The 53,481-nt window shown below is 45.9% G+C and overlaps 14 protein-coding genes across 14 annotated transcripts; 8 read left to right on the plus strand and 6 right to left on the minus strand.

Annotated features, from left to right (window-relative positions):
• Positions 1-5,667: 5,667 nt before the first annotated feature.
• EDB91DRAFT_1275605 (Alpha/Beta hydrolase protein) lies at positions 5,668-7,216 on the plus strand (the record flags this gene model as incomplete). Its single annotated transcript, XM_041324653.1, has 6 exons — positions 5,668-5,940; positions 5,991-6,121; positions 6,182-6,277; positions 6,332-6,541; positions 6,587-6,718; positions 6,774-7,216. Coding segments are annotated over 6 exons (1,128 nt in total), but the record flags the coding sequence as incomplete, so codon positions are not given.
• Positions 7,217-9,514: 2,298 nt separating this feature from the next.
• Positions 9,515-9,853, plus strand: EDB91DRAFT_1004033 (uncharacterized protein; the record flags this gene model as incomplete). Its single annotated transcript, XM_041312279.1, has 1 exon — positions 9,515-9,853. A coding segment is annotated over one exon (339 nt), but the record flags the coding sequence as incomplete, so codon positions are not given.
• A 228-nt stretch (positions 9,854-10,081) lies between these two features.
• Positions 10,082-10,336, plus strand: EDB91DRAFT_1064361 (uncharacterized protein; the record flags this gene model as incomplete). Its single annotated transcript, XM_041314686.1, has 1 exon — positions 10,082-10,336. A coding segment is annotated over one exon (255 nt), but the record flags the coding sequence as incomplete, so codon positions are not given.
• Positions 10,337-18,096: 7,760 nt separating this feature from the next.
• EDB91DRAFT_1256463 (uncharacterized protein) lies at positions 18,097-18,871 on the minus strand (the record flags this gene model as incomplete). The annotated part of the gene is made up of 2 exons (XM_041324160.1): positions 18,097-18,483; positions 18,545-18,871. 2 exons carry the CDS (start codon positions 18,869-18,871, stop codon positions 18,097-18,099), a joined length of 714 nt encoding a protein of 237 aa, XP_041169346.1.
• A 6,995-nt stretch (positions 18,872-25,866) lies between these two features.
• Positions 25,867-27,674, minus strand: EDB91DRAFT_1256467 (uncharacterized protein; the record flags this gene model as incomplete). Its single annotated transcript, XM_041324161.1, has 3 exons — positions 25,867-26,064; positions 26,130-26,959; positions 27,026-27,674. The coding sequence occupies 3 exons, from the start codon at positions 27,672-27,674 to the stop codon at positions 25,867-25,869; spliced, it is 1,677 nt and encodes a 558-aa protein (XP_041169347.1).
• A 133-nt stretch (positions 27,675-27,807) lies between these two features.
• On the minus strand, positions 27,808-29,142 carry EDB91DRAFT_1064357 (uncharacterized protein; the record flags this gene model as incomplete). The annotated part of the gene is made up of 2 exons (XM_041314684.1): positions 27,808-28,233; positions 28,291-29,142. Coding segments are annotated over 2 exons (1,278 nt in total), but the record flags the coding sequence as incomplete, so codon positions are not given.
• Positions 29,143-30,582: 1,440 nt separating this feature from the next.
• On the minus strand, positions 30,583-31,903 carry EDB91DRAFT_1064360 (major facilitator superfamily domain-containing protein; the record flags this gene model as incomplete). The annotated part of the gene is made up of 10 exons (XM_041314685.1): positions 30,583-30,676; positions 30,776-30,919; positions 30,950-31,074; positions 31,129-31,141; positions 31,197-31,238; positions 31,310-31,330; positions 31,380-31,485; positions 31,535-31,612; positions 31,664-31,796; positions 31,844-31,903. Coding segments are annotated over 10 exons (816 nt in total), but the record flags the coding sequence as incomplete, so codon positions are not given.
• Positions 31,904-32,443: 540 nt separating this feature from the next.
• On the minus strand, positions 32,444-33,895 carry EDB91DRAFT_1256470 (uncharacterized protein; the record flags this gene model as incomplete). The annotated part of the gene is made up of 4 exons (XM_041324162.1): positions 32,444-32,830; positions 32,883-33,124; positions 33,181-33,632; positions 33,687-33,895. The coding sequence occupies 4 exons, from the start codon at positions 33,893-33,895 to the stop codon at positions 32,444-32,446; spliced, it is 1,290 nt and encodes a 429-aa protein (XP_041169350.1).
• A 1,167-nt stretch (positions 33,896-35,062) lies between these two features.
• On the minus strand, positions 35,063-35,944 carry EDB91DRAFT_1256471 (uncharacterized protein; the record flags this gene model as incomplete). The annotated part of the gene is made up of 2 exons (XM_041324163.1): positions 35,063-35,611; positions 35,663-35,944. The coding sequence occupies 2 exons, from the start codon at positions 35,942-35,944 to the stop codon at positions 35,063-35,065; spliced, it is 831 nt and encodes a 276-aa protein (XP_041169351.1).
• A 500-nt stretch (positions 35,945-36,444) lies between these two features.
• Positions 36,445-37,398, plus strand: EDB91DRAFT_1256472 (uncharacterized protein; the record flags this gene model as incomplete). The annotated part of the gene is made up of 4 exons (XM_041324164.1): positions 36,445-36,622; positions 36,868-36,887; positions 36,941-37,104; positions 37,155-37,398. The coding sequence occupies 4 exons, from the start codon at positions 36,445-36,447 to the stop codon at positions 37,396-37,398; spliced, it is 606 nt and encodes a 201-aa protein (XP_041169352.1).
• A 1,106-nt stretch (positions 37,399-38,504) lies between these two features.
• EDB91DRAFT_1256473 (uncharacterized protein) lies at positions 38,505-40,090 on the plus strand (the record flags this gene model as incomplete). Its single annotated transcript, XM_041324165.1, has 8 exons — positions 38,505-38,684; positions 38,744-38,868; positions 38,919-39,027; positions 39,081-39,271; positions 39,321-39,459; positions 39,511-39,704; positions 39,757-39,918; positions 39,970-40,090. The coding sequence occupies 8 exons, from the start codon at positions 38,505-38,507 to the stop codon at positions 40,088-40,090; spliced, it is 1,221 nt and encodes a 406-aa protein (XP_041169353.1).
• A 5,310-nt stretch (positions 40,091-45,400) lies between these two features.
• EDB91DRAFT_1240302 (uncharacterized protein) lies at positions 45,401-48,612 on the plus strand (the record flags this gene model as incomplete). The annotated part of the gene is made up of 8 exons (XM_041321998.1): positions 45,401-45,751; positions 45,949-46,233; positions 46,281-46,861; positions 46,913-47,139; positions 47,177-47,507; positions 47,558-47,738; positions 47,769-47,901; positions 47,948-48,612. 8 exons carry the CDS (start codon positions 45,401-45,403, stop codon positions 48,610-48,612), a joined length of 2,754 nt encoding a protein of 917 aa, XP_041169354.1.
• A 438-nt stretch (positions 48,613-49,050) lies between these two features.
• EDB91DRAFT_1256475 (uncharacterized protein) lies at positions 49,051-50,301 on the plus strand (the record flags this gene model as incomplete). Its single annotated transcript, XM_041324166.1, has 4 exons — positions 49,051-49,127; positions 49,175-49,441; positions 49,499-49,647; positions 49,832-50,301. The coding sequence occupies 4 exons, from the start codon at positions 49,051-49,053 to the stop codon at positions 50,299-50,301; spliced, it is 963 nt and encodes a 320-aa protein (XP_041169355.1).
• Positions 50,302-50,482: 181 nt separating this feature from the next.
• On the plus strand, positions 50,483-51,649 carry EDB91DRAFT_1024695 (uncharacterized protein; the record flags this gene model as incomplete). Its single annotated transcript, XM_041312617.1, has 4 exons — positions 50,483-50,819; positions 50,873-51,057; positions 51,140-51,329; positions 51,516-51,649. Coding segments are annotated over 4 exons (846 nt in total), but the record flags the coding sequence as incomplete, so codon positions are not given.
• Between the last annotated feature and the right edge of the window lie 1,832 nt (positions 51,650-53,481).

Raw genomic sequence — 53,481 nt, forward strand, 5'->3', positions numbered from 1 at the left:
GACTTATGATTTGATGCCTACCGTTCATCATCAGTGTCATGGCCCTCTGACCCGTCAGTACTTTCTTCGTCTTCCTTATCTGAGCCCTCTGAGATCTTGATATATTCCTTTCGCTGGGTGTCAGGCCTTGCAGGTGATGGTGTGCCAGTGGTATGAGATGGATTTGTGTGCAGGTGCAGTGGCTCTGACTGGTTTCCGTGTGGCAGGTGATTGGGGAGCCTTTTGACTGCGATTGCCCAGTGAGTGATGACCCCTCACCAGAGCTGAACAAAATAACTCACCAGAGCTCGAGTGCTGTATGCATTTGAGGAACCATTGCAGACAGACAGGATCCTTCCCCGACATCTTGCTCAACGTGGGCAAAGGTATTCAGAAAGTCGTGTATAAGGAGAAAGTCTGCCTGACTCGATTTTGAAGATAGTAGACCTCCTTCTTGCCCCCAACCGAAGATTGGCATGAACGGGAGCATGAAGCTCCTCCCCAGTGGTCTGCGGAATGCTGGAGTGTCAGGTGCTTAACTCCGAGGATACTCTCAGATGCTGGTCCTTGATTGCTGACTGTCAGAGCAGCTTTTTTTCAGCTTGTCTAGGATGTTTTGCCAGGTCATAGCACAGACTTCACAAGGGTGGGGGGTTGGATGATACAAAAAATGGTTCGATTCTGGTTCTACTACCACAACTAGTGCTACCAAATGTTCTGCATAAGTATACCATATGTCAGTAAACATAGCTACATGGTGAATCCCTTCATCAGGAGCCCATTCAGTCACATACCCTGTATAAAACAGGCAGCCGAGGGTGAAATTCCCTGTTCCAAACAGGCCAGTGGACCTTGGCTGACCGAAAATATTTCCCATGTCTAACGTTCGGCCGGTGGTCTCAATGGGAGTCGATTTTAACAGGTGGGCCCATATGTAGTGATACTTGATATTATCTTGTCAGCCGATGGCCAGGGAAAAATGGTGGAGTGTGTGATGTTATCAGCTGGGCCAATGTGGAATATAGCAGCTGTGTGTACCAGTCGGCCGATGATGGGTGTGAAGCCATCGTATGGGCCGACCAATGAAAATGAATATCTGATGCCATCATGTGGGCTGATGGAAGTGAATGCCTGATGCAATCAGATGGGCCCCCGGCCAACAGCATGTGTTGGCTGATGCAATCAGGTGGGACGATAGGAGCTGATACTATCAAATGAGCTGATGGCAATGAATTCCCGATACTATCGTGTGGGCCGAGAGAATGTGTTGGCCGATGTAATCAGGTGGGCCGATAGGAGCTGATACCATTAAATGGGCCGATGGCAACAAATTCCTGATGTTATCAGATGGGCCAATAGAATGTGGTGACTGATGCAATCAGGTCGGCCAATAGCAGCTGATAACATCAAATGGGCCGATGGCAATGAATACCTGATGCTATCAGATGGGCCAATAGAATGTGGTGGCTGATGCAATCAGGTCGGCCGATGGGAGCTGATACCATCAAATGGGCCGATGGCAATGGATAATGACAAAAATGAAAAACATCAGTCGGGATATGACTGAAATCCAAAACATCGGCTGGGATATGACTGAAGTCAAAAACATCGGTAAAGATATGGCCAAAATCCAAAACATCGGCCAAGACGTGATTGAAATGGTGAAGTCAAAAACATCAGCCAAGGCATGACTGAAAAGGCCAAGATATGACAAAAATCAAAAACATTGGTTGGGATATGACTGAAATCAAAAACATCGGTCTAGATATGGCCGAGAGTGAAAACATCGGCCGAGGCATGACTGAAATGGCCGAGATATGACAAAAATCAAAAACATCGGTCAGGATATGACTGAAATCAAAAACATCGGTCTAGATATGGCCGGGATTGAAAACATCGCCCGAGGCATGACTGAAATGGCCGAGATATGACAAAAATCAGAAACATCGGTCTAGATATGGCCGGGATTGAAAACATTGCCCGAGGCATGACTGAAATGGCTGAAGTATGACAAAAATCAAAAACATCGGTCTAGATATGGCCGAGATTGAAAACATCGCCCAAGGCATGACTGAAATGGCCGAAGTATGACAAAAATCAAAAACATCGGTCTAGATATGGCTGAGATTGAAAACATCAGCCAAGGCATGACTGAAATGGCCCAAGTATGACAAAAATCCAAAACATCGGCCGAGACATGATTGAAATGGCTGAGATATGACTGAAGTCAAAAACATCGGTCAGGATATGACCAAAATCAAAAACATCGGCCGAGACATGACTGAAGTCAAAAACATTGGTCAAGATCTAAGTAGTATGACCAAGATCCAAAATATTGGCTGGCCGAAAGTTGTTTTTATGCTTCACATTGTTAACAACAGTTGTAGCCCCAGTAAAGGCGATCATATCCATAGTCTTATTATGTCAATCGGTTATCATCTGACCGAGATATAAGCTAAATAAATCCAAGACATCGGCTGGCTGAGATGTGACTGAAATCTGAATTATGGCTCATAACTTTCTCAGATCTGAACCATTGTTGAAGATTAGACCACCAAGGTGTTCGCCTAGATGAGTACTACCCATTTGAAGGCAACTGGGTCCAAAATGATCAGTTGAAATTGATCCCGGAGTGGTCTTTTGGTTTTTGCAACAGGTAGGCAACTGCACAAAGTCACATTTATATATAATTCAAGTTGAAGATTTCATTAAAAATATGTAGGATAGACTGTAAACTACCTAAGGAACCCATACTACCTACTGCCCTGAGGGTAGGGGGTGAGTGGAAGGGATGTAGTGTAAATGTGTGTTGACCTAGCATTAAAGCCCTACTATTGCTCAACTGACCATTTTCGATGTTTTGGGTCCTTGAGCTTTCTCACACTCAATTTCTTATCTATTTCACTTCCTCAGCATTCAATTCTTGTTGGATTGTTCTGTAAATTTATACATATGATACTGAATATATTGTGAATGTACTCCAAGTTTCTGATTATTAAATTTTGATGATTTGAAGGTATTGATCTCTTATCAGTAGAAATAGCAAGCATATGCAGTATCTCAAACCAACAACCTATTTTGAACTGATCTTCATCATGAAAGGAGGTATATATACTATTCTCATGATATATGAACAGGGTTGATCAGATGTGCAAGGGTAAGATACTGAAAAACATCAAAAATGCCAAAAATGCGATTTTCTATCATTTTGTTCCTGTAGAAGGATCCTATGTGTGTCCTGGGCTGGCTATATAATATATACACTCCAAATAAGCTTAGGAATGGATTTCAGTCATATCTTGGCCATATCTTGACCGATCTTTTTGATTTTGGTCATATCTCGGCTGTTTCAATCATGCCTCGGCCGATGTTTTGGATTTCGGCCATGTATTGACCGATGTTTTTGACTTCGGTCATATCTCGGCCGATGTTTTCGATTTCAGTCATATCTTGACTGATGTGTTTGATTTCGGACATATCTCGGCCATTTCAGTCATACCTTGGCCGATGTTTTTGATTTTTGTCATATCTCGGCCATTTCAGTCATGCCTCGGCCGATGTTTTTAATCTCGGCCATATCTAGACCGATGTTTTTGATTTTGGTCATATCCCGACCGATGTTTTTGATTTTGGTCATATCCCAACCGATGTTTTTGACTTCAGTCATATCTCAGCCATTTCAATCATGTCTCGGCCGATGTTTTGGATTTCAGCCATATCTTGACCGATGTTTTTGACTTCAGTCATATCTTGGCCGATGTTTTGGATTTTTGTCATACTTGGGTTGTTTCAGTCATGCCTAAGCCAATGTTTTCAATCTCGGCCATATCTAGACTGATGTTTTTGATTTTTGTCATACTTCAGCCATTTCAGTCATGCCTTGGGCGATGTTTTCAATCCCGGCCATATCTAGACTGATGTTTTTGATTTTTGTCATATCCCGGCCATTTCAGTCATGCATCAGCCGATGTTTCCAATCTCGGCCATATTGTGACCGATGTTTTTGATTTTGGTCATATCTCGGCCCATGTTTTGGATTTCGGTCATATCCCGACTGATGTTTTTGATTTTTGTCATACTTCGGCCATTTCAGTCATGCCTTGGGCGATGTTTTCAATCTTGGCCATATCTAGACTGATGTTTTTGATTTTTGTCATATCTTGGCCATTTCAGTCATGCCTTGGGCGATGTTTCCAATCTTGGCCATATCTAGACTGATGTTTTGGATTTTGCTCAGTCATATCCCGACCGATGTTTTTGACTTCAGTCATATCTTGGCCATTTCAATCATGTCTTGGCCGATGTTTTGGATTTCGGCCATATCTTGACCGATGTTTTTGACTTCAGTCATATCCCAACCAATGTTTTTGATTTTGGTCATACCTCGGCCGTTTTAGTCATGCCTCGGCTGATGTGTTCAATTTCAGCCATATCTCAACCGATGTTTTTGACTTCAGTCATATCTCGGCCATTTCAATCATGTCTTGGCCGATGTTTTCAATTTCAGCCATATCTTGACTGATGTTTTCGATTTCAGTCATACCTCGGCTGTTTCAGTCATACCTCGGTCAATTTTTTCAATTTCGGCCATATCTTGACCAATGTTTTTGACTTCAGTCATATCTCGACTGATGTTTTTGTGACCGACTGACCCATTGACCGACCGACCCATTGATTTACCAACCCATTGACCGGCCGACCCCCATTGACCGACTGACCCAATGACCTACTGACCCCCATTAATCTACCCCCATTGACCAACCCCCATTGACCAACCCCCATTGACCAACCAACCCCCATTGACCAACCAACCCAATGACCTACCGACCCCCATTAACCTACCCCCATTGACCGACCCCCATTGACCTACCAAATTGACCTACTGACCCCCATTGACTGACCAGTATCCTCGGCCCATCTGATATATCAGATCCCTGACCCACTCGGCCCACCTGTTGGTATCACAAACACACCTTGACCGGCCCACCTGTTTGTATCAGGTACATATTTCATACACTACCTACCATACACTATCAACCAAAATCAATAGAAATATCTATGCTTATCTATTACACCCTACACCGCATACCATAGGCCCACCTGTTGCTATCACAAACACACTTTGACCGGCCCACCTGTTTGTATCAGGTACATATTTCATATACTAACAACCACACTATCTACCAAATTCAATAGAAAAGTGTACACTTATTTCCTATACCACATACTATGGGCCCACCTGTATTTAACAGAACAGTACATTGATGGGCCCACATCAGCTGGCCTGTTTGGAACAGGGAATTTTCACCCTCAGCTGGCTGTTAGTATCAAGGGTAAAGTGACTGCAGTATGTGTCGTCAGTTGGTAGTCAACCAGTCCTGTTTAGGGAAACTGGACACCTGTTTGAGCTTTGTCGTCGGATCTACAGCCTCTCGGGGCGCTACCAACGGACATAGGGTATGTGCTACAGGCTTCTGAGGCACAACATTTAGGACCATAGGATGGGTGATTTCAAGGACGTATGAGGCGCTACCAGTGGACATACAGTATAGGGAGCAGCCAGGGTCCTTGGATAGCTCATACGTTCAACTGCAACCCCATGAACAAGGCACGATCATGATGAGATCGATCGGGGCGGTTCACTTTCTTCCTTTTTTTGACCTGCATGACTAATCCTTGAATTCTGGTTCTCTTGGCTTCCTGGCCGCTCCCGAGTTCACCAACCCCGCATACGGCGACTTCAATGCCAGGCTCAGGGACCAGATCCAGGCACTCAAATGGGTGAAGTCATACATCAGTAAATTCGGGGGCGACCCAACCAATGTCACCATCAGCGGGCACAGTGCCAGTGGGGCCTCTGTGGAGCTACACACGGTTGTCGACAAGAGCAAAGGGCTTTTTTCTCATGTTATTGCACAGAGCGTCAGTAGGTCGGCCCTTCCCACCCCTAAGCAACAGCAGGTATGTGAAATACCACTGGCATTAGCTCTCCATCTAACGCCCATTAACAGCCCCTCTTTGAATCCTATACATTGCTTGCAGGATGTGAAAATGGTTCTGTAGCAGATCAAATGAAATGCCTCCACGGTGCAAACATTAGCACACTTGCATTTGCACAGGATAATGCACTCCATAGAGACTTGTGAGTTCTGTCTGCTCTATACGAGGCTTTCCGCAGCTGACGTGGTGGCATGGAATACAGTGGATACATACCCATCGTGGACGGCTTACTGATTACTGGACACCCTACGACAAAGTTCCAGTGTGGTGAGTTCACTCATGTCCCGCTTATAGTTGGGTATGTTGGCGAGTCATTTTGGTACCGCGCTGTCACCGATACAAAAATCGATAGCTCAGCATCCAACGAGACTCTTTCCTTATCGCCGAACCTCGATATCTCTACGGGACTTAAGGCATTTTTCCCGTCATTGACAGACACAGACATTCAGCAGTTCTTGTGGTTATATCCAATAGATGACTTCGATTCTAAGATTCAGCAGTTCCAAGTGGCCACAGGCGAACCTGATGTGATATGCGCTGTAAGTCTAAGCCTCACGCTACTGTGTAGTCCCTTGAGTTATGCTAACAATACCAATATCAGCCCCAGGCCATGGGCAACCCATCCTCACTATTCAAATACTTGGACTTATTGGTACAACATGCCTGACCCAATGTTGAATACCAAATATGTCACACATGCTGCTGAGAACTGGATGATGTTTAATGGCACTACCACTGGGTAAGACAAAGTCCATCCTAAATAGCCACACAGGCTGATAGAGATGTCATTTTAGTCCCAATGGCACCAGCACATTTGACCCACAGACAAATGCCCAAAAAGCATTTGCTTCCGAACTCATTGCTTACTGGCTTTCCTTCGTGCGCACTGGCGATCCGAATACTTATAAGCTGGACAAGTCTCCCATGTGGGAGAAGTACTCAGAGTCCAAACTAGTCCGGATGGTTCTGACACAGCAAATCTCGGCCACTGAGAGTGGTAACGAAATGGAGAACTTGCCTCCTGTGGAGTTTGTCAGATGTGCATTTGCAATTAGCAAGGCAGAGGCTTGTCAACATTAGGTAGGATCGTAGTGACCTGTGCATGGTGCCCGAGCAGCCTGGGGAGAAGGAAGCAGTTGTGGTCATGGATATATGGAGATTTTGAGAGTGAAGCAGATTCAACGCCCAACTTGAAGCTGCAGTAGAATGCAATATCTGGGGTTGGTCGGTGAGCGCCATCAGCGTAGGCCTTCGTTTTTAGTAGATGTAACAACACACAGTGAATGATCATGATCATGACAGTATAGAGTGTTGGATACAATATGAGTGGGCAAGGTCGGTTTTATTCGTCAAAAGGTAAGGGTTGAGCGCTGAGCTACCATGAGCGCAGCAAGTGATGAGAGCGGGTGGCGATGATTATACATCCTGCGCAGGATGCTGATGGTGAAAACCAAGTTGCTACCAACGGATGGTCATGGTGGTGGTCATGGTGGATGATGTGAACCAGTCAACGACAATATTAAAGAGGATCCGAATGCAAGAAACGTTCTGAATATCCCAAGGTTCAAATTTAATATGGGCTTGGATGGTGGTGGTAGTTGCTTCTCATACTGCTGACATTAGTATTAATTTGATCGTGGACAGAAGTCACACCACACATCCTTCAGGGGGTGTCCTGTCTGACCTGGATAAGGCCATCCTTTCGATCATCATCTCTCGACAGCAGCCATCCTCGTACTAAGCTTAATGCTGACCGGTCCAATTATGTAGTGTGCTTCCATCAGTGAACGGATGAGTCCTTGATTTTGTAGCCGTGGGAACTATAGAAGAACATAACTCTGCTGCAGCAAAATATGACCATGTATACTATGAGAAATTCAACATGTTCATACTCAGCATCAGGAAAATGTGGTAAGGCTATATAGCCACCCATAGCGCTATAGACTGCTATACAGACTCCATAGCCCTATAGCTCGTATAGCCAAGTGCCCAATTGTGCAGGCTTACTACACCAGTGTATAGTGCTATATAGCTCTATTAAAGTTGCTATAGCTGGGTGGAACATACCACAACTATTGTAGCTATTATAGCTCAAAACACAAAGCAAAAATTTCTCTTAATAGCTGTTTGTTGCCATGATAGTGTTCTCAAAATTAAAAAAAAGCGAAAATTCCAAATTATATTTCAACTACTACAATACATGTAAACTAATAACTACAAAACAGGCAAAAATGCGAAAATTACAGGAGGAAGAGGCAAGAGAACTAGAAGGAAGAATCAGAGAGGAAAGATGAATACAAAAAAAAGAAAGACTTACCAAATAGTGAAAATTGCGAAAATTCTTGAGGGAAGAGGAGGGAAGGGAGCTAGAAGGAGAGGATCAGACAGGAGGAAGTGAGAGTCAGAGAAAAGACTTGCCAAATGGTCAAAAATGCGAAAATAGTTGGGGGGAGGAGGAGCAGGAGGGAAGAGAGCTAGAAGGAGAGGGTTAGAAAAAAGATTAGTCAAATAGTCAAAAATGCGAAAATTATGGAGGGAGACTTACCAGAGTTCAAAGCACCAGCACCAGTACCAGCACCAACAACATCAACACCAAGAGAAGGATAGAGAAGCAAGAAGAAGAGAAGAGAGGCAAAAACTCGAAAATTGTAAGAAAAATATGGAAGATAATCTAATGAGGGGGCAGTGGGGGGGAAAGGAAAGAATAGGGCCTGACATGGGTAGAGGTTGCCCGGGTACCCGCCCGGGTGGAACCCACGGGTGGGGTGCGGGTTGGGTGCTACAGGTTACGGGTTGGCTTGGGTGCTGCACCCGGGCGGGTACGGTCATCGACATCCAACTTTCGAAGCTACCCACGGGTGCCCGCTGGTCACTAGTAGTATGGCAGTGTTGAGCTTTGTACCTGGTCACCTCGCTGTACATTGACATCAAGTGCTGTTGTAGCCGACATCAAATGACATAGCAACTTTGACAACTTTGACAAGTACTTGCCGAAGCTTGCAGGCTGCATCTTCAGAAGTTCAGCCTCGTACTAACTATGTGGGTCTACCGAAAATTTGCTAACAGTGATAGGCTAGATTTTCGGGCTAATCACCCGAGTTCAATACCTTTCGACCTATGAGAGAGCAAAACCCGAGACTCGAGAGTTCGTGAATTCGTGTGCGGTATGTCTCCCTCCGAACCTCGAACTCCTTCCAAACGGACCAGATCACGAACTCGAAGCAATACAGATTCGCCAGCACCAGTTATACTCTCCCCTACCAAACCTCGTGAATCGGATTCCAAAGAGAAGACAGACATTGATGTTTGGGACCTACCGGATGCTGAAATTATTCGTAAGCTCAGCCTACAGTCTTGCAGTTGTTGATCCAATCATGATCCAGATCACTCGTGCACACGATGGAAGTCAAAAGTTTACAATCATTACGATGTCTCGTTGGAGCGCCACCATCGTGGGGATGGCAATCCCGACTACATTCTCTACATATTTACGTGCCGTGTCGATCCAACTAGCCATCGCCACAAGCGAAAACGCATGCAAAATGGACAGGGGACGAAAAACCTTCAGCGTGGGGTAGACAAGTGCGAGACACGGCGTGGTGTTCAGGCTGGTACCCTGGATTCTGTTGGCGCACAACAAACTCTCGAAAATTCAGTGTCATCTTACACACAAGCTGCACACCGTGCGCTAATTGCTTTGCGCTGTGCAGTTTCAAAGCGCCCATTCAACTTTGTCACTGATCCACACTACATTGCTGAAGTCCAGCTCCTTCGACCAGGAGTTATTATCCCCAACCCCCGTACTGTTGCGCGTGACGTGTCCGCTATCTATCTCGAGGGATCGAAGCAAGTCAAAGTGCATTTTTCCGTACGTCTTTCCTTTTTGAATAAGATCTGTCCTGAATTTCTTCGATGCTGTATAGAAACACGTTGGTTCCATCCACCTTGTGATCGATGGATGGACTTCCCCTTTCGCTGCAGCTTACTTGGGATTGGTTGTAGTTTGGTTGGCGCAGGGAATTATCTACCGTACTATAATCGAGTTCATCCGGTGAGTTTTTCAATCAAATTGGTAGCACCGTGATTCTCATATGTTGTGGTTAGGCTTACACAGAGTCACACTGGATCATACCTCGCACGAGTCACAGCGGATTGTCTGAAACACTTTGGATTAGAGAAAAAGCTACATACTCTTACTATGGACAATGCGAGTAATTGTGATGCGACGGCAGAGCACCTCGTGACCTTGATTGATGGGTTCCGTGGCAAGTTGTCCAGGTCTCGTTGCTTTCCACACACAGTGAACCTCATAGCGAAAGTATGTGTTTCTTCTCCTTTTTGCTCATTGGCGGGCTGAACATCCAATGCAGGCATTTATCTCCTTCTTCTTCCGGCAGCCAAAACGCAAGAAAATAATTGCAATGGGTCAACACACACGTAAGCGTGGACCAGCAGCTGTTGCTGGTGCATCAAGTGTGACGGCAACCACGACTGATACCACTGAAGTCGAAGTCGAGCAGCTAACAGCTGATGAGGAACATCTTGCTGCAGACGTGTTGGAGCCGCAAAGTGGTGATGGTGAGATTGATGCAGACAAGGATGCCCATGACAAGGAAGTTGTCTCAGCCGTTCATCGGGATGCTCTCAACACTGGCAAGGAAATGGGACTGTTGATAACTTCAGCCGAGCAACGTGAAGCACTCGGGCTATTTCCAAAGGCGGGAATACTTTTTTTCATAATAAATTGTTCTAACCTTATGCAACAGGTTGCGGGTCTTGCCAAAAGACTGCATGACAGTGCCAATCTTCAAGCTGCATTCGAACGGATCGTGACAATCGAAGGTGGTGGTCCGTCCCAGAAAAAGACTTTGGATCGACGAGTCCCAACACGTTGGAACTCGGATTTCGCTTGCCTGAAGACTCATATGTCATTCGAGAAGGAAATCAAGCTATTTACTAGCCAGGAAGCCAATGGCTTGCAGATATATGCTCTCACCGTGACGCAGTGGAAGCTTACAAAGCAGCTTATTCCTGTGCTCGAGGTACTACTTTGTCATGTCCAAAGTTTTGCCCGTCACCAATGCACTCGTTGCTTAGATTTTTGATGACTTGACCAATCGTTTCTCGCAGGCTGAGGTGCCTCTTGTGCACGAGGTCATTCCTATGCTCGAACATCTCGAACATATGATGGTAAAAGTTTCACATGATACTGAACTATCTGCTATAGTTTGAGTCGCCGCACTTGCAGCACTGCAAGTCATTGGGAAATACTATGCACTCACAGATGACAACAAGGTCTATCACATTGCAATTAGTACATCATTTAGTTCCTTTCTGGTAAAGGCTTACTACAACTCGGCGTGTACTAGTAATGTGCCCTGATAAAAAAATGGAGTGGTTCACCAAGAACCGAGATTGGCATGAAAAAGATAAAATTGAAGCACGGCGCATCGCAACTCAACGCTGGTTGGAAACTTATGCACCAACTGCTGCCGACCTTTTATCAACTCAGTCGTCGAGTCGTCCACCAGCGGTATGTACAGCAGCAGAGAAAATTTTGCTTGCTCATCGATCTTACTAATTTGCAGAGAAAACGATCAAAATATGACATCAACGACTCCGATGACGAGTCTTTGCACAATGCACCATCATTGGACTCACTCGAATCCTACATCAATTCTCCGCGTGTCTCGAGACCTGAAATTATTGGTATCGGCGGAGTTCTTAAATATTGGGAGAATGCTCGCGCTACGAGACCCCGCCTAGCTCAAATGGCGTTGGACTTCCTGTCTGCTCCAGGTATGTGATGTGGATGACTGTAACAATGCATTTTGACTGTGGCATAAATCAGCGTCTTCTGTGGATGCAGAACGAGCATTTTCCTGCGGTCGTCTGCAGGTCAATCACCTTCAACATGGCATCAGCTCACAGGCCTTTAAGGCCCAGATGGCCATCAGTTCGTGGTACAAGACCCCATTCTTGGACGACAAAATCGCTACTCGAATCCTCAGCGAGAGCATGAAAAGAGGCAAGAAGGGAAAAGGTAAAGCTCGACAGGATGCTGGCAGTGATCATGATCGAGATAATGTCGTAGAACTCGATAGTGACTAACTCCGGCATGTTTTAGTTCACTTGTACTAGCGAATTTCATTGACTCGGATGCTACATGATAATGAGTAGACGTACAATGTACCCGCAGGTGACCCGCACACCCGCAGGTAACACCCACGGGTGACCCGTACCCATTCCACTTGACCCGGGACGGGTACGGGTATGGCCCAAAAACTCAACTGACCCGTGGGTAATACCCGGGCACAACCTGGGTCGACCCATGTCAGGCCCTAGGAAAGAATGGGAAAAGACTTGTTGGTTGACCGCATTTTTGCTTACATAAGCAGTGCCAAACAAAGCCACAACACAAGACTTGGTGAATTTTCGAGTTTTTGGTTAATAGGACTAGGATTATGACAGTAAGAAAAAGACAATGAAATTGACTGTTAGCATTAGGATTTTGAATACACATAAGGTGAATTTTCGCATTTTTGCTTACATAAATAAGGTGTACCTTAACACTTTTGAACCCTTCAATTCCAAGTATTTTCCTTATAACTCACTAAGATCTTGACCTATTGAAGTCATTAGACTATGGATAGACTTCCCTTGACAAGGACTACAACTTTGATTTAATCGAAAAAAGTTCCCATGGTCAAGTTGCTTTCTTGAACCCTTCAATTTCGAGTATTTTCCTTATAACTCACTAGGATCTTAACCTATTGAAGTCATAAGACTATGGATAGACTTCCCTAGACAAGGACTACAACTTTGGTTTTCATCGAAAAAAGTTCCCATGGTCTACTGGGGTCTATAGTTGTTGAAATGTTTTACTTCTAAATACACTTACCAAACTTTATGGTAATATATAGACTTTCATGATGTCTATACTGGTCTATAGTGCTGTGATAGCTTGCCATAGACTGTATAGAGCTGTGGTGTGCTATCGGGGCTATATAGAGGATGGTCCTCTATATAGAGATATAGTTTTTCCTGATGAGCCATGGGGGGTCACCAATATAGACTAGCAGGAGGTGTTCGTGACAAAGTTGTGACCAGCCGCCATCGCGGCCAGCAAGGAACAAAAGCGCAATGGTGTCCGCGCTGTTGAGCTTTCCCACTTACGATTTCCCATATTTCACATTAATAGAACATTCAAGACTTTCTGCAGGACAGTCACTTGAGTACTTGTCAACAAATATAGATTGGCCTGGCAGTTCATGACAAAGTCGTGACGTGTTGCTGCCACATCTAGCAAGGGACAGAAGCGCACTGGCGTTCATGTTGGGGATCATTCTCACTTACTAATGTTGATGCTTGATATTAATAGATTATTTAAGCCTTTCTGCAGGATTGCCGCTTTGGCACTTTTCAACAAATAAGGTTGGCCTGGCAGTTCGTGACAAAGTCGTGACCTGCCCCCATCGCAGTCAGCAAGGGACTGAAGCACACTGGTGTCCGTCTTGTTGATCATTCTCACTTATGTCCGTTTATGTTTCATATTAAGACATCATTCAAGACTTTCCATGGGACAGTCACTTTAACCATGGTCAATAAATATAGATTAGTCTGGCGGTTCATGACAGTCTGCCATTGCGGCTAGCAAGGGTTAGAAGCGCACTTGTGTTAAGTATTCTCACTTATGCCTGTTTATGGTTCATGTTAAGAGATCATTAAAGACTTTCCAGGTTTGAGTGAAACGAAGCAGCGACTGTTGAGTTTAACGATTTGTTTGCGTGTGATTGTGTAGTACGGCAAATAAGGTGAGAGGTTTTGTACAACAAAAGCAAGGGCCCACTGAGACACATCAACTTGGGCAAAAGAATGCACATTCTGGAGGCCTGGCAGGGCTCGGGCTGTTCAGAAAGACAGATGGTCATCATCTTCTTCTTCCTCCTCCTCCTTCTCCTCCTCCTCCTCTGCTTCCTCGCCGTCTTCACAATCCCACTCATCTTCATCTTTGCCTTGGTCTTTATTAACTTCACCCTCCTCCAAGTTGTCACCTTCGTGGCAGTGTTGAATATCACTCTCCCAGTCCACATTTCCATCACCCTCACCATCCTGCGAGTCTGGGCAGTCTGCTAGCTCCGCGTTGGCACAATTTCTTGTCATCTCACACAGGACGGTAGGATGTCCGATTCCACAGGGTGTATAACGCATGAATATGTCTCGATCAGCGAATCTGAGTGGTCCGCAGCTCAGTAAAGAAAAACGAGACAGGAGGATGCACTTACATGCCAATGTAGTACGCTTCCCAATCATCTAATTCACCATTTTGACGTCCAAAAGACTTTCCATGGCGAAGGGAGGTTGTTCCGCGCTCAGAAGCAAAAGCCGGAATCAAATGCACACTTCGGATGACCTGACCGGGATCCAAAAACCCAAATGCATCACGGTCAGACTCTTCAACAAAAGCAACCTTTGGAAGCCGAGCACAGTTCATCCCTGACTGGTAGTCGGTCAAGGGGGCGAGCCATCTAACGTAGAGAGCCTCGATTTAGTGCATTTTCACGGAACCTTCAGTATTAAGCCATACATCCATGTGATAGATGCCCAGAACCCGGGCATACCAGTATGGATGTTGGGGCTTCGTTTCCCCAGATAAGACCATGACGTCGGAATGTGTCCGAGGATTGATGGTGTCATACTCTCGTCGAAGGTCATAAGTGGTGTAATGTACCTGCGAAGTTGAACGGTCATATCCTAGTAAAAGCTTATAACGTGCATAATATACCTGCATTGTTTGGACAGAGTATATCTTGTTGTCTGGGATGATGACGGAACTGCGCTCATCATCAGTGAAGCTATGGTCACAATAGCTGACGTCTAACTTTCGAAGTCGATATAGTATGTGGTCCTTAAGTTTTGGTATGAACCCCTATGAGTTATCATGAGCGAGGTGAGTGATGAGGAAGACTGCGCCTACTGATACAGCCGGATCATTTTCATGTTGTTGAAGAAATCTGAACACATGTAATGGATTGTTGTGGCTAAGATTCGGTATGTAGTGATGATCTTTGAGCCTGACAGGCAAGTCGATTGGCACCTCCTGGCTAGTGTCTGAACTGCGTCCCATTTCTGCTACACGCTGAAGGATGGGTCAACGACGCTCATGCTTAGCAAGTTGAGCAGGGGTGTGATGCCGTGGCCGTAGGATGGAACTTCACGAAATCTAAGTTTACTGCCATCAGTTTCATACCTGAAAAAAAAATTACAATGAACCTGTGATCGAGGCATGCAACCAGGTTATTGCCGCCCGGAAGTGAGTAAAGTAGACGGATGAGATGTGTAAACAGTGCCTTCCACGTGCCCAGCTCGCATTCATGCATGAAAATCAACGACGAGCATGCGGAAAGCATCAAATCCTAGTGGGCCAAGCTTTTCTACAAAAGAAAAAGAAAAAGAAAAAGAAAAAGAAAAAGAAAAAGAAAAAGAAAAAGAAAAAGAAAAAGAAAAGAAAAAGAAAAAGAAAAAGAAAAAGAAAAAGAAAAAGAAAAAGAAAAGAAAAAGAAAAAGAAAAAGAAAAAGAAAAAGAAAAAGAAAAAGAAAAAGAAAAAGAAAAAGAAAAAGAAAAAGAAAAAGAAAAAGAAAAAGAAAAAGAAAAAGAAAAAGAAAAAGAAAAAGAAAAAGAAAAAGAAAAAGAAAAAGAAAAAGAAAAAGAAAAAGAAAAAGAAAAAGAAAAAGAAAAAGAAAAAGAAAAAGAAAAAGAAAAAGAAAAAGAAAAAGAAAAAGAAAAAGAAAAAGAAAAAGAGCACACTTTTCAGAGTAATCAGCTGAATAAGTGAAGATCCACAGAAAGACCCTTCTCAATATTCCATCTGAGCAGCCAGGTTCTTTTGGCTGCCTCTGCAGGTCATCCTGAGCTTCTAGCCAGGAGTCGGAGGTGTAGAGCTCATCAAATGCACGCTCTTCATGGCCGTCCAGGGGATCCTTCCACAAGCGCTTGAAAGGAAAGAGGTGGAATGCATTAGCTTGAATATCAGCAAATGCGGAGCAAATAACTGCTACAAGTGGCCAATAATGAAATCCCGGAACACTAAATGATACAGACTCGTCATTTTTGGACTTTGTAGGAATGTCCAAATTGACATCCGCCTTGACCCAATTGTCAGGAAAAGTGGCGGTTTCCTGGCTTTTGTCATTGTCCAGTGCCCGCAGGTACCTCCTGACCGAAAACCCATCCAGGTCCTTGGGATTAAAATCCTCGGCTTGAATTACATCTTTGATGAGGCACATTACTTCAGTCTGTGATTTCTGGTGGCTGCCGGAGTTCATCCAGGTCATGAGACGATAGATGGTCATGTTAGGAAAGGGAAAGGGTGGTTCAGAGACGCCAGGAAGTGTGTATGGTCCTTGGGTATCGTGCGTGTCACCAGTCTTGGGAGAAGATTTGGCTAATAGCGCAGATGGAACAAATTTATCAGGCTCAAATGACAGACGTCGAGGATAATGTTGAGAGAGTCCAATAATGTCGAACGCTGTTTGGAGAGTGTCGCGTAGTGTCAAGAGGACTCTTTGGATTCTACGCTGCGGTGGATTCTGAGTTTCGGTCGCAAGCGACTGGTCATTCCCAGGAAAACTTGAGGGATTGATGTCTTCATTGGTAGGCAGGAGATCATCGAAATTCCTTGGTACGAATATGCGTCGCGAAGGATGTTGACGTGGGTCTACGGGTGATCCATGAGGGCTACTGCAGTAAACAAAATTCAAGAACGTGCACACCTGGAAGATCACGGTCGCCATTGGTGGTATCCGCCATCACAACATCTTCGGAGTCCTGACAGTGCAATGTGAAAGCTTCGGAGGCACCAACCGGAGTAGTAGTACTAGCCGGATCGACTTGGACGCGCTTAGTAGGTACCTTGAACACCTTGGGTTCACAATGGGCTATAGGTTTCGAACGACGATTTGTTACGAATTGGACTGGTTCAAGTGGCTGCGTTTAATACACTGTAAGTCTACTATGCCGGAATTCTCGGATGACCTTAGATGTAGATGACTTACCATCGTACTAGTTGTTGTCCGTGCCAGTGGGGTCGATTTTTGTAATGTTTGAGTGGACTCTTTTGCTCGTTCCCGCCTGGTCTTCATAGCTAATGTGCTTGCCCTCTGGTAGTGCCTGCACGTAGCGCGATGCCGGCTGAGTCCACGAGAATCTGTATCCTTTTCCCAGGTGCAACTCATTGCATTGCAGCGAAAGGACACAGTGACCATTAACAGGATAAAGACAAGACATAGACCGACCCAAGGTGAACGAGAGAGATGCATTCACCGGTACAGCTGAAATAGAGACTTCAGATCTTTCTGAAAGTTGAGGCTCACTCACTGCGGAAACCAGATTTAGAACCAACCGGAATAGTAGTACATGTTTAGAGGCTATAAACAGAATGTAAACTGATAAGGCAAAACAAGGATATTTCTACCCGTCTAGATCGAAAAAGGTGCTCGTTTGAGAAGCAAAACCGCCTCTGAATTTGGAATTTCAGGGCTCCAGCCTGGCATAACTCACCAAGGTTGAACATGCCTTGTAGATAAGGCAGGCACAGTGCAGGCTGATCGAAAGTGATCAGATGGGATGGCTTCTAATGCTGATCTAGCCTTGGCCGCCGCAGTCTTACTCAGGCTTATCGTAGCTTATATCACTAGTACTCATATCAGATATGGAATGCAATAGACGGAATCGAGTGAATTTCAGCAGTCAAACTATAGGTGTGGGTATCGACAGAATATTAATTTAAATTAATTAAATTAAATAAGGAGAGGGAGGAGAGGGAAAACATTCCTTAGACACATGAAACGTTGAACCATTGCTATGATAAAAAGATGCCGGTTTGCAATAGCTACAATGGCGAAAGCTAAATGAGAGCAGCGAAGCAATCTAACCAAGTCATTTATTGAATGCCCTAAGTCCAAAATGAATCAACATGAAACAGTGTGCGAAGACTCATCACAAAACATACCGGTTTGAGAGGTAATGTGGATTTCTTGACAGCCCATCTTCCTGCGCACTGAGTACTTTGACAGTTGCGGCACTTTTGTGGCTTGTTCGTGCGCTTGCCAGGTCCATTAACACCTTCTGAACTTCCTGTTGTAGCCTATAGGGTGGTTGTCTGCCTTCCGTTTGCGCTCACGCGAGGATCCTGCGACCAAGGGATGCACGTGCATACTATCAGCATAAAGATAGTGGACTGCTGACCGCTGCAGGGCACAGTCAGCGAGTAGCTTGCCAATCTGCCATGAGTTGACCTCGTCGATGTCAACACATAGGCTGACTGCCAGTGAGTCATGCAGGGTTGTGGGGAGTGCTGTGGGTGCTTTGATGGTGACATTGGTTGGGGCAGAGTGGACGAGAGCACGGATGCGCCGACTCACTTCAGCATTGAGCGAAATCGTGTTTTGCTCGTTGCAAAAATCTATCCATGTCTTGTAGTATGTCTTGAGGTGTTCTGGGAGCTTTTCGAATGTCAGCAAGTCATCAGTGCAAATTGTACAAACCACGACACAAAAACCATACCTTATAGAAAATATTACGACCATCAGCGTGTCCAGCCCAAACGACTGCGAGAGCTGTCCAGTTCGGTTGCCGGTTGGAATCCGAAAATAATGGGGATGACTGGACGAGGAGCTGGAAAAGGTCACGTTCCTCACATGTATGGACAGGCAAAATTGCCATGAGTGTGCCCTGGGACTCTGCAACGAACTTGTGCCGAATGTTCTGCTCGTGTGCAAAGACTTCATTGAACTCCAACATTCTGAGTGGCTTGAAAAACGCAGGCGAAAACTGGATCATGCCGAAAGTGTTACGGCTGTGCTTATCTTGCTTCTTTTTCCCTTGATCCATGCTTACTATGCATGTCTCTTATCATGCTATATTTAGTTCGGTATTACTCAGACGCCTCATTGCTTACGCATATGCTTACTGATACATACCTATTATTACGTCACACCCTGTACCCAGCATACTATATAAACCCTAGCTAGGTGACGCTGATTCTTCAGCTTAACCTACACTGGTTTTCCTTTGAACATCTGACTTGATTCTAAGTTACCTCTTCGGTACTTAGCCTTGACTTGACTTTGGGCATTCTTAAGACTGTTGTCTTGAACGTATCGACAGACCTTTGGTCTTATTAGTGATTGTTTGCCTGCATTATACTTCGGCGTAACAAAAGGTTAAGCTCTATCACAAGACGACGCTACCCTAGTAGTCATCACGATACATCGTGGCTTATAGAGAACAACGACAGTACTCCTCGGAGTCAGAACTGTTACGGGAAAGCCCGGCTTCCCAACAGTGCACTTGATAGGGTCGATCCCGTGTCCGCTTCATGGAGTATCAGGACGATGGAAGACTGAATGGAGGCTGTCCATCCAGAATGACTGACTAAAGGTTCAAAGAAGAAGCTAGAGTCGTATATCACAAGTGAAGATCAAGTTAGAGAATACATGGTCTAACTACAGTGATATATATAGGTATCGTCCTATGAGTTCAGGGTAGGCTTGGGTAGCCAGAAAGTGTCCCAACTAGGTAAGCGTCTATGTGAGTCATAAGGACTCAGAGATAAGAGTACTGGTTCAACGGTAAGGGTCCAGGGTATGGTACCGGCACAGCGGTAGGTGTCCAAGTCAGATAACACTATCTGTCATGATAAGCGATAGGATAAACAATAGTCAGTACTGGTGTATCAGTAGGGGTGATAAGGGAGAAGCGCGCAGCTTCTATTGATCCCGGTCTAGGTCGGTTCCAGAGCTGTCTTGCTCCAACAGCTGTCATGCTGTGCTCTGCAGTTTAGTCATGTGCCAGTGATGTCATCTGTCACGTGTTGTGACGTGGTTGTGACGGCAATGTTTGGCGGAGACGATAGGGGTCTGAAGGTCCCTGTAACAAGAACAAGAAGAACACTTCTCAGAATCAGGTTCTCCTATTGAACAAGACAAGAATGAATACTTTGAAGGATACGGACCTGATCAACCAGGACCATCTGAACCACCACCGCCACCACCGCCCAGATTCCCAACACCACCACCACCACTCACACCTAGACCACCACCTAAGAAAATGGGTGAAATCAATCTGAACAGACCACCTAGCTTTGATGGTTCGCAGAAACAGGCTAAAGCCTGGTGGACAGCCGTCTCCACATACATAACCGTGAACAAAGATGTCTATGACAACCACGAAAAATGCATTGCATTCGCAACGTCGTTCATGACTAAAGGACACGCTCAACAATGGGCCACGGGATGGATTAATAAGAAACATGACACCGCGACCCCTATGGGGAAATGGGACGAATTCATTAAGGAATTCAAAGCAGTGTTCTTCCCAAAGAACGACACACTTACTGCCATCAACATGTTGATGAAAGCGAAGCAAACCTCCACTATCTCGGCATACATTGCCTATTTCAAACGAATCTCGGCAGAAGCCGAATGTGTAGATTCAGACGTCGAAACAACGTGTTTCAGACAAGGACTCAAGAAAGAAGTCCAAGAAGCAATCCTCATTAGAGAGAAGATGCCCGCGGATATCAAAGAATGGATCGAAGCTGCAAGAGAATACGAATCCAGGAGGCAGCTCATAAACTCCGGAGGAAGCTTCTCAAAGAAGAACGACCCGTACGCAATGGACATAGACAAGGTCGATATTGACAATGAAGAAGCGACTCCAGTTCGCAACGCTCGACTTTCTCGGTCTGAACAAGACAGACGTCGCAAATTGGGACTCCGCTTCAAGTGTGGAAAGAAAGGGCTTATGAAGGATTGCCCTAACCACAGAGATTCCGCCCCCGGTTGGCAGAAACTGGCCGGACAACCAGTCCGTGAAACTAAGATTGAACAAGATGATCAAGACGCAGAGTATCAGGAATTCCTCGCTTGGAAAGCTTGGAAAGCGTCGAAAGTACCTTCTTCTTCTAAGAAGGATTTCTAAATGGGGAGACCGGACCGGCGTCGGAAACCCCTAGTACATCTATCGGACTCATTGTATCTTCTGTGGGCGATTCGAATTCTATGCGCATTCCTATTTCGATTGAATCCTGCAAGTCCGATAAAACCGCCGAAGCAGCTGCCCTAATTGACTCAGGCGCCGCTGGAACATTCATTGACTGGAAATATGTACGAAAGAACAACTTCTCAACTCACAATCTCTCTTCACAAATAGAAGTCCGGAACGTGGATGGAACGAAGAACAAGGCAGGAACTATTAACAAAGCCTGCAATTTATTCTTCTCGGCAGGAGGCCGAACCATGTTCGCCACCTTCCTTATTACCTCCTTAGGAGGCGAAGACATCATCCTCGGACTTCCTTGGCTCAAAAATGAAAATCCTACTATAGATTGGGCTAAAAGCGAAATCTCACTAGAAGAAGACCCAATCATGATTCAGACTCTTATCCCTGACAGAAACAAACACGCTTCTATGCAACCAAGAATAGAAGAGATAGAAGACGAAGAAGCATACACATCCTCAGAAGAAATTTCCGAGGAACAACCAGAACTGCTACCCGAAGAAGAAGAAGAAGAAGAAGAAGAAGAAGAAGAAGAAGAAGAAGAAATAATAGAAGAACTACAAGATGACGAAGTTCTTATCGCTTACGTCAAAGGAGAAGAATTCGTGGGAGTATACGAGAAAATCAACTTTGACTTGCCACTCACCCAAGAACACATTCCCACTACCTTCTCTTTCATATCCCAAACAAACAGAATCTCTAAAATCCCCAATTCCGCTCGATTCATGTTCTCCCCTCTCCCAGTAAGAAAGGCTGCCAATGTCACTCAACAGTTAGCACAAGAAGCATATGCTAAGGAAAAGCCAAAGATGTTTGAAGAACTTGTACCTGAAGTATTCCATATGTACAAGGACGTCTTCGACAAAGCAGCCATGGATACACTGCCACCATCTCAACCCTTTGATCATAAAATAAAACTGAAACTCGACTTCAAACCACACTCTTGCAAAATCTACCCCTTATCTGCACCAGAAGAGAAAGCAATGAACGAATTTGTAGACGAACATTTGGCAAAAGGAACCATTGTGCCGTCGCAGTCTCCTCAAGCATCTCCCTTCTTCTTTGTAGGAAAGAAAGATGGATCCCTCCGACCATGTCAAGACTATAGAAGACTTAACGACGCAACTGTAAAGGATGCCTATCCTCTCCCCTGCATTCTCGACCTCATCGACAAGTTGAAAGGCGCGACAATCTTCACAAAGATGGACGTTCACGCAGGATACAACAACGTCAGAATTCACGGTCCTGACAGATGGAAAGCCGCATTCAAAACATCGAGAGGACTCTTCAAACCTATGGTCATGTTCTTCGGTCTATGTAACGCTCCTGCAACATTTCAAGCAATGATGAACGACATCTTCTCAGACATGATAGACGAAGGTTGGATGGTTATTTATATGGACGATATCTTAATCTTCTCCAAAGACCTTGAATCCCATCATCAGCAAACAATGCGAGTATTGCAACGACTTCGCGATCACCAGCTCTCCCTAAAACCTGAAAAATGTGTCTTCGACACCACTGAAGTCAAATACCTAGGTCTCCTCATCCGCCCTGGACAGATTTGCATGGATAAAGTCAAACTAGACGGAGTGGTCAAATGGGAACAACCTACAACTGTCAAGCATGTTCGATCATTCCTGGGATTCACCAACTTCTACCATCATTTCATTGCCGATTATTCAACCATTGCACGACCACTTATTGATCTCACAAAGAAAGATTCCATCTTTGATTGGTCGCCAGCTTGTGATAAAGCGTTCACCGACCTGAAAAACCGATTCCTCTCCACCCCTGTACTTTCCATCCCTGACAAGGATTCCCCTTTTGCCATTGCAGTTGATGCATCTCTTTATGCTACCGGGGGAGTACTCCTTCAAAAGGACTCCAACGGTGACTGGCACCCCTGTTCCTACCTCTCTCAAACCTTTTCTCCAGCAGAACGGAATTACCAGATCTTCGACCGAGAATTGTTGGCCATCATCCGAGCCTTGGAAGCTTGGCGCCACTACCTAGAAGGTTCCCCTTTCCCAGTTCTTGTCATGACTGACCATAAGAACTTGACCTATTTCCGCCAAGCCCAACAATTAAATCGTCGACAAGCCCGTTGGCTCCTTTTCCTTTCCCAGTTTGATTTACAACTCCAACATGTACCAGGCAAAGATCTTTCCATTCCAGACTCTCTCTCTCGCCGACCTGATCACATTCCCACTGACGCTACGGATAACTCCAATGTCACAGTCCTGCCTGACGGGCTATTCATTAACCTCATTGACACCACCATGCAGGAGAAACTTCGTATCTCATCTTCAGTCGACCCCGTGGTTCAACAGACCATCGATGCACTTTCAAATCCCATCCTACCCCTCCCTATAAAATCAGCACTGTCTAATTGGACCTTTTCTGATGCTATTCTCACTTTCAAAGGTCGCAATTATGTTCCCCCTGGTCCTTTACGCAAGGAATTGATTTCCCTCCATCACGACTCTCCCACTGCCGGTCATCCTGGTCGCTTTAAAACCCAGGAAATCATCTCTCGTGACTATTGGTGGCACGGCCTTCCTACCTTCATTCGCAAATATGTCGAAGGTTGTGCCATTTGTCAACAAAACAAGGTCAACACTCACCTGACGGCACCGCCTCTTTGCCCTATTCCCGCCCCCACTTCATCCTGCCCCTTTGCTCAATGCTCAGTCGACCTCATCGTAGACCTTCCCCCATCCAATGGCTTTGACTCTATCATGGTCGTGGTAGACCATGGGCTTATGAAGGGGGTGGTACTCACGCCTTGCAACAAGACAATCGATGCAGAAGGAGTCGCCGACGTATTCTTCAACCGCATCTACACACATTTCGGACTCTATGATAAAATCATCTCTGACAGAGGACCTCAATTTGCAGCTAAGTTCGCGCAAGAACTAGGAAGACTTCTCGGATACAAAATCGCACTCTCCACAGCCTTCCATCCTCAAACTGATGGAGAAACAGAACGAGTAAATCAAGAATTGGAAGTGTATCTCTGCATATTCTGCGCAAATGATCAGACCTTGTGGTCAGAAAAACTTCCCATGGCAGAATTCGTACACAACTCCCAACATCACTCCGCACGTAACACTTCTCCCTTCTATCTCATGATGGGATATCACCCTCAAGCATTGCCATTGGCTACCAAGAAATCGGATCTCCCAGCCGTTGAAGCGAGAATATCAGAACTCCAGAAGGCTCGAGAAGAAGCCTTATCATCACATGAACTCGCTAGACAAACCATGAGGCAAAGAATCACTCGATCGTTCACACCCTTTAAGAAAGGCAACAAGGTTTGGCTAGAAGCAAAGAACCTGCATCTCAATTACCCCAATAGGAAATTAGCACCCAAAAGAGAAGGACCTTTCACTATCTCAGAAGTTCTCGGACCAGTCACATACCGCCTAAAACTCACGAACCAATGGCATGTTCACCCGGTATTCCATGCAGCACTTCTTACACCTTATCGTGAAAATGAAGAAGACGGTCCTAACTTCCCATCACCACCTCCTGACCTAATCGATGGAGAAGAAGAACACGAGGTAGAAGCCATCCTCGGACATAAAGGAACTCTCTCATGGCGACGCTTCCTTGTCAAATGGAAAGGTTACCCATCAGCCGATAACAAATGGTTGTCGGAGTCTGATTTAGCCAACTCCGCTGAAATCTTGAATAGATATAAGCAGGCACATCGACTCATTCCCCTCTCAACTCAAACCATTATCACTAAACTATTCAAACCATGCCCTCTACCGGTGGACGTAACTACATCTCCTCCAATGACGAGGATATAAACCTCGTTATCACGCACAACAGCGCCCCGAACGTCCCCATTCCTAACTTCAGATTCCCTGTCTTCTCTCCGTGACCCCACTATATGACTATTAGTCAAAGAAATTCCCCAGAACCCCCTCACCCGACGTCTCCCACACCTGATTCTAGAGTGTCGTCCCCATACCAAATATTTAATGAACCTGTTATTCCCACTTTCATCGACACTCCCGCCAGCCCCACTACGATCAGAACTCGTGAGCGTGTTGCAGCTCGTCGATGAGCAGCTCCTTGGAAAGTAGCGACTGACCCCTACTTGTCCAATCTTGAAGATCGTAGACTTCGCTGTAGGATTATGTTGTCGTCCAAACTTTTCAAGAACCCCATCAAAGACGCCATTGATACTGAGCCTGCGCTCAACGCCCTCTATGACCTCTACCGTCTTGGAGATCGTCTCAAAAATACCTTGGAAAGGCATAACGCCGAGTACAGAGAAGAAGAACTCTTCTCCCTTGACTATAGCATTCGAGACATCAAAGAGAAGCTTCAACAATTGACGTTGATCCTTATGGAGGAAAGAGGTTTCTTTGAGGCCCTAGATGGGCTAGGAGGAACCGAGGACGATAGGCGTCATGGTCTAGAGTGAAAGTCTGGGACTTTCCACGTAAGAAGGGGGTGATGTTACAGCTGTGCTTATCTTGCTTCTTTTTCCCTTGATCCATGCTTACTATGCATGTCTCTTATCATGCTATATTTAGTTCGGTATTACTCAGACGCCTCATTGCTTACGCATATGCTTACTGATACATACCTATTATTACGTCACACCCTGTACCCAGCATACTATATAAACCCTAGCTAGGTGACGCTGATTCTTCAGCTTAACCTACACTGGTTTTCCTTTGAACATCTGACTTGATTCTAAGTTACCTCTTCGGTACTTAGCCTTGACTTGACTTTGGGCATTCTTAAGACTGTTGTCTTGAACGTATCGACAGACCTTTGGTCTTATTAGTGATTGTTTGCCTGCGTTATACTTCAGCATAACAGAAAGTCTCGTGTGTGAGCTCGTAGTCATTGCCGTTCACCCAACCACACTGAAAGTCACTGCTTTCAGGAACTAGTGCATCCATTTTTAAGGTCAGCAGTCGAGAAATGTGATTCTTTAGCAGGACATTAAAGTGTCCGACGTATGCTTTGCCAGTGCGGTTCATGTTGCCAACCTGCAACTGTACAGGTGAGAGTGCATTTTGAATTAAATGAACGAATGACAGACTGTCATATTGTGACAAACAGCGTAGTCGAGCAGCACATTAATAGCATGACGAGGCAATGTATTAAATGATGTGTAGCACCATATGAGATTATGGTGAACACCACCTTTGACACTGTTGGTGCCATGGCAACAGCGATACAACATCAGGCCATGCCGATCTTTCCCGATCTCAAAGTAAAGGTCAATGTCTGCAGTGTCCGAGTAGTATCCAAGCTGGACATTTTCCATGATGTGTTTTGCGATTTCCCAAGCACGGTCATTGAAAAGTGGTTGTCCTGTTGTTGCATCCTTGATTGGACCGTAGGTTCTGATGACGTCGGCAACACGGGGCAGGAGAATTTCAGGTGGAGGTACGTGACGCCAGACACGTGACAGCACCCACTCAGGTTTTGACAAAAGCTGAGCATTGTATGCCATCCCGAAGTCCTTCAGTACTGCTTCCATGGCAGCCTTGTCCTCCGCGACCGGTATGAAAAATGCTGCACTGAGTGCTCGTGCAAACGGCCATCTGAGCCCATGGTGGCGAGTGATCGGGAATTGATTGTAGCAATGAAAATTGTCGTATAGAACACGTGAACGAACGATAGAGTCGTTCCTCGCTGCAACATTCACGTAGGGCTCCATGACCCCCACAAGTGCAGCTTCCGCAGCTGGATCTCGCAAGGAGCCCTTGATAGTCTGTTCAGGGCTGGTCTCTGAATCACCATCACACTCATCCTCATTCAGGACAAGAGTGCTCGTCAGAGGGCTGCTGCTATCAATATATCCTGCATCCAAGACTCCAGACTCGGGATCCTGGTGGTCGCCAAGGGTTTCCGTGCATGAACCAGATGATGGACCGTCAGAGCCTTCATCGTGAGTTGAGGGGCAGATGCAAAGGTTTCAGATATTGGCAACAATAGAAAATTGAGTACTGCTGAATGACGCGAGTGATTTTGCCTGCTTTGCTTTCTGTAGGCGAGCAGGAAGCAGGAAAGATGGCACAAGCACTTTAGAAACTGTCATCACGACTCGTTTTGGTGACACAACAACACCATCAAGGGCAGGAGGACGTTTGAGGGCCACAATTCTGTGAGCCACCTCCTGTCCGTCAGGTGCCAAGAGTGCAATTGCAGTCCCACTAGGGGTGGTGGCCACAACAGGCTGAGCAATGTCCATCCCCGTGAGCTGTAAATGCACCTGGGAGACAGCGTAGACATTGAGCACAGCATAGTTGATGTACTCCTGGGGGAGCACTGCATCAGCCCACCGAGGGCTAACACGGACTTGGGGGTCCTTTGGTAGGTGCCTGCCGAGAAGTATTCCGACGAGTTTGGCAAGCCCCACAGTCCTCTTCACGGTAGCACCACGCTCCTTAGCCATTGCTCCCAGCTCCACGTGTCCTGCAAACAGTTCATCTGATGCTGCACCATGATGCATCCCGCAGTCATTCTGCAGCTCCTTGAAGTCAGCTCTGACTGAAACACCAACTTTCTTGAACAGTGGCAAACACAACCACACAAGGAGGGAGTGTGGGAGCTTGATGACACCATTTTCGAGAAACGGAGCAGTCTGGATGTGCATGTGTGCAAACATGTAAGGAACCAGCAACATCATAGGAAAAATTGCCACTGACCTTAATTAGATAGACGGTATTTTGATATGCCACTTGAATCAAGGCAACTGGACCGTGGATTCCGGTCTCCAAATTGACCGGTCATTCCATGTCGAATGCAACCATAACGTTTGGATTTGTCGTCGTTCGGTGGTTCATGATGACATCAAAGCGGTGATTGACTTGATGGGTGTTGCTCAGCTCGACGATGGTCCATGATCCACGAGGAAATTCAAGCAGGGGAAGGGAACTATGTGGGAGGACGGGGACAACATCTTTCAAGAGGGACGGGAACACTCGCTCAAGTTTGTTTTTGTCTGCATGGACGTTATTGGTGAAAACGGCCTGGACCTCTGGATGTCCAAACTTCACCAGTGACTCGCTGATTTCGCACAGATTGGGCATGTATTGATCATGTCCCTTCATCATTGTGAAGAGCATGGACCGAATCTCGGAGTACTTGTTCACCACAGTATGAAGTGCAGTGAATAGGGGAGCACTGCCCACCCTACCGAGCCATTTGATAATCTGCTCACTCAATACATGTCAGAGACAGGGCAGATACTGTATGATAAAACTAGGCACCTTAAAGCTATGGTCAATTGCGAGCACTCTCACCGGGAGCATGGCAATACACTGTTTCATCTCTGTCGATCGCCATTCGATAATCATGTCATAAAAGTGACGGAGGTACCCTGCACTTGGTACAAATCCAGCATAGCCATTTCGGTCACTGAACGAGCCAAATGCTTGCTTGCGGACCCAAAACTGTTTCGGACAACTTTTGTAGCAGTCATGCACAAGCTCCAGGTATTGAAGGTGAAGATTGTTGAAGTGTTCGTAGTGGAATGACTGCAACATCTGCATGGATGGCATTGGTCCTATCCCTGCCCTGATCGAGGAGTGCAAAAGCGAAACGAGGCTATTTGAGAGCCCACTGCGGTAAGTCAATTGGAAGGGGAATTGCATGGCCACTGGTGCAGGAAGAACATTGAGAATTGCGGAGCTCCAGCTTTGATATGTTTTGCGGCATCCAGGGTGGACACAGTTATAGCGGTACCCAATGATGTAGACATTCTGAGCTACATCAACCACACGTTGAGGCTTTCCAATCCATCCAAGCTGCTGAAGAAAAACTGGCTTTCCTTGGTTCGTCAGCTTGTTGTTTGCTTTGCATTGAGGGCAGGGAATGCGGTCACCCAGCAAACAGTGTGGGAGCCAAACAAAGAAGGCTGGTCGATGGAATATTGAGGGCTTGACGGCAATGTTGGGTTGCATCAGCAACATCAGAAAGGGTGAAGCATCCCCAACCCAGAGTTGCTGCTGCTCATAGCACTTGGGCATGGCTGGTGTTCGGGTACTCTGCTTGATTTCTTTTTTCAACATTGTCTCTACAACTTTATAGGACTTGCTAAGCCAAAGTGGCATTGTTGACCTTGATGAAGATCTGCCTACAGATCCAGACGTCAAGGCCCCCCATCCATGCTCCGTGTCTTCATCCTCCCCTCCGTCATCAGAAACAGGGTGAAACTCATCTTCCAGGGATGCTTCCTCATCCTGATCACTTTCAGTGTCGTCACGAGGGGCAGGCGCTTTGAGATCAGAGCCATATGGGTTCTCAGGAACTGAAGTTCAAATAATGTGTGAGCATGGACACCACAGAAGCAGCTACGGCAAAGATGTACCATCAATAAGACCCGTCACACTCTGCAGCTCAACTGTTGGTGATGGTGGCAGTGCAGGTGCATTTGCATTGTGCCTCCATGGCTGCTGCTGAGTCATCCCGCTGCTCGTAGCTGCCGACTCTGCAGGTGGATCAGCCTCGCATATAGTAGCGGCCGGTCCAGACTCAGAGAAGTCCCGTGGCTGGTGGGTTGAGGTTTGAGGCGAAATGCTAGCAGCAGGCTCAGATTGCTGTTCTTGGGCATCAGTACTGAGGGGCGAAATGTGCGGCGTTCGCACAACAGTTGAGGCAGTAGGTGCCTCCAACACTTTGGGAGGCAGATATTAGCATGATAGTAGAGCACCGGAGACAACGGCTAGTAGACACTAGATACTCACCTGGGTTGGCACCCTGCACGGCCGTTCAAAATGCAAGGGTTGTCTGCTTCAAAGGCACCTCGCTGCAGGCTGCAGAACAAGGCACAATTGGAAGTGTGGGAGGGATGGTGCGAACCCTCGCAGGAGGATCAAGGTTTTCGAACACCTCCAAGTCCAAATCCACATCAATTGCGAGGGCTCTGCGTGGCGTTGGAGTGGATTCTGAGAAGCAGGGTGGCATGCATGAGAGGTCATCATTAGTTTAGAGATTTTATGACTCACCTTTGCCACAATGTTGAACCTCGCCATTGCGCGGTGTTTGCGTGGCGCTATGCGAGGTGTTTGGCGCTGATTTTCTTCATTAGTCAAGATGCTCGAGGAACAATATGAAAAGATTCTTACCTGGAGTAGTACTCTCCGCATCGTCGTGTCCTTTATGCTGTTTTCGAGGGGGCTGTCCATCATTGCGTGGCCTGCCAACATGTCCTGCACCTGGTTGATTCTTGCTTCCTCTTGGTCTTCCACGCCCTCGTTTGATGGGTGGTGCTGTTGGCTTCATGCGAATACGATCCGCGTGACGTCCTGGGAAAGAAGTATGATGAGACGCTCATAAGAGGAACTGGATGTTGAAGGCGAATGCTTTGCGCTGAGTGGTCCGTCCCAGCCCACGTTAGGTTAGGTTTCAAACTCCGGTTAGGACCTAATGGCCCACACCTATAGTTTGACTGCCATGATGGAATGTGCCACCAGTGTTTCCAAACTGGGAAGTCCAGGCCTGTCCAACTCACAGGCCAGGCCCCTATAAGGCCCTCACCTGGGGCCTGGCTTTGGCCTGGCCTACGAGGGCTCAGCCCCAAGGGCCTCAGGCCGGGCCCGACACATCACTAGGTATGCCTGGAATGCCAGGTGTAGGATTCCAAGAAGGGCATTCCTGGAATGATCAGGACTTATGCCGAGTGTCAATGAGTTGCCTTGCCCTTACCAGGAGTGCCATTCGGTCGAATAGAAGTAATTCTAGGGAAGGTGGCACATCATTACTTGCGAGGAGGAGAAAGTGATCCCCAGTGACTTATGAAAAGGCCTGTAGCAACTAACAAGGATAGCAGAAGCAAGAGTGCCTTCCCATCTATTCAGAGGAGCATAAAACTTTGGATCTGCAGTCGACTTTTGCAGTCTGTCGAGTAGATTCATCTATCACGCGAACATGACAGAAAGATAATTCATAAGTAAATCCACCTCACCAGAAATACAACGCACTATTGCCAACATCAGAAACTCAGCAAAGATCCAACACAGCTGCACGTGATATGTCCATTCCCAGTATAGGTGCTGTCAGAAAGATGTCAATCAAGGATCAAGGATCAACTTGCCAATGACTATGACCTGATTTATGAATCTATGACATTGTGTCATGTTGGACACAATGCTCCCAAGGGGCAAGAAGTACGCACCCAGCAATCAAGGGGCCAGCCACTGGTCCAATAAATGGAGATCTGTCAAAATGATTGGTCGATTAAAATACAGTTTAGCTGCTTAGCAGCTTTGTTCAAGTACGCATACTTACATGGTATATACAGCCATTGGACTGGGCAAATAATTCAGCAGATTATCAGAATGCAAGCCCAAGGGCTTACTTTGTGATACTCGAATTTGGAAACATATCGCTCACACTACCTCCAGCTACACTCAAAAAGGCTGATCCACAGAACCCAGTGATAAGGCGAAAGATCAGGAAAACAGCTATCGTCCTGTTTCAGATCGACCGTCCCTTCCGGGGGCAAGTACTCACCAATGTTAGGAGCAAACACCACGGGAAATGTAAAGATGAAGAATAGTGCGTAAGATATTCTGTATACAATGTTTCGGCCTTCCCAACTCGTTGAAAGGTATGCTATTGAATGCAAGATCTTGGACACACCATATACTTCGGACAATGGACCAATGAGCAGTGGACCAGTTCCAAGACCCGAGACAAATAAACTTATTCCAAGGACGGTCACTTCATGTGAAACGCGAAACGTTTGGGTGGCACCCTGTTCTGTGAATGCAGCCTGGAGCATGATTAGTCTCGACAAAAATGACAGGCGAAATGGCTCACGATCGAAGAAGCACAAGTCATGCATAGAGAAGCCAAGCTGATGACAAGGACCGCAAGCCACTATCTGAACGAGGACATGTTTTACAGATTGTCGTCCGGCTCCAGGACAACGAGGTGTGGATCATCTTCGATAGACACATCGGCCCGGGTTTCTGTCACGGTAGCATCGTTTGGCTGGCTAGTAAATGACCCTGACCTCTTTGTGAATATCGACTGGGAGATGTGTCGTGTGGTAGCCTTTATTTCACCACGCTATCTGTTTGTAAGACACAAGCGTAAGGATGGCGAGCTGAGATGGTGAGGTTAAAACTTTGCGTTGTTTGGATTCAAGGCTGTTGCCAAACAACTTTTTGAAGACACTTAGCTCTAATTACATTATTTACGTCATAAATATAATTGTCGGTTCGGGGATGCGTCCGAACCAAAGTCGGGTTCTTAAATATTGATAACCCCAATGTGTGTAGCGCTTGAGAAAAGACTTATCAGACGACGTTACCTGCGAGGCACGAGTCTTCCTGCCAGTAACGAAGTACAAAACACTGCTCGAGCAACGAGATACAATAATACGGATACCTGAACTAGTACATGTCTATGATAGTGCTAAAGATGTCCTAACACAGCTGTAGCTAACTGCTGCGACACCCCAATTTTTATGAGGTGAGTCTTGCGTCTGCCAAAGATGATAATTTGTGCGTGATCAAAATCATGGATGTAGTCTATAATAGTATCAAAGGTTTTCTTCCCCTTGAGCGGTTCGAATGGAAGCATGACAGGTGGATGAGGTATTTGCTCAAGCAGTGCATGCTTTGTAGCTGCCCCCACAGTGGCAATAGCAAAATCGATTAGTTCTAACGGGTTGGTTTGAAGCTGTGGGTTGTTCAGGAACTCAGAAAGCCCAAGCTCGGTGTTCCATATGAAACGAATCATGGTATGCAGTATGAAGGGGTGAGCCAGTATACCTTCCTGTAACATAGTTACAACACCATCCTAAAAAAGGATTAACATTCAATTTCGAAAAGTCAAAACATTCAAAACATACCGCGTTTACAGTATGCTTATGCATAAACGCTAACAAGTTATGATCGTCATTGACCAATGCGGATGCTACTCGACGACGGAAATCCTCCAGCGGGATTTGTGAGTTAGAGTCTAGCGAGGGGCAGATCTCATAGCCATTGGTAAGATTGTTCCTTACAAGGTCCATTAGTTTCTTGAAGATGTTTGTCCACGACATTGTTATCTGCTGACGGTGATTATTTGTCACAGGGGTTCGTACCCCAACTAAGAAATTAATAGTAAGTTAGCGTTTGACTTGGCGACCTGCAAAATAAATGTACCGTTGATGCCGAAAAAGGATGGGATCAACTCTGCAATTGCAAGTGACACTATGTGTTTCTTCTCCTGCTCAGTAGCCGCCATCGCAAATTCCATAAAAAAGAATCTCAGGATTCTCCGTTTCACACGACTTGCAATTAGTATCTGGTGCTCTGGGCTGACTTTGATGGCAGGGGCAACCACACACGTAGCCATGGGCTGCAGGGCAAGAGCGGGCGCAATGGGGGCAAGAATGGGTATAATTGGCGTGATAATGGGCGTAATGGGGGCAAGAACGGATGCAACGGGCGCCATAGTCATGGGCGCAATACTAGCTCCATCTTGTCTAGTTTCAAGCGGCTGAGGACGCTGATTTCGAGAAGATCCCACCAGCGACTGGGGATCTGGTAACCTGTAGGATGCTGCTGGATGGTGAGGCTGGGGGGTGTTATTGTTGGCGCTAATGATAGATGATCTGCTGGTACCAAGGTAAAGATTTCGTTCAAAAGACAACAGCTCAGGAGATCACCTGTAGAGTGCGCTGGAATGAGCCGATTGAGGAGGGTTGTAGGCATTATCATCGGTGCCAATGATCGACAGTCCGCTTCCGCTAGCACTGGTGTAGTATAGTGCGCTTGGATACACTGATTGAGGGGGGTTGGGGGTGTTATTGTTGGCGCCAACAGTCGATGGTCCGCTTCCGCTAGTACTACTGGTGCAAGGATCTATGACATTCATTTTAGTTAGCAACTCAGGGGTCTAGTCGACCAGAATTCTACTCTACCTAATGCATGATGTGAGTATGTGACGATCTGTTGATCGCACATATCTGTTTCAAATGTTAGTGAGTGATTTGTCTACTGGGAGCTGAGGGACTCGCTGTGATGATCATCAAAATCTGAGGCCATGGTCACTCCGAAGAATGAATGCAAGTAGTTGGCTTGATCTGAAACAGATCCGTATGATGGATGGTAAGACAGATTGGTTTGGTTTGAGTCCTCATGAGGTAGCTGTATGTTGCCGCTGGGGTGCATGTTGCTGTTGCGTTGTGCTGGGACGCAAATGGTACCGGTGGGAGAGGGAGAAGAACTGGTGGCGGCGGGAAAGTGGAGCTCTAAGTTAGTAGTATGAATCAAGAATGACAAACAATGCCTGCCGCAGGGCATGTGCAGTGACAAATTACTAGGGGGGGTGTAAATGTTAACTGTATTGATCATGGTAAATAATACTCGCCAAGATCCAATGTCGATCCAATACAATCGATGGATTGGAGCGGAACATATATCTGACACATTGCCTTTCACTTACCACTACATAAAAGGGCAGCGAGCGCTTGACAACATCTGCTTCTTATGAATTAGTAATACTTGACGCGAGAGATTGACGTACAGCTCAAGGGTCTTTATCCGTTCGTTATGTAGCTCTAAGGACCGGCGACAGATACCAACATGACCTCCGTCACCCCAATAACGACCATTGATCCTAGGCTGCGGCATTGGCTTGAAGAACCAGGGAGCCCTTCAAAATATTGTTGGGACTCAAGTACATAGCACTTACAACGAGGGAGCCTCTCATAGGTTGTAGTCATGCACACTGGCAGATACAAAGCGATACATTTCAAGGTTTCTAGCACGATAAATAAGGCATACCAACAAAAATTGACAAATCACTACAAGGGGAAGCATGTAAAACATTGTGAAATTGTGGCAATATTTGGCACGAAAAATACTGTAGTTAATCGATCAGCACGAGATCATATCTGACATGAGGATGTCATGTATGACAACAAGAAGGAGTACAAGTGCTGAAAAATAATCATATCTTATTGTTATGAATCGATCAGTTGTAATACTCAAAATGAGGGTTTCACGTACTGCATCAGGAGGGCGATTTAGGTGTTCATAGTTAGTCATCTAACTCTTCGGTGGCAACATCCGAGTCATCCAGATTCCCATCACGGCAAGAACCCAAGTCGTCTGATCCTTCAGAGGTCTCATCTGACTCCTCGAGGTGAACCCCATTGCCAGCACAGAAAATTCCAGCACCAGGCTGCCGGAAGGATTTCCCAGTAGATTGCAAGAAATTCTCCTTGACATGTTTGCCCAAGAGCTGCCCGACCTGATCAGCCTGGACACTAATGATGCGAAGGACCTCGCATTTGTCCTCATAGACAGCTTGAAGATAACTTTTGTTACCTGCGACTTCTTCTTGGCCATGCTGAGAAAACATTCTCCTGAAGTCCTGCAGTTCTTCTTCCACCATTCCGAACCATCTTTCATTTTCAGTATGGATGGCTTTGATGAATGTTGCGAAACGCTCAGCCTCTTCAATTTCCCACGCTGTTAATAGCAGGCGCTGGCACGCAGCCTCACGAGCTGCAAGCCTTGCTCTGTATCCCTTGTATACAGTTGGAGAACTCATTTGCGAGAGGCCTCTTTCCAACTGTTCCTCACTCTGTGTAACAACATTAATATTATGAGTATTTGGAATTGAAACATATCATACCTTCTGGGTTGCTTCCAATGAGAATTCTGGCTGGTATCCTCGACCCATGACGTGCGCTGAATAATCAACCTCCACTGATGCTGGAAAGATGCTGCGGCGAGGAGGGTACGGAAAATTCTTCCTGGTTGTTCTGTGGTGCATGAACTGTCGCTGAGCAACACTTGCTGTTGGGGGTGATATGCCAGGCTTGGAAAATGGGCTCTCAATAGCATCAGGAGCGTGAGGTGTTGCATATGGTGAGACTGATATCATGACCGGCGAGGCACATAGATCAGTGTTCATGGTATTGGGAGAGGAGCCTGATCTCAGGCTAGAACCAAAAGGAGACTTATTTGAGCAAGGAGAATATGAGGAACTGCTTAATGGAAGAGGGGACAAGGGCGGGCTGCTTGATCGAGGAGGGGTCAAGGGTGGGTTGTTCAATTGGAGAGGTGAAGAGACCATCATCTTTTGTAGTTAGATACCAGGTGAGCGACCACCAGACGGTGCTTAGAACGACTGTTCAAATCAGCAGAGTCTGAAAAGAAGATTCGACACTCAGCAGAGTGACAACTCGGATCTCAGATCTCAGAACTTGAAGCAGCAGATACAACTCACTCAAACACACAATGATCAGCTGCCCTGGATGCCTTTGATCTTTTTCAGCAACTGGCTATAGTCTTAGCCAAGACTACACAAGTGCCTTGCATGGCCGTCCTTGCTGCTTCTCGTGCGCGTATCTCCCAGAGGACTCCGGAAGTCCACCATCACCACCTCCTGCAGTGGGGCAAGATCAACTACCCATGTTTGAGGGCGACTTTTTCAATACTTATGAGGAGGGTGATCTAGAGTGGCCAGTTGATAAGAGTGATTCCAGTGATGATGAACAAGAAGAAGAAGGCCTTCACAACAATGAATGGGAACCACCCATCGATGATCCCATACAAGGCAATAAAGAACCCTACGACTCCAATGACTCTGGTGCTGAAGACTCGGAGTCAGAAAATTGAGCAACACATCATGGAGAAAGATGATATGGTTATTGTACATATCCAGATGCCTGCGCAGGCAAACCAATAACTGGACAATCCACCCGTAGTGCAAATGTCACATACGGTATTGATTCTGGTACCACAACCAGTATTTATGCTCCCTTCACCTCCAAGATCGACTGGGACATTGTAAACGAGAGAAGCCACAGGGTCCAAGCTCAACAGCATTTACAGACTTACTTGAAATTGATGGGGTATGTGCCAGTGCTAAGGTACATTTTTAATAGCAGAACTCATATCCATATAGGTCAGTGAACACCTCAGCCTTTCGTACAAGAACTCAAAAGAGTTGAACAAGATAATTGACAAGAGCCTTCATGGACGACTAAAGTTCAAACAGGAACAGATCATTGTCACTGGCAAGGCATTCAACGTCTTCTGCAGAGACGCCATTGAATGCATCAAAGCTTTGTACAGCAATCCCAATTTTGCCAATTATCTCATTTGCACCGGAGCATCAGTGTTTTGTTCGCCTGCTTCGTTGGCAACTATCCTGAGCAATTACTTGCTACTGGAGTGAAGGCAATGGAGTGCCCGAAATGCGATATTCCTACTGACGAACTTGAAAGCAACACGACACTGTTTGAAATGCGTGATCTTCATGCTGTCTTGGATGCTCTTGCCACAATTGATGATATCGATCTTGCTAAGGATGCCTATCGTGCAACTAATCACAAGGATGAATTTATGCAGATGACGCAATGACTGGAGCGAAAGAAGATCGTTCGTCACAGGCAGTATGTAAAGTAGCGTCTTATGGGGATCGTGCTCTTCGTCGACCTACACTCTAACCACACCCAAAAATGACAAGACATTCAAGCACTAAAGCCGTCTCAATTCAAAAATTGGACTCTGGCTATGGTGCAATATACTTCCGAGAGGTGCTTGCTCGGAGAGTCGGTACATTGCCAAGCAACAGAGGTTATCACTCACCAGCGCCTTGAAAACCTTGCTGCAGGTATCCATCTGCTATTCCACGCCATATCCACAGTATATCACAAGATAAAGTGGTTATCCACCGACCGTCCTCAAGGACACGGTGATCCAGGTTTCACAGTGAATAGCATACACGCTAGACCTCGTCTTTCGATACTGCACTTATTAACGATGGTACCGGTCGTTCTGTGGGGGTCAAAGGTATGGCAGGTTAGGCAGTCAGACGGCTAATTCACTTCACAGAATATCCCCTGGCAACAACTTTTAAGAACTGATCCATTGCGACGGCCTGCAGAGCGCACTGGCAGGTCGAGACGATGTCCTTTTGGAACCCATCTTGCATCTTCTGGTGAAGCACCGTGATGTCACAGATCCCCGTTTTGGTGAAATGGTGTACGATGTCTCGAGTCTATTCATTGGTACGTGATTGATCGTCTTGCACCTCTGCTGACCCGACCTATCTATGCAGAAACAGATACACCGGTACTTGGTCAGTCACCACTCATTGATTTCCTCTTTGTGCGACTACGAAAAAAGTCCTTGCTGAGATTTGGTCCCAAAAATAACTGGTCGGCCGAGCGCTCAATTAGTATGGCAGACGCAAAAATCATTTCGAGTGTGCCTTTTGTTTTAACCAAAACTAGGTGCACATATACAGATACGTCAACATCCATTTATGATGATGACCTATTTAAGCTATTGGTCTTAGTGAGCTTTGAACATATAAAGGGCTTCCTGTGATGGCCTTTTTCACTATAGCACTCTTTTCTTGTCCCACTTTAACTCACTCTTTCATCTCACCTCACTCTTTCACCTTGCCTCGCACTTTCTCTTCACCTCACACTTTCCCTAGCTTCCTCTCACTCCGCCACGCCATGGCCAACTCTACCAACCATTCCGAGCCAACATCTGATGGCGAGGTGGATTCCACCGAACGCACACCGCTAGGTCCCTCTGGGGCCATACCTACCACTGCCGACGCAAGGGCCAAGCGTCGCATTGCTGCCTTAGAAGATGAGCTTGAGCTGATGCGGCAAGAGAGGAATGAAGCAGAGGTAAGTGTACCGACTTGTTCACCACCCTTAGGGCATTGATTTATCCTTACTAAAGAAAGACAACCTACTATGTCACTCAAGGCAGGGCCATTCGTCGCTTAGTAGTGCTTTACACAAGCTTGGAAGACTTGATTGCTGAGAACGATCACTGGTACGAGAATCGATCAGAGGCAAGCACGACAGCGTAGGTCATCGGTTTTTTCGTTTACGCCATATTTTAATCCTACAATGCAGGCAAGATCGCTTGCAACATGGCTACATTGCATTCTCGCGGGCGCTGCCATGGCTGCACACTAAGCTTGGGGACCTCGACCACGAAGATTGTGAAAATATGTTGAAAAAGGTGTGCTATGGCATTTGCAAACAAAACCATGCTGAATGCTGATTCTTTTACAGCTCAAGAAAGGAGCTGATGCTGCTCGCGGCGATGACACCTCCTGCCTCAAAGACCTCATCGCCACCTGGATCAATCAAGATTTTCGTCCGTTTCCTCTGATCAAGCCTGACGACAAGCATTCGCACGGCTTTGTGAGCGACGTCTGTGGTAAGTTACTCTGCCCTGCTGAGTGGGACTGGGATCAAACCCGGTGAGCGTCGTCCTTTCTCCACTATCACAGGATGCTGATGCTGGTTCAGCGTCAAGGCTGGCATTTGCGACAGAACATCAGAATACATCGTGTCAGAAAATTCTTGGCCACTCTTCTTGTATGAAAACTACACAAGCAACCCTGCCAACCTTGAGGAAGGGCTCCTGAAGTCCAAGATTCTTGTTCTGGTGAGTGACTGGCAATGCAGTCGTCATACCATCATCCTCATTGCACCCCAGGCTTTCAAAGCCATCTTCACGTCACCTTCCTCTGTGAGGGAAGCTGATGGCGATGGCAATGGAGCCCCGATATCCTTGAGAGCAATCGGTGTTCCAGGCAGAAATCAGATCAGGCCAAAGTTAAAACCTGCGTCACCTCGATCATCAACATGCAAAAAGTCATGTCTCGTGCGATTGCTTACATCGCGTGTCAAGTGAGTTAATGTTATTAGTTACTGCTTTGACGTCCGGTGTCTAACATTTGAGCGGGCAGGTTTGTTTCACTCTATCATATGTCTCGTCTTGGCGCACCATGGATGGCGACTTTGACTATGAAGCATTCTGGAACAATATCGTGGACTTTTTCGAGGATGTCCCTGGCCCTGTCGCGACACGTAGGATGGAGAAGCTTCTCGAATGGTGGACTAGGTAGCTCGTTTCTTGCTTTCCAAGCATCAGATAGCTAACCTTGCTGTTTAGGAAGATCTTTGGAACCAACCATCATGAGGACCTGACGCTGGAGGTGGTGTCCCAGATGTCCGTCAATACACTAGCAGAGCAGAGCAAGGCGCTAGAGGATGCTGCGTTTGACTCGGACTAAATCCTTTCCCCCTTTTCATGCCGTTCTTGTACTTTGCTCCCCTTCCCTTTGCCTGCTCACTCACTACATCTACTGCCCGTACTAATCCAAATTATGTCTACAATAATTGTTTAGTTGTCAATGTCACAATGTCACATCATTCACTCTTGTTTGATATTCAATGCGATTTGAGGAATGATTTTCAGTGGCATTTCATACCGTTCAACTTCCTAATTGCCACTGAATTTATTGCAAAGTCCAATGCCACCGAGCAACAAGGAAATTCTTTATATATACGACCATAGTGCCGACTGTGCCAACAAAAATATGCTGTGTGGCTTCATGATTGGCTGTCGAAAAATTTCTACCTAGTGACTAACACCCTTGGTTGAGGAGGTAACCCGCAGTCTCCAACTAAATGTGATTGGTTGACAGCCACAAATCTCATACCATTCAATATGCCAACTGCTACTAAATCTATTTCAATATCCAAAGCTGCCAAGCAACAGGGAAGTTCGCTCTTCATATGACTGCAGTGACAGCTGTGCCAGCAAATGATAAGTTGCATGGCTGAGTGATCAATCGCGGAAATTTTTCTAAATGCAATGCCGTCAGTCGAGGAGGTCAACTCCAGCCTCCAACTGAATAGGTTTGGTTGACAGACCCAAACACGAGCCTCAGGCCAGGGAGGCGAAGGAACTGTAGCCGACGTTGGAATATGGGAATGAATTTCAGTGAATAGCTGAATCAGCGAACAAAATTTCTCATCTGGTACCACCTGTTCTCGTGATGGTCATTGGCAACTCGTTCAAAATGCCATCTGTCTGAGCAAAGACCCAGCATATCTGCCAAATCAAATACTACGCACACCTCATCATCTCCTCAAAGCTCCACGACCTTGCTCCTCAGTGTCCAAGCCATGAATCATTATGTCGACACCCATTTGTTGAATTTGGTATGTCAGCGTAACAGTGGGAAAAATATTGTTGCCATTCTTTGCCTTTGACAAGGCTGATCAAAATGTGCTGACTTGCTCTACAAAGGCAATTCGATAATCAAATGTCTTGATGTTAGTCCCTGGAGGCTTTGCCAGTAGAACAATTATCCCTTAGCGTTTAGAGTCTGGAGCCCAGTTGTTAGTATTAAGCTAGATGCTGATGTTTAACTGGCCTTCACATCGGGACGGTCTCGCTGTTATTTTACAAACTAAGTAATAGTGTTAGTGTGCCGCATTGCACTTCTCCTCATGACAATGTGGCAAAGTCCCTGAGATACATCTGGCATTTCATTTAGACAATATACTCGGAGTTTTGTCACACAACTTGGCTTCTTCAACAAGTTGCCAATGCCTGGGTATCAGAATGATATATCCACATCACGGATTTCCCCTATGAGTCACCTATTCAATTGGGAAGTATTTTGATACACCAACAACTGGCATAGTTACTTCTCCTGCCAAGTGATGTGATGACTACGAGAATCAGACTTCAGAAGCCAGATGTCATCAAATTTCAAGGGTCATATTTTGACTGCACTCGTTCACGCCAGGCATGATTTTACTCATTGTCGCATTGTGCAAAGGTATGGAGCTCATGTGAGCGGCAACCTTGGCGCTTGTCTCGACAATCATGGATCCACAATTCATTTTATTAGCTCGTGTCACATCTTTCTTTCATAGTCCAGTTCACGTATAAAACGGTGCATAGAGGGTAGGGCAACTTGGCTGGTTGACTTGCAAATTCATCTTTCCTTCGCAAGGTCAAACATTCCAAACTAACCCCCCCTGCCAGATTTATGTTGATTGTTGTGATTGTTATCAATATAAAGTTAACTATAACATTTTCATTTGTTCACCGGTTCACTGATGTCTTGTACGAGCATAAATCAAAGTCATTGAGGACTCCGACGCCCACGTGATGGAGTTGCTGGCACTGACTCAGACATCATAGTATTTGTTATATTTGTCGTTGATAACCGGAATGCCAGTTAGTAATGGAGTATGACAAGCAGCTGCAGAGAAAACTGTAGCAGTTACAGAGTACAATTGACACCTCCCACCACTGGTTTGTAAGAACTGTGTTCCATTTCGCTCAAGAGTCTCATACTCGTTCCGGAAATCTGCGCATTTATTTGCGCTGGATGAATGAAGACGGTGTAGGACGTGTGCTTCTCCGCAGATTACTTCAAAATTGTGTACTGATCATGGGGGACGGTCATTATCTGGCAGGCACTGAGATGAGTCAACAATTATTTCAGATATGATACAAAGTCTTACATGACCCACTACCTCTCCACGTAAACGATGCTTAAACTGCACGGAGCCAGATTATGCAGCGAGGGCATGGCGGAGCTTGCGTGCCAGTACTGCCACGCCTGCCACAACAATATAAAAATATTACATTCATGCTGTTGAATGGGAATGGAGGGTGATGGCATTGCGCACCATAATTGACATCGCAGATCAATTCTTAATCAAAGGTAACGTGGCATTCATACTTGCCTTTGTGAACCTTGAATGATTCCATTTATGATATTGGTGAAACATTATTATGATATTTTCTGGAAGACAGGAATTTGTTACAGTAACATGAGCGTTACGCATGTCATTTCATTCTTCGGACTCGTCTGGACCCAGACCATGGTTACGATTCTATTTTCATCTCTTTCTTTTTGATCCCGTCGTTCTGAAACACGAGAAGCTCTCGCTTCCACCCCTAGATAGCCCCAGCCTCTACCGAACCCTATGCCCTTTCCACTATCTCGGTTCCCTCATTGATGGGGATTCCCCATGCCCTTTGCCCTTACCATTCAACCGGTACTACTTACCCTTTCCAGTATGTGACTCATACATACCCTCAACCCTTACCGTTACTCCGGTACTGTCTCCATACCCTGTACCCTTACTGTTCCACCGGTATATCACCCTTACGTATATATATCTCATCTGTACAGTAGATAGATTCTCTAACTTGAATCTACTCGGTTCTCATCTGATCTTGTCATTGGGTCTGAACTTCTCTTGCCTAAGAGAACTCCCTCTGTACAAAGAACCATCTTCTCTTGAGACGATTCTCTTGAGTTGAACTCTGTCTCTTGGATCATATCCTTGAGAAACTCCAATCAACTCTACGCAAGTAAGGGTCTCAACCCTTACTCAGAACTTAGCGCAGGCAAGCTCCTTGCTGGGCTAGCGCCAAAGGCCACGCTTCGAACGCCCCTTGCGGGTTTAGCGCCGCCGGATCTCATCCAAGAGGTTACGCATAACAGAATCGCTCTTACATACGGAACGTGGTCCATATTTCAGGACACTTAGGTATTTACTAGTTGAGCCCGTCGTCCCTGTTCAGCGCCTGTGAAGGATGGGTTATTGTCATGCTACAATCGGAATCCTATGTTGTGCGCTTAGGCTGGACCCTGTCAACATGCTATGCTGTTCCAAGACGATTGTCCACTGATTTGTTTGAAAAGGCCACTGCGTGATTCAGTGGCCCTGGAAGAAGAAAGAATTAACACGTTACACATACCTCCGTTACGAGCTCAGGGTCTAATCACCATATCATGATAATAATAAGAAATTAGAAAATTGCAACCGTCCAGAAAGCAGAAGAAAAATACATACACAAACGTCCAGAGACGAAGGTCGGTTTTTTGGCGACAATATAGTCTGATGCGAATCAAGTAAGACCAATAATGCGCAATCCTTGATCGGCTCCAGTGCAGACCACCAATTGCAACAGGAGCCATCACCATTTCAGAACCGTTCAACATTCAACATACTGTGCATTATGTAAGTTATAGTTCTCGCCACAAATCGCTTCACATTGGGGAAACAATTATGATCATGTTATAGCCAGGCATTCGTTCAGAGCCCCCGTGGGGATCACGTGTAACAGACTAACACTGAAGAGGAAGTAAGTACCCCCTATGCTGTTCCGACTTCGGTTAAACTTCGTTGGCAACTTGCCAGATCTGAATTTACAGCTATTTTCATATCGATAGACCAGAATCTGGAAAACTCATTTAACCGCTTTTGTTTGTTGTTGGAGCGACACCAAACAGAGGTGCGCACGCTAGCTACTCTTTAACGTAACTTGGGGCTTGTGTGGCACTGTGGGGCAGTGACGAGACCCTGGAATCGTACACACGCACTGACCTGCGGCCAGCCGCATATGGTGCACCGTGGTTATTACCAACTGCAGGTGACCAGCCCTCGCCGTGAAAGACACTGTAATGTTGTCAAAGGTAAGTTTTGCTCATCATCAAATGGGCTCCACTTAGTTTCTGCAACCTTGGCATTCTAGCAAAATCGTCATCTCTTCGTCTCCATCGAAAACAATGGTTTTTGGATCATCTGACAATGTTGATCCATTGCGCAAATATATTTTACATACATGCTTGTGAGTCAATCCATGCCTATGTAGTGTTCGTTCGATGGCAAGAGACGCCTCAATATCCCTCACCTCCTGTAGAGCACTTTGTAGTTCAGATAGAAATATGTTAGGAGTGCGCCCGACACATGAAATAAGGTACTGTCACGGTTAGGTATTAAATTCAAAATACTTTGTGCCTTCCCTTACTGCAACGTCCTGTGCTGTAAGTAGACGAGGACAACCAATTTCCAGAGGTTTTTGAACGACAGAGCCTGTGAGTTGTGAGAGCTGAAGAACTTGATTGACTGTTCGATGGCTGTATCCTGTCACTTGCACGATGGCCTTCGATGTCATGCCATGTGTGGACATAACAACCCACTGCTGCTTCGCAGCATCTGGTATATGTCGCCGGTTTCTGTGCATGATGATGATGGTCGGCAGTCATTGTCACCTCAACCTTACATTATCATTGCCTAAATAGGCTGCCATACTACCCTGGGAACGCCAACCTAATTAGCTCAGTTCGCATCAATCCCTGACACTGCCAATAAATACCTGAATAATGCTGAATATCCTCCCTTGCTAACATAAGGCAGGAACTCCCCATGGGACACCGGTGCTACTGCCGCCTATTACCGAGTACAACGTATGCAAACATTCTATTTTTGGTAATACTGAGTCACAACGCGTCGGCAACATCCTTAAACCTTCGTGCTCATCGTTGTCCACGACGAGCTCGAGTATTCAGTCAGAATTACATTTAAATATACTGTTTTTGTGCGCCCTCAAATCATGGGAGTCCCACTCTACTAACAGTGCTTTTTCTTTCCAGTCTATTACTTATGCGCGTGTGACATGTACTACACTCATTGATTGTCGACCCCACGTGTTGAACACACACGTTCCCACTCTTATACTGTCCCTCTGGAGTCTGTTCCCCCACCACTCTACTCAGTGCTCAATGCATGCATCCAAGCGACGGAAGGGTCTTTCTCGCAAAGTTCATGTCTCTGGCTTCAGCCATACTGGAGAACGACGCAATGAAGTTTTATCCCAGGCAGCAGTGGCCCGCGAACGCACCGCAGGTCAAGAACGCTACCGTCTCAACATTACTGGTACCTTCTTTCTTTCACTGTCTTACTCTATGCTGATCTTCTTCTCAGGTCTTAGTCAAGATACCCTCAATGTCCTTGGTGAAATATGCACTGAACTGCCTCACGAAGACTTTATAGCCACGGACGCCATGGACCACGATGGGCAAAATGGAGACTGGGAACCCATACCTGAGTCTTGGAACGAGGACGAGACGATTGTGCATGCAATTCGCGACTTTGTTGATCACCGGTGAGTATTTTCTTTATGCTGGATACTGTAGTGTTGACACTGGCCAATAGCTGGAACTATCGAGTGTGCAAAGATACTAGGACTTGGCGAAGCCACCTTGATAGCTTGCATGCAAATTGGACGCCTATCCTTCCCCTTCTCGCCGATGCATTCCTGCACTGGAAGGCATCAAACTCAGCTCCCCCTCTGACTACACCACTGTCAACTGAACATGGCTTTACCATCGAAGTCGTCGACCTTTTCACTTTGGAATCACACGCATTCATCCCACGTGAGGACGACATCTTGACATCTGTCACACTCGTAAACGCTGGCTATGTTGGTCACGTCCCACATACTCCCTCACTTGTATTTTCTCTCCGTACATTGGAACATTACCGACTCGTTCGTTCACGCAAACCTTCATTCAGTGTAGAGGCCTTTAGCAAAGTAATATGTGACTCATACAAGGTATGTAGTCCTTCATTTTTGTCACACTAATCTTAATGTCATTCCAGGTACCTTACAGACGACATTATCGCACAATGTTAGCGGGCGCATTCGATGTCTACTTAACTATGGTCCACTCCATCGAGCAAAAGGTCAATGTTGCCCTTGGTCGTGATACCCTGAACTGGCGGGTCCTTAACGCCTGCCCTCCATGTGCCTATGCACTCGAGGATGAATCACCTCTCACATTCAATCGCATGTTCGTCATTGATGGTGGGAATTCAGCAAAAAGGATGCTACAAGTAGGTGATCGTCAGCGTGGAGATATGAGGGAGTATGCTGACAGCGACTACATGCTTCCTCGGCCTTACGTCAACCAGTTCGCAAATGAAGTTCGGTCGCAACCAATGCCTGCGGACACTTCAGAGCCTGAGGATGTTGTTCCTGCTATTGGGAATGACGATGACGCTGACACCGAGGACTCATCACGACAAGTCATGTCTTCCGATTGCAGCAAGAACTGGAAGGCTGCCGCCGGTGAAGAGAAGAAACAGATGTGGAGTATTTTCGATGAGACTGGCCTCTTTGTTGCTGCCTGTCGTCATGGCCTCCTATTGTGGGTGACTGACATGGTGCGCAGCGGTGAACTGTAAGTATTTCATTTGTGATATATTATTTTTATTTACTATAATACCAACAGTGCAAAGTACCCTCTCGCCATCATTTCAAAAATTATCGAGGTTCTTGGTGAGCGCAATCTTGGGGCTTACGACATTGGCTGCGGATTGCATCGACTATCAGCTCGAGTAGCCTTGGGGAAGCATTCAAGAAGCAAGGATGCCTGTATGTGCGTGGACACATTCCACGGCTACGCGCACAACTTCGCATGTCAAACAAAGAACCACCCTAACGGCATCCAGGGCGCAGGTCTTGAGGATTTCAGAACCATCGAACACTTCTTCAGCGCATCAAATGCCATTCGCCCCTGTCATTCGCTATGCGAGTCCCTACCATAGACATGTCTTCCTCGACTTATTCTTCAAACAATGGGATGAGGACAAGTACCTCAACCTCGCTACCATGATTTTTAACAACTATAAGCAGGCGCTCAGTATCTTGGCCTCGGAATCAATTGCACTTGACAAAGCGAAGAGGTTGCTTAGCATCAGTGATGATGATCTTGAGAGTTGGCGTGCCAAAGAGGTTGACTATTTCGCAAATGTTGGCAAACAGTCCACGTGGGATGTGCACACTATGGTGTATGTGGAGCTCCTTCAAAAATTGAGAGACACGGAGTAAGTTTTTTTTTGATTCCTTCTTGACGTCTTTTTATTAACGTCATCAGGTGCCAGGCACATGACGCTAACTCCAAGTTCTTATCTACTACGCCGTCAGACTATCAATTTCTCCCTCCTTCACAGAGCTCGTACTCCGCTGATCTCTCATCTACAAGACGACTCGAAATGCAGCGCCGTTATGCGACCGAACGCCTTGCTACCCTTCAACATGAAGTCGTTTCAATGGAAGTAACGATGGGAATATCTCACTGATGGCAGCCGTCGACTCTAGAATATCAGCAAACAATGGAATATATGGCAACCTACAAGTACCAGTGTGCACTTGACCAGCTTCAACGGCTGGTTGTCCAGCGTCTTTTCGAGCTTCAAAAGCTCAATATATCGCAGACTGGTGAGTCACTCTTTTTTCATGTGTCTTCACTTACGCCAGTGTGTAGCCTACAAGATGCAAACACACATTTCAAAGTCTCTTCAAACCCGTTGTCGCACCATCCAAAATGCTATCAAGAAGTATAACGAAGCCGCGCTAGAGCTCAATCCCCCTCGTGCACCACTTGAATGGTCCAGAGTCTCGCATTATAGCTTCCTCGAGGAGTTTAGTCTCCTACATGAGACACGTCAGGATGTTCGAGAAAAACCTTGGGCGAAACCAGCCGTCCGCGAGGTCATGCGCCAATGGTTGTGCATTAAGCGTGCCAAGGAGGAAATCGAGCGCTGCAATGTTGAAGTGCGGCGCCTCCACATAGCAATCATTGATGAACACCAACATTTCAATCTTATTCTCAATTCGCTTGCTGACGATTCTCTTCTAAAAGTCGCTGTCGAGGAATTCTGTGCACGCCGTTGTCTGATCAATTTCCAGTTGCTTGCTCGCATCTCGCAAATCTACGCACTATCTGGTTTCACTGGTGTGGCATCACCTGGCACGAGGAAAGGAGCGGTACTATCTCGTATGGAGCAGGACAGTGCATTACCAGAAGCACCGGAGGATGATGCGGATGACGCGGATGACACTGCTGATGCACCTTATGAAGTTGATGACCTGCAGCAAGGCATAGGCACCCTGGTGGAATACTTATCTGACTTAGTACTTACTCGTTGATACAATCATTGTTTTCGTAGTCGAATCACACAATCATGATGGTTCCCTCTGGACATTAGATTTTGCGAAGGAGACAGGAAGGCGAAAGATTAAGATTGAATTATCAGTGAAGTATATCCAAGGCTGAGAAAGCAGGAAGGCGAAAGATTAAGATCGAATTTACAGGAAGGTGAAAGATTAAGATCGAATTTATACAAGAAGGCGAAAGATTAAGACCGAACTATTGGTGAAGTATATTCAAGGCCTAGAAAGCAGGAAGGCGAAAGATTAAGATCGAATTTATTCAGCCAGTGAGTCGAATTGGCAGTCACTGACTCTGTATGCGAAGGTTTGATCGTTAGTAAGTGTCTGAATCAGCCACTCTGTTATCGCATCATCTCAATGTTCTCACTGGCAACATCGTCTCTATTTGATCGCCACCATCACATTCAAGTTCTCATGTCAACTTCTTCTTCTTCCAGATCCAGATGCTATGTAGTGTTTGGTGGTTGCAACTCTGGTGTTTTCACTGAACGGTTTGCCTTCGCATACTATACAAACTAGATGGCTAACTCTTTTACAGACCATTTATCACAAATCCTTCAGGCGCTCATTATTTTCCTATTGCCATTCGTTGTCTGTCAATTGAACATGCCTGGAAACTTGACAGCCTCCAATCTATTATCAAGACTGCGAAGATCAATGAAGACACTTTGCCTGCTGATGCTGCTCGCACCTTTCTGACTTCTGACACTGCACATGGCGTGCTTCAACAGGAGCGCCACGAAAAAGTAGTCACAGGTTTCTATAGCGTTCTTTTTGGGTTTGAGACGGGTATTTTCACTACATGGTGCGTCTCACATCTTTCTATGTCACTCCAATACTAACTGTTGAAACTACTATGCAGGAAAGATTGCCATCAAGCTGTCTCGGGCTTTCAGCGCCCAAAGTACAAAAAATTCATTTCATTTGCTGAAGCAATTGCATGGATGATCATGAAGGGTGAGGTCCTCGACACACTCAAGGCAAAGGAGAACGAAACGCACCGTCCCTTAGGTATGTTCATCATCTTGTTTGTGCCGTCTCATCGTCACTCTGTCTAACGCCCTATACAGCTACCCAAGAAGATCGCACCTTCATCGGCCTCCAGAGTTCACACCAATCTTCTTCCGTGAAATTGGATCCTTGCGAGTACATTCTCTTTGTTATTCAATATAAATACTAATGGGACTTATTACAGTACTTGTCGATGTCAACTTACACTCTGAGACGACGCCACGCCGTGTCCATGTCGAATTACCCTCCGAGACACCACGTCGCATCGTTATTCCAGCTTTTCCACTTACATCTTCACCTCAGTCTTCTTGTGCATGGAGAACCGCTGCTCCAGCACACAGCTCGATGTCGCTCGAAGCATCCGGAACATCGAAGCCCCGAGTTTATCAGGCTGTTCGGGAGTTAAGTGGAGTGCAATCTGCACACTACGAACCCCCTCCACATGATGATACCCCCATGCCTTCCTTTGGTGATCTTGCTGATTCCTATCTCCAGTCTCATGGCTTCACTCTCCGTGCTGTGCTTTGCATTGCCCATGCTGTAGACACCAGCAAATCTGGCCAGGAGTTTGTTGATGAGATTTCAGGAAGGGGTCTTGCCATCTCTGAGGCACACTGGCTTTGGATGCTCATTACTGGTGACGATGGTTTTTGATGCACATATATCTTGCTTAGATCTAAAGTCACGTGCATAGACACACTAGCGAACACTGCCATTTGTCGGGTCTTCATCTCTTTTTTGCTGTCGGATCTCTTTGTTTTGTCAGGTCTCTTTTTTTTTGCTTTATTTCGCACTGCTGCAGGCTATTGCAGTCATGCCTGACACTTCCAATTCACTTGGCCGCTATGCTAATAAAATGCGGAGGCTTACTACCAACCAGCCTCGCAAACCCTGGCATCAACGCACCAGGACTTGGTACAAGCTTTCAGCAGCTGACAAAGCTGTTTTGAAAGACAAACGGCTAACACACCGTGTTTCATATGCACAGGCACTCCAAGAGGCTCGCAACATCGTAAATGAACAAGCAAAGTTGCTACATGAGAGATTCGGCAAACACAGTGTCGAGTACTACTTTGGAGAACTTATGCAGCGCGCTCGAGTAGCACAGTCATCACGCAGCCCCACGCGGTGGAATGCGTTTGTTCGCAAAGAAGTGAAACGCATCAACGCTGGTATGTTTTTTCACTATTTCATTTGACGATGCTCATGTCTCTACCTACGTTAGAACGTCCTTCTGGCTCTCCATCTGTCAAAGCCTCACAATGCGTGAAAGAGCTTGCATCACGTTGGAACAATATGACAAAGGCCGCACAAGAGGAGGAAACCAATGATGCAGTACAGTCACTCGAAGAATTTCGTGAAATGAAAAATCTTGCTCTCCACAACGTGCCTTTAAATGCTTTTCAAGATGTTCGAAAGACCTTGGAGACACTTGATTGAGAGGTACTAAGTATTTTTTTTAATCATAATTCATAATGCTAACAACTCAAAGGCTCGCTCTTTGAACGCTCGCACAGGTGTTGAAGTCTTGATCATCGCAACGCGCTCCAACCTCGATCATTTCAACCAGCCGCACCTCTTTCACACTCAACGAGCTGCAGATTTTCTGGATGCATGCTACGGTACTTCAGCTATGGATGTTGCCTTGCGTATGGAGGCCTTCTGCATCGCTGGTGTCCAAGGTTAGCACAGAGGCCGTTCATCTATTAACGATTACTAACTGTAGTCTACTCGCAGGTGTTCGCAAAGACTCATCTTCAAGAAGTTCTCGCTCTCAAGAAAGCCATCAGTGTGCTAATCCTGCAGGAAACTTCGTATGTTTGCTATTTGGTCTTTGGTGTACGGTATCTAACACAATAACATAACAGAAGCTGAAGCTGCACCTTTCAAAGTCCCTTGTATGTACTATCAAAACTTCGACTCTTATATCACCACCAAATTCCATATCATCCTCGAGAACTGGCCGCTCAGCAAGTTCTGCGCCCCAGGGGACATCAGCTCACGGTCTGAATTGACCAGTGCTGCATAACGCATGGCAGTCGGGTGCTATGCACTTTCGTAAACTTGACAGAGGCTGAACTTAAGGATTGGGAGGATCAGCAGTTCGAAGAAGCACTAAACGGCCGCACTGGAGACAGAGACGAAGCTGGACTTCCCAATGGCAACGACAACACTTCCAACAGCGACAACAGGTGTTTCCAACAGCGACAATGGCACTTCGAACAACAACAACACTTCCAACAGCAACAATGGCACTTCCAACGACATTCCCAGCAGTGACATTCCTCCCCCTACTACCAGCAGCCACTCCTCCAGAGACTCAAGCCCAATTTCATCAAGGATCGAAGCGCAAGGCTCGTGCAACAGGTGTCAGCACTGTCACCACGACAAATGGAAGTGGCATTGCTGTGGAGAAGCAGGGCACGCAAAGAGCGGTCAGACAAAGGCCAGAAGCGCGGTCCTCGCAAGAAACCATGCACCAACGACAGCGGCAGTACTGCAAGCGCCAACGAGAGTGGAAGTACCCCAAGCGCCAACGACAGCGGAAGTGCCACAAGCGCCTCTGTCAGTTCTGTACACCAGACAAGTGCTAGCACTGACAGAAGCTCAGCAAGTGCTATACCTCAGCCCTCTTGACTTACATACTTACAATACTATGCTTGTTTCTGAATTTTCCTAATGAAATACTCATGATTTGCCTTATAAAATAGTGCACTAAGACTCTTTAAATTGTTACGCAGTGAGGGCGCACAAAAAAACAGTGCATTTAGATGTAATTTACATTGAATACTCGAGCTCGTCGTGGACAACGACGAGCACGAAGGTTTAAGGACATTGCCGACGCGTTGTGACTCAGTATTACCAAAAATAGAATGTTTGCGTACGTTGTACTCGGTAATAGGCAGCAGTAGCACCGGTGTCCCATGGGGAGTTCCTGCCTTATGTTAGCAAGGGAGGATATTCAGCATTATTCAGGTATTTATTGGCAGTGTCAGGGATTGATGCGAACTGAGCTAATTAGGTTGGCGTTCCCAGGGTAGTATGGCAGCCTATTTAGGCAATGATAATGTAAGGTTGAGGTGCATTTTCGATGTTTTGGGTCTTTGGACTTTCCCACACTCCATTTCTTATCTATTTCACTTCCTCAGCACTCAATTCCTGTTGGATTGTTTTGTGAATTTATGAATATGATACTGAATATATTTGGAATGTACTCCAAGTTTCTGATTATTAAATTTCGATGTTTTGAAGGTATTGATCCCTTATCAGTAGAAATAGCAAGCATATGCAGTATCTCAAGCCTACAACCTATTTTGAACTGATCTTTGTCATACAAAGCAAGTATATATACTGTGATAATCATATATGAGCAGGCTGGATTATTTATGCAAGATTAAGACATGTAAAAACATCAAAAATGCGATTTTCTATATTTTAATTCCTGTAGAAGGATCCTATATGTGTTCTGGGCCAGCTATATGATATATCTACTCCAAATATACATAGAAATAGACCCCTCACCTCAATTAAGGTCCGGTCCTACAGGAAAAACTTTCACAGGGGGTGAACCACCAGGAGAGGGGGGTACACTATGCAACAGGTGATCATCCTATGGTCCTATGCTCCTGATATATTGTTCCTACTGTTGAATAGATACTGGGAATCATTTTTCAAAGGCTGTCCACCTAGAAATCATTAAATGAGAACACATTTTATGTTTCCTTGCATATGTGCTATATCCTTGATGTAGGACGCTTCAGGGGGTGAAATAAAGATGGGAATCTACTCATCTCTGCTCATAGTACCTGTTCTGAATATAATAGAACACCTCCC

The sequence above is a fragment of the Suillus paluster genome (assembly GCF_016628075.1).
Source record: "Suillus paluster strain FC165 chromosome Unknown EDB91scaffold_194, whole genome shotgun sequence".
In the NCBI taxonomy this organism is placed as follows: domain Eukaryota; kingdom Fungi; phylum Basidiomycota; class Agaricomycetes; order Boletales; family Suillaceae; genus Suillus; species Suillus paluster.